Raw genomic sequence first — 59,283 nt, forward strand, 5'->3', positions numbered from 1 at the left:
TCTTTTATATATTAAATGAATTATATATATATAAATTATACCAAAATTCATACTCCCTCCCTCCGTCCATGAAAAATAGGACACATTGTGAATTACACGGGTTTTAATGTGGAATTGGTTGAGTAAGAGAGAAGGGAAAAAATAAGGGAGAAGTAGTGTTCATGGAAAGTGGGGTCTACATTATTAGTAAGAGAGAAGTAGTGTTAGTGGAATGTGGGGTCCATATTAGTAGTAAGAGAGAAGGGAAAAAGTAAGAGCGAAGTTGTTGAAAACATTCATTTTTTAAATGTGCTCTATTTTTCGTGGACAACCAAAAATGGCAAATGTACTCTATTTTCAGTGAACGGATGGAGTATTTTTTTTTTTTTTCCTCTACAAATAGAGATCACATTTGCTATAGATTGAAAATTCTTGGAAACAATATTATCCAATGGATAAATTGAAAATTCTTTTAAATATTATCCTCTTAAATCTGATAAATAATGTTAATGGCATTCCAAGACTTAGCAGATATAATTCTAATTCAGAAATTATGGGGTCTCCTCAACTATACATATATAAAAGCCAAGTTGTGAGAATTTTTGTTTTCCCACTCAATTTCATGAATTGTTTTTTAGTATATTGTATAAATCTTTTAGCATATATTATAGAAATTTAATGTAAGATGCATGACATGATAGGTTGTCATTGAATAAAGCACCATTATACATTGGATAATATACATAAGAAACGTGAAGAAGTGCTATTATTGTGATTAATAAGATGCTACTCGATAAACCAATGGTCAATAAATAAATCAATGTACCAAATGCTACAATCTTATTGGTTCATAAATATTTTTTTTAAAATTTATATATCTTTTATCCAAGTATTAAATTAAATAATTACAAAAATTATTTATTGATGTTAGTTTGTTTTATTTTTATTAGTTTTGTTTTAATTTTTCTGTCCAGACTATAATAGTTTTATATTTTCACAAATATAGAAATCACATAAGCTCTCACTATCTATAATATTCTGAAGCTACAACATTACACATTTGTCACCTACTTCGTCACTTCATAGTTTTCATGCAAAGAAAACACCTAAAGCAACGAAATTACGAAAGGAAGCAAAGAAGACGAAGATCGTAAACTATCGCATTTGTTTTTGCGCATATGCATAAATCATTAATTTGGAGATTAAGGAGGAAAATAAGGCTGAGGAAGAGTCATCGGGATATTGGAGTTTGTGTTTTATTATTTTTTGCTATTCTTATTATTGTACAATTAAGATTGTTCACAAATAAGTTTTTTTTATGTCTTACAAACTATTGTTTTATTGTTCTAATGTTTATGTTTTATTTGTTTTGTACATCATTTTATCTTTTTATGACGATGTTATTGTCCTTATTATACTTTTAGTTTCATATTTAATATTTTATATCAATTTAATATTGATAGTATTTTAGTATTGAAGTATATATGATGTAACGATAAGTGTCGTAATTAACAAATATTTTCATGTTATTTAATTTAAAATTTAGTTAATTTTATATCCATAATTACTTAACATATTATTCTATATAGTACTATATTTTTTAATTCTCTAATCTTATGTAATGATGTTAATTTTAATTTATTTAATTTATTCAAAATATCTAATTAATAGAAAAAAAATATTATGCGTCGTGCATAGCGCGTGCGCTAATAGCGATTATAGTTAACACCCAGATACCCAATGCAAATTCTGAAAACAATCTTAATATTCTCAATCCTTGTTGGGCCTCTTCATATTTCAGGAATGGGTGGTTATTCGGTTATGGATTTCAATTAAAATTAATGTCCCTATTAATATGTATTTTGAGTCGTCTGAGAAAGGACCGACCATTGAAATTTTACTGGACGTGAATCCCTTGTTGGCATGTAAAAACTCCTCTGTACAGCAATATACTTTTTCAAGTAAAAAAAAACTTAGGTAGAAAACTTGACTTTTCATACTCAAACAATGGTAAGAAAATAATTGGAAAATAAAATGACTTGATGAAAGTCAAATTGATAATTTGAACATTTCTTTCAAAGTTATGAGCAAAGTCAGTAAGAAATTAAATTTTAAAATTTTGATTTTATTTATTATAGTACGACTTTACAAGAATTGATATTGTGGTCTCATTTTATTATCTATTGCATGGTTGCTAATTGTATGTTGAACTAATTTACAAGTTTGAGCAAGACCTCATTTTGTAACAAATATTGCGTGCATTTCTCTTTTTTACGAGAAAAGAGTTAGCAAGCTAGAAATTAGCATCGATTTGCTATGATTTGTTGAAGTACGTAAAGTAAATTGTCAAAAAATGATCAATACTTGTTGGGTTTACTTTTAGCTTGATTGTGAATCTGTGATATAAATTTTGAAAATCTAAAAATTTATATATACATTTTTTGAACTCAACCTCCACCACCAAAAAAGTCGATTATTGACAATTTGAACTCACGCTCCATTGCCAAAAAAGTTTTGAATGTAGAATCAATGAGTAAAAACAAGAAATTAAATTATAATAAAAGAAACTTGAAATAATGAAACAAAGATAATTAGGAAGTAATCTCCATAAAGCACTCCAACTTTTTCTCTTCTTTGGGTAATTTTTAACCGACTTTGCTTTCCATAGTGTCTAGAGTGACATTATTTAACCATAATATAACTTGTTATAGCATAGATCTAAATAAAATCAATTCATTTACTGATTTACATAAAAAAAAAAGTCATCTTTGCTACTTTGAATCTATACCTCTTCACCAAAAAAGTCAATTTTTGACAATTTGAACCTACACTCCATCATCAAAAAAGTATATTGTTCACAATTTGAACTTACACTTCATCACCAAAAAATGTCGGTTGTTCACAATTTGAACTCACACTCCATCACCATGAATCCAAATTCATGTTTAACGAAATACTTATTTCTTGATCTATCTAATGTCATTGAAAGATAATGAGGCCTGGAATAGAATAAAGGGTTACAAACAATCAAATTTATCAAGCAGGGTTAATCATATTTATCCCAATAAAGATAATTTATACTCTCTTCGACCAATAAAACTTGAAAATAGCACGAGTTTTAATTTGAAAATGGCACGGGTTTATAATCATTAATCAACATATTTATATTTTGGCCATTAAGTATTTCTTTATTGGGCTAATCTATTTTATTTTAGTTTTGGGTGGGAGTTGTAGGATGATTTATACACCCTCCATCTAATAAAACATGAAAATGGCACGAGTTTTAATTTCAAAATGGCACGAGTTTTAATTTCAAAATGGCACGGATTTGTAATCATTGATCGACAATATATTTATACTTGGCCTATTACTTTGTCATAAAACGTGACATGCAAACCAATATTCAATGGTATTAGTCGGTTCAAATTAGGCCAAATTGTCATTAAATTTTAATCAAATGGAAATTGATTATGGCTGGCTAAGTAGTTTAGCGTGTGAACACAAAAGAAACGATCTTAATTAGCGTATGAACACACGCACAAAAAAAAGAAGTAAATCTAATTTTAAAAATTATTCAATATTCAATTTAAGCATACAAATTACCGGGAACATATGTTACAATTTTATCAATTGCACGATAAAATTCTAACACAAAGTCCTAAAAATGCATCATTGAAGGAGCTGTTGATTTCATCTTTGGCGTTGGTCGATCTATTTATGAGGTATCTAGCTAATCACAAATTCTTTCTTTCCTTATTAATTCACATGCATATTTAAACATATCTCTCTCTAGAATTGTGTGATAACAGTGGTGGGTGAAGCTCTAGGAGGAAGTACCAAGATACATCACAGCTCAATCAAGGCAAAGACCTACGGAACCAAGTGGATTTGTATTAAAAAAATTGCAATATAAGTGGAAATGGAAAAACATATTTGGGAAGGCCATGGGGAAAATATGCTAGAGTTATATATTACCATACATGCATGTCAGACATCATTGTTCCCGTAGGATGGGATCCAGTATCTGCTTCCACCACCAATACCGGCTCAAAGTACGTTTAATCCATCATTTTCATCTTAGAATCTACACCGATTAAATGAATAAATTTTGATTTTGGACATGCGATTTTTAGGGAATTATTGACGTTCGTGGAGAATGGGTGTTCGGGCTCGGGCGCCAGTGCTTTAGGGAGACCGAACTGCACAAAGATGGACATTAGAGATCAGTTGCAGGAGTTTGTCAACATCAACTACATTTATAGTGATGGTTGGCTTTCACTATGAGTTGTATCTAAGAAAAATATATTTGATAGCACGTAAAATTGTCCGAGATATGAATGTCTTTCCTTCTTACGAATTTATTATTTAGGAATTGTTGGATTAGTAAACAAATTTCAATAAAAACTACACGCAAATTTCAATAAATTATTATCTTATTAAAATCAGAAACTTTTTTTTATATTTCGAAATTTTAATTGTTTAAAATATACTATGAAAAAGATGCTTTTTGGAATGTGTTGTGCTCGCTCAAGGATGAATCGAAGTCCAGGAACCAAGAAAATCTGCAAAACACCTTTCAGACATTTCATCGAACAACTGTCGTGCAGTTCCATTATTGCAGCCCATATTCCTCGGACGGACTTGGAAATGCGTTGAGGCCCAATGTGGCCGTGCGTAGCTAGGTCGACCATGAGACCAAATACAGGCTGGTGTCAAAAAGGGAAGAGGCGAAGACTAGAAAATATCTCTAATTGAATTTGTTTTAGTTTAAAGGGGGAATAGCATTTTTCAAAGAAAAAGTTGAACAACACGGATAAGAGTGAAACGGGTATGGGTATTTTACTACGAAAAATTGGACTCAAAATAGGAAAATAAAACCAAGGCATTAAGCATAATTTACATAATTACACATTATATTGCACCCATGGCAATTGTTTGGAAATTCGATATTTCCCCTAAAACTCTAGGTGGGAATATTACTATTTTAGTATTTGTATATACAATTGTTGTATTCAAGTATAAGGTGCGATGGAGTTATTTAAATATTTTTTTATTATATAAGATATTTGCATCGCAGTTATTTGAATATTTTTTTTCATTATATGAGTACCATATTTTCAATATTTATAATATTAGTAATTTATTTCTTTTGGTGTGATTTATTAAAATTAGATATACTTATTCATCTTCACGTTTTTTATGTCATGTACATATTGTTTTCCAACTCAGTTTCATGAAAAAAAAAATTAGCATATTGTATAAATCTTTTAGCATATATTATAGAAATTTAATGTAAGATGCATGACATAATAGGTTGTCATTGAATAAAGCACCATTATACATTGGATAATACACATAAAAAATATGAAGAAGTGTTATTGTTGTGATAAATAAGATGCTACTCCATAAACCAATGGTCAATAAATAAATCAATGTACCAAATGCCACAATCTCATTGGTTGATAAATATTTTTTTTAAAAATTAGTATATCTTTTATCTAAGTATTATATTAAATAAATATAAAAATTATACCAAAATTCATAATTTTTTATCCTCTATAAACAGAGACCGCATTCGCTATATTTTTTTATCATAAAAAATCATCTTTTCTCCTCATATAATCCTTCTTCTTTGGTATAATTTTTATTTTTGTAGTCTTCTTTGTTGTTCACTATGAATGATGATGAGAGTAATATATTCTCCGATTCTCAAAATTTATATTACTAAATACTAATTTTCATCATATGTTTTGAGCACCAATTATGTATTTTCAATTTCGTATTTCAGTTATTGTAATATTTTGTTTATTTTATAATTTTTTGTTTATCATTTATTGTGTTTTTTTATCAATTTTTATCATGCAATAAAAAATAAGAAAAAGAATAATGTAGGTAAGACTATTCTCTATATTATCCCGTGGCAACAGAAAACATGAAAGACGTGAAGATTTGGACATGCAAAAAATATCGTGTCAATTTCCAGTGGCGGGTCAATCGTCTGACCCGGATACTTGACCTGGATTGTTGACCCGGACGGTTGATCCGGATACATGTTAAAATACAAGTTACAATAGTGGAGCCAAATAGGATCAATTAAGCCACATCAACCATCTGTGTCACGCCCCCATTTTCTAAGGATAGAAAACACGGTTGATCGCGGCTAGGGATGGGTTAAAGAAGCGGGGAAGAAAGGGGAAAACAACAAAACTCGACCAAAGCTTGATATAATAGAAATAAGTCGAATAAAATCAGAGTATCGTTTCAACAATCAACAACTCCAAATGAAACTATCTCAAAATACACGAACTCAATAGAAACAACATTCAGCGGAAGCATTTCGAGAGTAGAATACTGCTATGTATGAAGACACAACATATTCTGAACATTTGATAAACATTCTTCACTTTTATGCTCAACACCCACCGCACTCGTCACAGCTCAACCTGCACATAGGGAAAGCAAATGCATGGCTGAGTACTTGATGTACTCGGTGAACATATGCCAAAACAATTTTATAAAATAGTTATGTCATTCCGCCATTGAGTGACCTCGGGGTTTAACTTTAAAAAGGCCCGAGACACTAAAATCATTTCAAGCACAAACTTTCATCTCATCCTCAAATCCTTTTCCTCATCATTTCAAAACACAACTATTTTTCCTTGAGTTATATAAGAAACTGCTATATCTGTTCTGTACAGTGCCGTGTAAGGGGCCACTTTCCACGAGCACGAAAACCGGCCAACCCATTCGATGACTCACAGTCCTCATCATGTACACTAGTCCAAGTAGGGACGCACCCTTGCTAGGACCCGAATTTGATTAAACTCATAGTAGGGACTCACTCCCCACTAAGCAATCATCAACCTCATGATCTCAACACTCTCAACATCATCATCTCAACAACCTCAACATCAACAACATGTGAAACGAGTATGTGGCCGCAAACTCGATCACCAAATCGGCCGACCCAAAAGACGGCTCACGATCCTCAATGGTGTACACTAGTCTGAGTAGGGACTCACTCCCTAGTCAGACCCGAACTCGATTTCAATAGGTCTATTAGGGACAACTCCCTTGCTAAACAAACAAATAGGCATTTCTCAAAACAAAAAAATAGCATGACATACCCTTTGCAAACTCCATTTTTCTCATAAAACTTATTTGAAACATAAATCATTTTTCTGTCAAGGTCGAGCATCATCTCACATTATATCAACAAGTCGAGCAAATCACAATATCACTCAATAACTCAACACATATTATCACATAACATCACTTTCAATACTCTCTCACTTTAATCACAAATTTCACATCATGCTTGGAATTTAAATAATTGCAGTCACGTAAAATGATGCACAAACCGATATATATATATATATATATATATATATATATATATATATATATATATATTAAATCGAAAGCTCTTGAAAACTTTAGTTCGAAACTCCACCTCGATCGTTAAAACCTTGGCTTGTATTCCAATCCGTTCTCGAAAAACGTGCTTGAAGTCACCCATTATTTAATGTACTCCGGCGCAACATTCCACCTTATTAATTTGGCCAAAACCAAATTAACTCTAATCTCCTTACGTGAGATTCCAGAATGGGATTGAAATTTCTAATCTCTTCCCTCTCTCTCAATTCCTCAAGATCGGTCTCTTCTTTCTTTTCTATATCGTCTCCTTCCGTCTAGCCATCGTCTCTGTCATGGCACCACTTCCTCGTTTCTCTCTGCACAGCCGCACGCAGCGCTGCTGCTGTCCTCTCCGTTGAGCGTTGCCGTCGCCATCACCGCCCTATCTTCCCCTCATCTCCGCCACAGCCCCGTTGCTGTCAAAATGCTGTCAGCATCGTCGCTGCTGGGTCAGCCGCTGCTGCTCCAGATCGAGACAGCCATCAGCCGAAGTCTAAGCATCACCGAAACCATCTCACTCTGCTCTCCGTTCACTGCAGCGCTCCAGCCGCCGACTCACTGTTATGTCGTGCCCTGATCAACTTCTCTCTCTCAATCTTCGTCGCCATCCTCGCAACACAGCCGCTGCACTTCCGCCGCCTCGCATCCTCTCTTTTTGATCCGCCAGCCCTTCGCTGTCGTCTCCGGCGTGAGACCGCTGGCATCGTCTCCACTTCATCCCGACTCCCGATCGAAACCCCTATCCATCGCCATCGCTCTTCTCTCCTATTTCTCCCCTCATCTCTCGTTTTCTTCTCTCAAAATTTGGATGTGTGGAACGTGAAACTGAATTGGGAGATATGCATTTATCGACAAACTGCAACTGAAGATTTGTTGGGATTTATTGTGGGATTTAAAAATGCAGGCAGTTGGAAGAGAAATGGGATCGTGGAGGAATATCTCATGCTTTAAATTCTTGATTAGGCTTCTACAAAATTGGGCTCCGAAATATATAGTTTCAAAAGGAAATTGGGCTTGGAAAAATAAACAAATTGGGATAGAAAAAGAATAATTGTTAGCCCAAAAGATATATTCTTCTCTCGACAGATGAAATGAAGCCGAAAATTTTTTTCAGGTGCACAAACGATGTCACTAAGAGAACAAATAAAAAGGTAGAATAAGTCGGGGTGTTACAATCTGGGTCAACGATTGACCCGCCACTGGAAATTTGCACGGTCGACGTTTTCTCTCCCACTTTACTTTAGTATTCTACATGAAAGACAATAACTTGAAATTCGCAAGATGATTTTATATAAGGATATTGACACCTAATATCCCGAAACTTCTAAAACACTGGAAATGGAAATTCAAGAACTTAAAGGAAAGTTGGACGTGATGAAACATATGGGTGGCGATGACGATGCAGTTGTTCAGCAAAAGATAAAGGAGTTCAATGAGCTCCAACAGGAAAAGAAAGAGAATTTGGAGAATATGGAAGATTTAAACGTGCAGTTAATAACTAAAGAGCGGCAAAGCAATGATGAGCTGCAAGAGGCTCGCAAGGAACTAATTGTGATATGATATTTTTTATTTCTAACAAATATGTTTCCAACTGCACCATGCTGATAAGATTATACTTAGTAATTACTTACAAAGGTAGAAGTTTCATCAATGTTAACAATGAAAGGATTGTTGTGTATTTATGCATAGAACTTTGGTTCTTATTGTTTTTTATTTTGAAGATATGTTGATCTTCAAAAACAGATTTGGTTCGTATTGTGTATTCGCTCTATTGAGTAATCTTAGGACTATAAATAGATTTTAGTCGGGCCATGGTTCCTTCCCTCTTCAGCCATGGAAAAATTGAAGTGGATAAATTCATAAATATCTGCAATATAATAGACATATGGGACTTTTCTTGAGGATACAGCATAGTTTTTTAGAATTCGGCTTTGTTTGATGGAACTGTCTTTGTATTTTCGTATGTAATATATTTTCATTTGTTGATTTTTAGCGTTTGGCTGAAATCCTAAGCAGTAGTTGTGTTAATATTGGGATAAAAAAAATGGGTGAACTCGACGAGAAAGCCTTTGAGAATGCATGTAAGCAAAGAAAAGCTGAAAAATCAGGACTGGACCAGGTAGCCCGAAAAGGCTTATAAACTTCTCATACATTCTTCCAACGTGATTATATGTCGATAAGACCAGTATCGTAGATATGCATTGCAGCCACATTGGGATGTCTTACATAGATGTTCTCGACTGAGACACCAAAAAACATCATAAATCTGTAAGAAAATACAAGTAATTGTTAAAAATACTAACAATGCTATGGAGATAAAAAAAAATCATAAATTTGTAAGAAAATACAAGTAAGTAATTATTAAAAATACTAACAATGCTATGGAGATAAAGTCTGATTTTGAATTTTTAAACACTTCCCATAATCCTCAAAAGCAGCTGATTCATTCCCGTGGCAGAGGGAGAATAGAAAAAGGGGTACAATTGTACCCCAAAATATTCAATTAATACTATGTACGATCCATTAATAAACAATTGGCTGCAATGGCCTAGTGGTAGGATTCTTGCCTTTCTAGTTTAGGCTTGGGTTCGAACCCCAATAGCAGCGTTTTATGATTTTCTTCTCTTTAGATATTAATTTATTGTTTTACCCATTATTAATTCATTTATTTAAAATCCAAGATGCATCTAATTTCTATTGAATCAGTTCTTTTAAATATTCAGTTAATATAATAAATTTTGATATCTTTTCATTATTTTCTTACAAAATGTAATACTATTGATATATTTAATTTTTTATATTGTCTACTCCCTCTGTCCGCGGATAGGAGTTCCATTTTTCCATTTTAGTCCGTCCGCGAATAGGAGTCCCGATTCACTTTTACCGTAAATGGTAATAGAACCCCACCTTATTTCACTCACATTTAATTTAAAACTAATATATACAAGTGAGACTCATATTACACTAACTTTTTTTCATCCACTTTTCTTATCATTTCTTAAAACCCGTGTCGCCAAGGAATGAGACTCCTAATGGCGGACGGAAGGAGTATTTGTCATGCATTAAATTTTTTAAAGTGTATTTATTTATTATTTAGTTTATTAATTTTTTATAATTTTCCAATTATTATCATTTTTTTAGCTAGCGAGTCTTCTTACTGAAAAAATAATACTAGCATATTAACCTGAAGATAAAAGATCGATTTTGATGCTCCAAATCGGTATAATATTATCGTACATCCAGACCGAAATTCCTGAATCCGCCACTGATTCATTGTATTCCTTGCACATAGAGGTTGCTCTAGAAAGAGCAACAGTGTCCAAAGATGAGAAAACCTAAGCCATTTGGTGATATTAAATTCAATAAGCAAAAGAAAATATACGACCATTTTATAAAATTGGTCCAACTATGCATACCACATGCCCAACAAGTAGGGATATCAATCCAATCCGAAATTCGTGGATCGGCCCGAATAGACCGGTAAAATTAGTGGGTTAAGGCTATAATTTTGTAACCCGGATTAAAACGGACTAAATGGGTTGGCTCGAATGGGTTGGTGGGTTAAGCGGGTTGGCCTGATGGGTTGCGGGTCCCCCGATGGGTTGCGACTAGGGGTGAGCAAAAAAATCGAAAACTGGATATCTGAACCGAATCAAACCGAAATTTCAAAATTCGGTTCGGTTTTTTTGGTTTTTCGGTTCGGTTCGGTTTTGAAAATACAAAATTTTAGTTTTTCGGTTCGGTTCGGTTTAGGAGGAAAAAAAAATGAAAAACCAAAAAATCGAATTATATTTTAAATATATTATTATATATTTTTATTCTATTAATTTAGTATATTTTTATATAATGTATATTATATATATTCTATTAATTTTATATTATATATTTATATTCTATTAGTATATATAAAATAAAATAAATTTTATATATAATAATATATACTATTTTTTCGGTTTTTTGGGTTTTAAATTTTGGTTTTTCGGTTTAGGTTCGGTTTTTAAGTTCGGTTTTCGGTTTTTCGGTTCGGTTCGGTTTCAATTTTAGCCTAAATTCGATTTTTCAGGTTCGGTTCGGTTTGGGCGCAAAACCGAACCGAAACCCGAATGCACACCCCTAGTTGCAACTTTTAATTAAAAATATTAAATTTTAGCGGTTTTTTAATTTTGAATTTCATATGGCACAATCATTAGTCTTCTCCATTCTACACTTTTCCACTCCATCCCACACTATTAACTTTCAAGTTCCATTTCGACTCATTATTTCATCGTCTCAGAATCTGCTCTATTGTCTTACTATCACCAAACTCAATCAGGACAAAATTAAGAACTAACCCATCAAAATCTCAATATGTGTATCATTTTAATAATGATTCATGTAAGGTATGATTATTAATTTTCATAAAGAATAAATAAAGAACAATGCCAAAATAATGATACAAACACAAGCATTAGATCAAATTGATTGATTTAATTTTGATTTATCTTTGGTTATGTTGTAGTTGATCGATATGAAAGGCTTCTCTCCAATTGACTAAAACTATGAAAATTAGAAGATTTTATATGATTATAAAACTAAGAAAAGAAAATTTTTAATCATTTTATAGAGAAAAATTTAAATACAAGAGACTATTTTAGAAAGTTTTAAAGCCCTAATAGCCCGATGAGTTAGCCTGAAACCCGGCAGGTTAGGTTTGGGTTAAAAATTTATGACCCGAAAAATTCATAACCCGAATAGCTTGCACCCAAATAGCCCGACAACCCAAATGGATTGGTCCGAATTCAAACGGGTTAGCCCAATTGACCTCCCTACCAACAAGTCGGCATGAATATAATAGCAACAAAAAGTCAATAGATACTTGCAAAAATGAGAGATTTCGGTGAAAGGGATTAATTTAGCTGACCTTTCGAAATATGGGTGCGAGGCATGCGAATTTTTCGGAATAAGGGATTTTCCATTTGTTATGCATTTTCTCTTCTTTTTATTGATTGTTTCGTTCCAAACATTTATTAATTGACCGAATTACCCTCTATAAATTTTAACACAATTTATAAAAAATCATCCGACCCCCCACTCCCACTCCTAAACTGCATGCCTCTTTCCACAAACCTGCCCCACCTTGTTCTCTCCTCTATTACACGCCTCTTTCCACAAACCTGCCCCACCCTATTCTCTCCTCCATTACAAACTTTTGAGAGCTCAAATCGACAAAGCTTCCGCCTTTGAAAGCTCCAATTTCTTCTCCTCAATCTCGCTCCAGCCAATCTCCAGAAACTCATCCGCCACCGTTAAATATGTCCCAATCCTCACATATTCCAGCCCGATCTCTGGCCAAATTGAGCGCAGATTCCTCTCCGGCCTGATCAAGAGGAATTTCATCTCTGGCCCCTTGGAGAATCAGTAAGATCAGCAGCAGCAAGGTACAAGCCCAAATCAAAGAAATGGGCTTTAATCAAGAATTTCAAGGGAATGAAAGCAATCACAGTCAGGAAAGTCACGATCATCAAAATATAGAGCCCCAAAATCACATTTAATCAAGTAGTAGTAATAGCGGGAACAGCAGCACGATCACGAGCCACAATTTGAGCACAGATATGAGCTTGATTGATGAAAACGAAGACGTTGGGGATGATCACATCCAAGAGATTAACAAACAGAAAGTTTCTCCCGCTGCCTGATTTTCTGTTGCAAAAAATCATCGATTTAAAATGGAACTGGTAGTTAGGAAGAGGGGAGGCGGCGCGTGGGAGGGTATGTATAGATTGGTCATGCGTCGCACATGCCACCTTCGTCCTCGTCGGCACTTTTGTCGGTGAATGCACCGTCGATCGTGGAATTTGTTAAAAATGGAGATTCAGAATAGACGGAGAAATCTTCATTGAAGAGAACAAAGAAAACTGCGATGAATTGCAGAAACCATTCGGTGAAGAGAGAAAACGAAAGGAGACAGAGAAGGGGAAATTTACTTTGTTGACTACATTTTTAATAATTGGTTACAACAAATTACAATAAGAAGCCTTATATATAGGCTAAGTAAAAGAACAAAAAACTAACTAATAAACCTAACTAAGTACATTTTATTTTCAATTTCAACACTCCCCCTCAAGATGGAAGCACAAACAAATGCTACCATCTTGGAAAGAAGCACCAAACTAAGAAACTACAAACAGGAAATTCCACTCATGATGCTGCTGACTGATGCTATATCAGTTCTTCCAAACTCTCTCCAACTGCTCTTGATAGGCTAGTGAACAACCATCAGCAGTAGCAACTTCTATGGATTTATTTGTGTAGCAATACATGAACACAACTTAGCTGAAAAACTTGAACTGCCAAATTTGATATCAACCCCCCCTTAGCAGAAAAACAACTTCATCATCATCTCATCAACAAAGGTTGTTAGGCTGCTCAGAAAGAATCTACTTGAGGCAACCATGCTCGAACAAATTTGAATTACTTCACAATCCTAACTGAGCAGTAGGCGTAGATATAAATTCATGACAATTGACAGGCCATTGCAACTTCCAATCCCTACCACAACAAAAAAATAGTAAACCATCTCCCTGCTTGAGCATCACTACCAAAAATTCACCATTTCTCTACAGCTTCATAGATCTTTATATGGCATTCAATCAAGAGTAGGCTCATCACTTGTTATAATGGTGAAGAGAGTTGAGCCAATCTCAATTCAATATCAGCCTTTACACATGATTAAAACACCTCACTCCAAACAACTAGATCAATCTCTACTACAGAAAACCAATTCACAATACTACACCATTACTCTTGGAAAATTCACCAAGAATACAAACAAATATCCTCCCAAAACACCAACCAAGTGGTATCAAAGAAATGGAGATTCAGAATAGACGGAGAAATCTTCATTGAAGAGAACAAAGAAAACTGCGATGAATTGCAGAAACCATTCGGTGAAGAGAGAAAACGAAAGGAGACAGAGAAGGGGAAATTTACTTTGTTGACTACATTTTTAATAATTGGTTACAACAAATTACAATAAGAAGCCTTATATATAGGCTAAGTAAAAGAAAAAAAAACTAACTAATAAACCTAACTAAGTACATTTTATTTTCAATTTCAACAGAATTCACGCTCTATGAGGATATTTCGGTTCTGGGTCAGAGACAGTTCGAAGAGTGAAGTGACAACGATGAACAATTTGCCCCTGGATCCTCTTCTTCAGCATAGCTTAGAAGATGCATTTTGATGTTTGATACCCTATTTCTCGTCCTTGCAATGTGCTTGCCAGTTTTCTTTAACACGAAATTACTGGCAATTTTGCAGTTCAAGTTTTTTTTTTCTTTTACTATGCAGTCTGATAAGTTTGATCCTTTTGAGTGTCCTGATTATTTTGAACATTGATTTAACTCGAGGTGAAATATTTCACTGAACAATATACAGATTCTTATTTATTTTTCTTGAGAAAAAAAAAGTTGGGGATGAGAGCGGAGGAGGGCAGAAGAAAGTTTGGAGAAAAGCTTATTTTTTTTATAAATTGTGTTAAAAATTTACGGAAGGTAATTTGGTCAATTAATAAATGTTGGGAACGAAATAATCATTAAAAAGAAGAGAAAATGCATTAAAAATAAAAAATCCCTTATTCCGAAAAATTCGCATGCGTCGGACCCATATTTCGAAGCCAGCGAAATTAATCCTTTTTTCCGAAATTTCCGAAGCCAGCGAAATTATCATTTTTTCTGAAATTTCTGTATAAAGAGGCTTAAATTTTCCCTCCCAAATAAGGCGCCAAAATCACAGTGGTCGGACTTGCTGAATTAGGGCTTCTAAATCCAACTAAGAAGAATCTATCTATCAAGAAATGGGGGATTATAGAGAGCAGATTGATGAGATCAATGGCCTTTTACTATCAGATGACAAAGCTCGGGCATACTCGAATCTACTACAATTGCAGGAAATATCGACCGCCGATTCTTCCGCCGTGGAGGCACTCGCCGGTTCATCTAGCACCATCATATCCTCCCTCGTCGCGGATATATCCTATAATGATGAAGAAATGTATGTGCCGTTTCGTTCTCTTTATTTTCGAACAAGTCTCATATTTTTGTATTGAAAAATTCATTATTAATTTCTTGTGATTTGCCACTCTCTCTTGGGTTATTATCAGAGCTGCGCAGGCTTTGAAGTGTTTGGGTTTTATGATTTACCACCCTGCTGTTGTGGCTTCCATCGGAGGTAGTTATTCAAAATTTTGAGCTTTGTGATGTTTTGCATCGATTTTCCTCTTTTTATTATTATGTTGATTTTAGAAAAAGTAAAGAAATATTGCACAGCCATACTTACCATTCCAGCAGTTCATAGAAAGAAAAGAACATCAACACATTTGTTGAGGCGTGATAGACTTGGAGGTGTATCCAAAAAGAGAAATTCCGGAAAAAGGGATTAATTTCGCAAGCCTTTCGAAATCAGGGATTAAATTCGCTAACGGGATCGACACATGCGAATTTTTCAGTACAAGGGATTTGGGCTTTTTTCTATTTTTTTTTTCTTTTTTTCTTATTTTTCCTTTCCAACGATTACAGATGGACCAAAATATCCACCTTCCACCCTCCTCCTTCACCGTGCCCCCACCTTCCTCTCTTTACCACTTGCCTCCACCCTCCTCCTCTCTTAACTGCTTCCACCCTCCCCTGTCACTAATTGCCCGAGTGGCTTCTGGCCATTTTATTCAACTCCCAAACTCCAATTGCTATGGTTTCCAAGACTGAAGTAAGATTGTTGTCTTACTTTTATAAAATTAGGGGCCAAATCCGAACAGGCAATTATAAGGAAAATTCATCCACAACAATATTCTACTCTTCAATACAAGCAGTGCATTTCCACAATATTTAGTTTATGCTCGTCTTCTTAGCATTAATTCAATTTAATTATCCATGTTTTCTGGGTTTTAGCAAATTAGGTCTTAGATTTTTGTTCTCGTGAAAGGTATGCATTGAAAGGGAAGAGGAAGAGGGTGGATAGTTTAGTCAATTCACAAATGATATGAAGGAAATAATTTTAAAAAAGAAGAGAAAATTTAGAAAAAAAATCAAAATCCCTTATTATGAAAAATTTGTATGCCTCGATCCCATATTCTGAAAGGTCAGCAAAATTAATCCCTAATTTCGAAAGGCTTGCGAATTTAATCCCTTTTTTTGAAATCTCTCATTGAGAAAATGGAACCTCATTGCTTAATAGCAAGAGCTTATTGTATTAATTTATGAGAAAATGGAACCTCATTGCTTAATAGCAAGAGCTTATTGTATTAATTTAACTATGGGAATCTTTACTGGAGAGATTGGCGTGAGACTATGAGATGAATGTTCTTTGTTTCTGCGTGTTATAGGTCGCGATGCTGATGTACTAATTGACTCCCTGGTTAAGGTCATCACAACAACTAAAATCAAGGTATGTTGGTTTGTTTTACATTATATTTAGGGTTGTGCTACTTTTGTAGGTGATGATTAACAAACTTTTGCTTTGTTGACTGCAGACTGTATGCAATTTAGGTGTGTGGTGTATATCAATCCAACAATTGAGTTCATCCATGTTGGATCAACACTTGCATTCTTTGCTAAGGGCAGTTACATATGCCCTTGACAATCCAATCGGTTCACTTTCAATAACTTTTGAGGCAATGCAGGTGTGTAAGTATTTTCATTTGACAACATTAACTTGCTTATCTTAAATACGTTGGATATTTTGCATAAAGCTTGCTTTGGCCTTGTAACATCCAGAAATCCCGTTCTGTTAATTGTCTTGTTAGGTAAAGATTGAATCTAGTTCTACTACTTGCAAAACTCCGTGGCTTACATCTCCATTATTCATCTTTGTATAATTTTTCCTATCTGACTCATTATGATTTTCATGACGATACTTATTTTATATAATAGGCTGTGGTGAAGTTGGTATCTTCGTTGACAGAACAAATGAGAGAGACTTCAAGTTTGTGGATTCCACCAATTTATAGAAGGCTTGTCAGTCTTGATAAAAGAGACAGAGATATGTCAGAGAGATGTTTGCTGAAGATTGGGCCCTTAATATTTCCTCCACCAGTTTCTCTCTCTAAGGTGCCATGTGATATATAGTTCTTTTGTTATCCATCAATTTGATTTCCTTTCCTTTTTCAAAATTTCAAAGTCACATAACACTTTTAGGTTTTAGCTCGTGTGAGGATATTCATTTGTTGTTTAGAATTTAGATACATATATAGATTGATTAACATTATTTTCTTCAATACCTAGTGCTTTTGGCAACTGATATCCTGTCATTTCAAACATTATATCGTCCGATACTGTCTTCACTTTTTGTCATAAATACTTCCATTTCATACCTTTTTCAATACTTTGCTTCATTTTTTTGTGAAGTTTTTTAACAACTTGAGATGAAGTAACATTGGACTGGCAATATCTAAAATTTTCCATACGTGGAACATTGGAAGCAGGCACTTGCTGTGGATATGAAGAAGAAATTGCTCGGCGCTATTAAAGAGTTGTTGGGCCAAGGCATGAAGATTCCTTGTCTGCAGGCATGGAGATGGTTTATTCGTTTGCTTGGGCCACATGCTTTGAAAACTAAACATTTGGTTAATGAAATGTTGGAAATTCTGAAGCTTACTTTCTCAGATTATGACTCACAAATTCAGATTGCATCCCTGGTATAATGTTGATTCATAGAGAGTTACAAATTTCATTTGCCTTAGGCATGTCTTTTCAATTCTGGTAACTGTGAGTACTTTTTTAACTGGATCAGCTAATATCTTTTTTGCCATATTCTTTCATCATGAAGTAATATTGTTTAAACAAAATTTGATATGATGGAAATGTTTAAACTTCCATTAGGTCTTTTCATCTGCTTGTTCATAGGGTAGTGCATATATGTTGAGATCTGTTTTGTCGAAAGTGATTAGCATGTTTTTCATCAGCATGATTCACGTTTATAATCATTTCTAGCCTTCCCATTTGGCTTTCAGTAAACATATTACTCCCTCCGTCCCGCTTTAGCAGTCCCATTGACTTTTCTGGCCTCTTTTTGTAAAAATAATAAAAAATAGTTAAAGTGGAGAAATGGTAAAGTAAGAGAGACAATTATGTAGATAAGACTCTTCTCTATATTATTATCTCTCTTAATTTACAATTTCTCCTTTTTAACTATTTTTTATTATTTTTACAAAAAAAGGCAGAAAAGTCAATGGGACTGCTAAAGCGGGACGGAGGGAGTACTATCTTCCCCACAGATTATCTTTTGAATAACTCAATTGGCTGAAGCAGTTTCATGGGTAGGTAAATTAGGTTTAACATAAAGAGAAACACTACCTATAAACTAGTTTCTTTTGTTTTAAATAACTTATTCTTCTTTCTCACAATCAGAATTATCTTTTGCAATAGAACAAGGAAGATAGCTTCTTTTGTTGGAGTTGGTTGGTGTTGCGTGGCCCATGTGGGTAGAATTTTTAATAGGATCTCAATTTCTTTCTTGCTCCTTGCAGGTCGCCTGGGAAGGCCTCATTGATGCTTTAATTGAGCTTGTAGTTCTCAACAACACCGAGGCTGAAGCTGAGAGAAATTTAAAAAAGATAAAGCTTATAATGGCACCCCTCATAGGAATTATGTCAAGTAAATGTGATGTATCTGTTCAGGCTTCCTGCTTGAGCACATGGTCTTATCTACTACACAAACTTGAAGATTCTGTTAACTGTCAGTCACTGATCATAACAGTCTGGGAGCCTATTATAGAAGTGGTCTTCCAAGCTGGACCAGATAATAAGAACATCTGGTTGTGGAATTTCTGTCTGGATCACTTACACTCTCTACTACGTGGAGTAAATCAGCAAGCATCTGGCAATCAACATAACAAGGAACCACTACTTTTACCTGATAAAAGTTCCGTAAACGGTCATATGGGTATTGAGAAGTGCCAATTAAGGCATTATCCATTAAAATGTTCACCTTGGAAGCTTTCTCAACTGGAGTTCTTAATTAAAACAATAACCATCATTGTAGATCGAGGATCAAATGAGAGTGTTGATCCTGAATTTAGAGAACTGACAAGTAATGCAGCTCTAAGGTTATTCGGATGTCTGCTAGAAGCAGTTCAGAGAGCTTTCAGATGTGTATCCATTACATATGACAAGGTTATGCAATCTCTTAATACTTTATTCGGATTCCTGGAGAAAATGTGTGATAACATGACTTCAAAAGTTGATAACAACTACTATGATCCTCACATATGCCTTCAATTTGTAAAGATGGTGACTGAGAGATTAGAACCCTCCATTCTTGAGTCTCCTCTCTACAAGGTGGGATCAGAGCTTAAGTGCATTAAAAACATGGAACTTGCTACTGAGACTACACATGGGTTGGTGGCAGATATCTGCTTTAGGGGTCTCGACGATAAGGTTCTTCCAGTTGTATATCTGAGTAACAACTATTTTTCTGTAGTTGCAAAGTCATTATCAAATGCCCCTGAGTGTGAATCTGTGTTTGAGCATTTGCAAGGATATCTGAAGTTTTTGTTAACTTCATACAACCCTCATGAAATTCTTCATGCGCTTACTTGTTCACTTTATAAGAACATCAGGCTTAACACCTTACAGAGCTGGGTAGTTGTAGCTAACTGTTTTAAAGAATTGATAGATGGCAAAAAGGATCCGTCACTATTGAGAATGGAGACTGACAACATTGGTTACTCTATTTTATTGCGCCTCTTGTCGTATCCATTTGCTTTGCTGTCAGTCTCTGATATAAATCCTGAGGTCCAGACTGTCGTGGATGCATGGGATTTGCTTTATGTGTCTGTTGACAGAGCCTCACAATGTCTCCATCTCCCTGCCAAGAGTTTCTCTGTAGATCTTTGTGCAGTACTAAATGGACTCATCGATCAAATTGCATCAGTTGACACCAGAAATGAGCTGAAAGAAAATAAATGCAGTGATGAATTTGTTCTACTCTACGGGAATGTTATGATATGTGTCATGAAGCAAATGGTTTGGGGTATGAGGTCGGAAGCCAGACATTATATGGATTCTGAATTCAGAAAATTCGGCTTCACGAGCTGGATGTTATTAGCAGCTCGGTAAGTGTGAATGCTGTTAAAAAAACATATACTCTTGAAATTACCACATGTTTTATTACCGACCAAGTACAGTTAAATACCTAGTATGCTGTTTTGACTTGTCTATTTTGTGATGGTCTTCTAAACTAAATATGGATTGTGCAGCCTCTCTCTGTAGTGGAACTTTCATCAAGAGGTGGAAAGAGTTTAAGAACCAGCATGATCAATATTATTGTAGATAAATCTGTATTTGATTTTAAATAATAATGGTCTTAAATTTTGGTATGGTGAACATGTACTATTATAAAAGTAAGACTGCTGAGTGCATAGTTGGAGCCTAGGGATCCCATTGGTGTTAAACAAATTTCTGCTGTGCTATGCATCAAACTGAATCTAGTTGTGGCCATTATGAAGTGAGGAATTATGTTACATTGTTGCAATAGCATGATCAAGTCAAAATGTGGAGAAATCTCCTTAGTCATGCATATATGCTTGGTTAAAATATTCTATTATAGGTGTTTGATAGAAAGTAGTTACAAAATGTGTAAAACTCATCACTTCTGGTTTTCTGTCTGCTACCCTTAGTGGTTTCTCACTCTCCAAGTTTTTGGGTGAACAATTCATTTCCCCTTGAACGCAAGTTATCTCGTTGTGCTGATGTGATATATGCTTATATTAATGCGTATTAGACATATAATGATTTAGGTTCTAAGAACCATTCGGTCTTGGAAATTTGAGACTGCATCATCTGTCAGATATTCTTTAATTATCCAGTCTAATTGTTTGTATAGATTTTTAACATCATGGGGATATTCCAGGTTTATGAAGCTTTTCTGGATGAATATACACAGAACTGGCCAATCCCTTCTCTCTGTGGCTTCAAGGTAGACTACAACTCGCCATCCATTTCCATTGATGAGCATGTCTTACATTTGCAATTCTTAATTTCAGATTTCTGGAGGAATTAGTCAAATTTGTTGCATGCCTACACCACAAGGAAGATGTTCTGATATTGGTTGAGGTCCGATTCTCATCTCTGCATTTTACTGTTGAATAAATAAATTTCTTTCCCCTAAACCTCATACCATGCCTTTAAAATAAGTCTCTACATTACATGCATCCATTAATTCTTGACATAGCACTTTCTAACATTTTCTTATTGATTAGGCTTCTGTTCATTTTTCTGCTTTTCCTTCCATTTGTGTTTTCGTAAGCAAATTTTGAATCTATCCTGTTAACTCCTCAGGCCGTATCAAGCCCATTGCTCGAATGGCTATCCGAAATGCATCTTCTCGACAGCAATTCTAGTCATAATCTTCAGATTTTATGGTCTCAAATGCTGAAATGTTTGCAGCAAGGTCAGCCATCAGTCCAGTTCGATTCTTCATTCCTCAATTTCCAGGCGCCGCTCCTTGAAAGAACTCTCGATCACCCTAATTCAGTCATCTCCGCAGCCACAACTAATTTCTGGAATTCAACTTATGGCCTCCAAAGCAAGCTTGAATTTCCTAAAGCCTTAGTTCCGACATTGGACAAGCTGTCCAGAAACGGTAAATTAAAAATATGCAGCAGAAATCACTACGCTACCAGCAGCCTAGACAAATACAAGGTGACGAATACTCTAAAGAAATGCTCAAAGAGAGTTGAAATGTTGAGCAATCCTGGTCACGGATCAAAGGGCTGTGAAAATATTAATCTGGGAGCAAAAAGAAAACGTGGTGAACTGACAGAACACCAGAAAGAGGTGAGACGAGCACAACAAGGACGCACAAGAGATTCCAGCGGGCATGGCCCTTGTATCCAGACTTACACTGCTCTCGATTTCTCTCAAGGAAACGAAGAATCTCAAGATAGCCAGAGATGATGAGAGAAGTTTGGTCATGTGAATTTTGAGTGATTTTTTAGTTTCCAGATTGCAGTTTACTTCAAGCTGTATATGATAGCACCAGACAACTGCAATCTGTTAAATTAAATGAGTTTTAGTAAACTAGTTAGATAGGTGTTGGAAGTTGTAGTTGCAAGTTATAAGTCTTTATCCATGCAAAAGGTTTCATTAGTGGGATGCTTCTTTCTACTTATTTAACTTAACTATACATATTGTAGTTCTGAATTGGCTAATTTGATGAACTTTTTTCTTTTTTGGTTATATTTGGTGTTCATTCATTTTCAACTTCGGAAACTGTTAACGGATTTGGCATTTTTTCAATCTGTACGAGGCCAAAAGTTTTTCAGAGTTTGTGTTATAAATTGCAATGTATTGATATCTCTCTCCTCTCTCTCCCTCTATATACATATTCTCATTTATCGTATTGTATTGTACTTCCTTCGTCCCCTAATAATCGTTCATTTTAATTTTGGCACGGGTTTTAAGAAATACTCCATCCGTCCACAAATAATGGACCACTTTTGTCATATTGGAACGTCCACAAAAAATAGATCACTTTCTTAAAATGGAAAGTTTATCTCTCATACTTTACTCATTTTTTCTCCCTATCTCTCTTACTTTACTTACTTTTTCTCCTCATTTCTCTTACTTTACCAATTCTACATTAAAACTTGTGACATACACAAAGTGATCTATTTTTGGTGGACGGAGGGAGTATAAAGGAAAGTGAGTTGAAAAAGTTTGTGGAATATGGGTCCCACTATTATATACTCCCTCTGTGCGCGAATAGGAGTCTCGTTTTTCTATTTTAGTTCATCCACGAATAGGAGTCCATGTTCACTTTCACCATAAATGGTAATAGGGTCTCACATTCCACTAACTCATTTCATTCACATTTCATTTAAAACTAGTATATACAAGTTGGACATCTATTCCACTAACTTTTTTCCACTCACTTTTCTTAACATTTCTTAAAACTCGCGCCGCTTATAAATAGGACTCCTTATTTTTAGTTAAAATTATTAATTTATATATTCTATTATAAAAAAGTTTTGTGTGAGCTGGCTCCATAGTTTTATTTCTATATATATAATTATATATAGCTATGAGTGGAGAAAGAATACATAAATTAATAATTTTAATTAAAATAATTTACTGATATTTAAAAATATAGATTTTAAATTTAATTTTATAAAATTATATCTGATATTGAAATAAAGAAATAAAGTGAAGGATGACCAATGGGAATTATAAAATAATTTTGAAATAATATCAGATTTAGTACATCATTGAAAAAAGTGAAAATTGTGTAAAGATGAAATTGCCTAGCAGCCCAAAAGGACATTTTCAGATGGAAAAATGCTAAAATGCTCGATTTTGAAATAAACTCTTAGTTCAGGGACTACTGTAGATAATTTTAAAATCCAAGAATTATTGACGAGATAAATCCAAGGAACCATTTTTATAGTTCAAACTTTAAAATAAATAGAAATCACGATCTATTCTTTCATTTCATTTAATGATACCAAAGAATAGCTTAAAATTCTAATCATTTTACTTTTCGATTTAGTAAACAATGTACAATGCTTTAATTGTAAGTTGAGCAAACAAAGAATTTCGTGCAAATAATTATTGAAAATTAATGGTTTTTAAATTAATTAGTGCACCTATAATATTATCCACCTAAGTTTATCAAAGTCAAAGAGGAGTAAATGTTTTGTTAAATAGCCTACATGCCGAGTATTAATGTGGAAGCAGCTACAACAACTCTGATTTATTGATTTCCCACTTCTATTCAACTAGATGCGCATATGCATTTGAATTTAACTTATTTGAACTTTGTATGAAAAATTGGGACATACTCCCTCGTCCCATAATAAGAATCATATTTAATTGGGATATGAGTTTTAAGAAATATATCAAAAAAATTGAGTTAAACAAGTTAGTGGAATGTGAATTCCACTATATATTAGTTTTATACATTACTTAATAAAATGTGTATGGAATAAATCGGTGAAATATGAGTCTAATTACCATTTATGATAAAAGTGAAATATAACTCTTATTGTGAGACAGACAAAAAAGCAAAATAGAACCCTTATTATGGGACGAAGGGAGTAAATAATTATATATAGGAGAGTGTTAAGGTGTCACCACCTCTTAAAGTAACAGCATACCAACATTCCTAGCCAATCATTTGTACACGTGGATGAATAATCAGCTGCCATGTGACAATAAAAAAATGTTTAAGGATAAAAAAAACGGCCAGCAATATTTTATACACTATACAACAATTTTTCTCGGACAGCAATATCCAACACGCTAGATAACAATCTATAGCATATTGAATATTGTTGTGTAGCGTTTATAGTATTGTTGTATATGTGGTGTCACGATGTCACTTTAAGAGGTGTTGTCATTTTAACACAAATTATTACATATATCTTCATCTTAGGTAATTTAAATAGTTTGTTTTAAACAACAAATTTTAAAAAATTGCATTTAAAGAATTGCAAAAAAAAAATAAAATACTACTCCCTCTGTTCCTTCATAATTGAGGCGAAACTTTTTGGTATGAAGTTTAGGAAAGAGATGTTGAGTGTGTTAAATAAATAGATAAAATGAAAAAAAAAGTAAAAATAATAAAGTAGTGAATAAAGTAAGAGGATGTAGAGTAAGAAAGAGAAAAATGTTACTGTATATGAAAATGACTCGACTATAAGAAAATTTCTTAAAATAGAAAAATAACACAACTATGAGGTAAACGCATGGGCAATAGGTACTCATATTATTGAGATACTAAATGAGAATCTGAAAATAAAATCTTGGACGGAAGAGGTATGTTTTTACAAATTGGGAGAGGTGGAAATTGGTATTAAAAGAATTGGGGGTTGTAAATTGAAATAATAAGAGAATACGTGATTTGCACGTGGGATGTAGATGACTTTCAAGGAAAAAAGCTCCTTTTCTTCTTCATTAGGGAACACGATCAACTGTTTCCAAAGCCCTCCATTTCCTATTTCTCATCATTTTCCATTTGGAAAAGGAATTTCGTCAGAATTCAATCCTCTCTCGCATCTCTCCCAATCGCGTTCTCTGTTTTCAGCGCTGCGTTTCGCCGCGCCGAATTCCATCGGAGGTAAAATATCAAATCAACCCCTACAATTTCGCCGCTTGGGGTTTATCTCTGTTTCTGTTTAAATTATCGATCCTTCCTTATCATATTGGAGTTTCTGTAAATGAAATGGTTTTTTCACTACATCTTTGGGGATAACTTTGATCATGTTCTGGAGCAAAGTTGATTTGTTGGTTTGGTATTTTTTATGATCTTGGATTCTGTCAGATTTGACTTTTTTGCTGTGTGATTCCCGATTTTGTTGTTATTTCCTTCTTCTCATCACAATTGTTTTTCCTTTTTTTTGATTGCGGCACTGAATTCATTTATTCCAATTTTCATTAGTATTTATCTGGTTTGGGTTTTGTGTTTGTGTTGTTGCCATCTCCCTTTTGTGATGAAACGTATCATTTTGACTTGGTTTGACTGAAGATGTCAAATTAACTAGTGACATAGTATTTGATTATTACTTCCAACTTCTTTAGCCACAATGCTAGTAAAAAACTGATCCCTTTTAGCTGAATAAGACTTGGAATATCTTGGGTGGAGGATCAAAAGATGCAGTATGGTTTTAGTTCAATCATGTTGAAGAAACTTGAAACAATTGTCTTGCTAATTTGGAATTTGTGAGAAACGTTCTAACCTGGCATGTGATATGCAGAAGATGGCTGAAGAATCCAAGAATGAGCAAGTGGAGCCTGTGACATCTACAGATACTGAGATTAAGAAGACCAAGAAAAAGAAAGGACTCCTATCTAGATTATGGGGAGCAGTATTTAGACTAGGTAGTGATGACTTTGAAAAGAGATTGCAACATATATCGAAGGAAGAGGCTACTGTTCTTTCCAGAATTACAAGGCGTTCGCAAAGTTCTCAGAGAACAACTAGGCAATTTATTATACTGTCAATTGTTTCGGAGGTAAGCCCTACCTTTTATGACTAATTTTAGGGAAAGAATTCCATGTCAGATCACCTGATATCAGATGTTACAAAAACTATTTTAGATTGTTACATTCCTAAACCGGATTATTACTTTTTGTAATATTCAACGAGTAATGTCTCTGATCCATATGCTGCTAATGTCTGTAAATGGTTGTCTATGTTTTTAATTATCACCCTCTGTACCCAGAAGATCTACTCTTCCACATAGTCTCTGTCTATGATGATGCCCTTGTTTACATGCAAACCAGGTTCTGAGTGCCCTAGTCTAGATGCTTGTCTTGCAAAATGGGTTTCCACTTGACAGCAGTTGCATTCATGCAAGAATATGATCTTTTGTATCATCGTTAGTCTCCATAATATGTATTTTTGGTTTTTTTAACTGAGGTTGATTTCAACTAACCAGGGTGTATTCATTTAAATCTCAGGTTTTGAATTTGTGGTAGAAATACTTTTTCTGCACTCTATTGCTCCATAACTCCATTAGTTTGAAAATCAGAGTGATCGTGTGTCTGTTAACTCTGAAGATCAAGTACCCCTTTAATTCCAATGGACTGCTTCTGATTATCAAATTATATGCTTATAAGGTAAACAAAGAATGAATTATGACGTGTTAAATCAAAGACAATTTACAAAATATGTGTGCGTGAGAGAGAGAGAGAGAGAGAGAGAGATTGAACAGTTTTCCTACTAATCTTGACTATTTTACTGCTAGATAAATGCACTACTATCCTGAATGCTTCTGTTTATAATGAATGTGCTGTTGCCATTATCTTCCCCTTGCTCCTGAAGATGGGTGATCCACATAATTGATTTTTACCCCCTTTCTTTATTCCAGGCAATTGCAGTAGGTTATGCTATAATGACCACAAGATCATTAGACTTGAATTGGCATATAAGGGCATTGAGGGTTTTACCTATATTTCTGCTGCCAGTATTATTTTTCATTATCTACTCAGCATTTAGAAGCTACACAAAGATGCGTAAGTATTTTTTAGTGCTCTTTGTAATGACTAACCGCAAGGTTATAGTATCTATCAAAATATGAAACTTGTTGCCTATACAAACAAACCTGCATTGTGACTGGAATAGACTAAGGATATTTGATTTCACTTTTGACTTATGCTATTTGCTTGTTTTAATGATAGAATTTATTATTTAATGCAAAAAAATCAACTTATATTACCAGGATTGTTGATACAGTTTCATGAAATTGCTTACTTTTGTTGTAACTTCTTGTATATGAGAGCAGCTTCCAAAAAAAATATGCTTTTGTGAAGTTTATTCTGACAAGGAGGCCATAAGTTTGAGCCGTAAGAACAATCTTGTGGTGCTTATGCATGTTGGATCTCCTGATAATTAATAAGGTTCTTCTTCTTTCTAAGGGCATTAAGTTGTTAATCAAGCTGCATAAAATTCTCAAATGAATCACAATTTATCTTATCTGCATTTTGGTGTCAAAATAATCATAGATCAAGTTGTTTTCAAAACTTTCGAATTGATGGATTTGAGATTATGATCAGACAAAACATCATGGGAACAGTTGTTTCTGTGTTATGGTAGAACTGTTGGTACTCCGTAGTTAGTAATCCAAATGTGACCTTGATTAGAGGCACCCTGCTATTGGCATTAATATTACTATTACATTTCTGAGAATCTTATTTACAGGTGATACAAAGGACCGCAAAACTTTGGAACACCTCCGGGCCGAGAGACAGGAGAAAATCAACGAACTGAAAGAAAAAACAAATTACTACACAACTCAACAGCTAATACAGGTAAGGAGTGAAGCTAGCTAGCTTTCTTGTTTAAATTGATTATTTCATATCTTGTTTTACACATCGGCAATCACCTCCTTTTTCCTGAAAATATGAGCTAGAGGCAAAGTCTTAAAATAGAACTTGCTATCTATAATAGAAGGTCATAATAGGTATGGTTTGAAGCAGTGGCAGGGCCATGCTGATGAGTGGTGGGGGTATTGCCCCACCTCAGTTTTGTTCAGTTATACTCTATGTATCCCTAAATATATACACTCCCTTCGTCCCCTAAAAATAGAGACTTTGGGGACAACATGGGTTTAAATGTGAAATTGGTAAAGTATGAGAGAGAGAGAGAGAGAAAAAATAGTTGAAGTAGTCTTAGTGGATAGTGGGACCCACTTCATTTGTAGTGTAATGTGTGAAAAAAATTTCAAAAATAGAAGTGGACTAATTTTGGTGGATGGACCAAAATGGCAAAATAGATTATTTTTAGGGATGGAGGGAAAAAGCATAATCCCCCCCCCCCCTAGCAATAAAACTGTTTATGCATAAAAATTAATTATAAATCTTGCCCGCCTTATTATTGGGGAATGGGGACTGGCTCTGTCATTAGTCTGAAGGCCCTTTTTCTTGTGTCAGATTATATTATGATCATGGTATGAAAAAACCTTCTATTTTCATTTAATGACAACTGACAAGGCGGACCTCATCTTTAACCAAAAATTATTTTGACCTCCCTTCACTCTAAACTGTCCCAGTATTAGGCACTGCATCGTATGGCTGCAATGTTTGCAAGTCATCATTTTTACGTAATAACACTGCAAAAGCCAATAACAAATGGCTGTGGTTATTTTTTACTTGACAAAGCTCGTGGGATGATGGGAGGAACAAGGATATCTACTTTCATTTAGACCAAAACATAGATTGACAATACTTATAGGTTTAAGTCACCTCGAGAGTTACTAAGTGTGTGAGTCATTTGTATTTCTTTTAATAATAAATTTGAAATAATAAAAAAGAAACGGAGTATATGATTTGAGTATTTGAAGGATTAGATAATCATACAAGTTCCATTAAGTTGTAGATTAGTCTATATCATTTATCTAAGTTATCACTCAAAGTTTACGTCCTAGTGAGTATATTGTATAACTCCAATTTCAAGGAAGGTTCTCCTGTTATTATCAATAAGATTTATTAGATTCTTACATGGAGTCTTCAGTGCAGAGGTATGACCCTGATCCAGCAGCCAAAGCAGCAGCTGCAACTGTACTGGCGTCCAAGTTGGGTGCAGATTCCGGCCTGAAAGTATATCTGGGAGATGATCAAAGCCACGTTGCCACTGCCGGAAAGAGCAATGATGTGGAAGTTGCAGCTACTGCTGGACTACGGAATAGAAGGCAGTCCCACTCGAGAACCTATAGCACGGAAAGCGGATTTACTGAACATCCTGAAGAAGCTATGCTTAGCCCATCTGGGGTTGATGATGTAGGCATGTCTCATCAACACCCAACAGTTGTCGAGCATCATCCTCAATCAGGCCCGAATGCACACGATGGAGGTTGGATTGCTCGAGTTGCTGCATTGCTTGTGGGAGAGGATCCTTCCCAATCCTATGCTCTAATATGTGGAAACTGCCATATGCACAACGGTAGATAGAATCTTCGTGCACCTATCTATATGAACTGAATCCATGTGGTACAAGCAGGTTAATATGCTATATATCCTTGTATTTGTAGGGCTGGTGAGAAAAGAGGAGTTCCCATACATCACTTACTACTGCCCACATTGCAATGCCTTGAATCGGCCAAAGCAGGCCGATGATCATCTCTCAGGTACCAGTTCCCCCGTTCTAACCTCTAAGGCATCTGTGCTCTCGGAAGCTGCACCAAGTGAAGGAGGTTCAGTGGCGGATAAGGCCTCGCAGAGCAGTACTCCTCCAGCCGCTCATGCTGAAGAAATATCTGAAAGTTGAGTGTTTCATGATTGTCTGTGTGTGTGACTGTGTGATTGTGTGGTAAGAGAAGTATGAGCTTCACTTTCCTCTTTGATGCGAAAAGTGTCAGTAAACATGGCAATATATGTAATTTTATAATCTCACTACCTTCTTTCTCTTCTGTTCTGTCCACTTCTATAAATCTACATTTTGTTGTTCTTGTACATTATGTTCTGCAAATTGCAAAATGTGTTGGGTTGGTTGAATTGAAATGAAAATCAGATGAATGAATTGTCTTTTGTTTGCGTGATATTCAGTCAGCATCATAGATCAGAACAGGAAAATCAGTCCATTTCAGTAAGCTCTGATGGAATGAGAGAAACTTAAAAGATTATTTAGGGCAAATTTGATGCGGCTACCATTTAAATTAGTACCTCTATTCCAAATAAAAATATAAGTGTGTCATAATTAGAAGCAATCATGTTACAATTACATAAAGAAAAATGACTTGGAATCAAAACTCGGGAAATCCAATCAAAGATTGACAGCACCGATATTTTATATTGTATCTAGACGTAAGACGTATATGCTTTGGATGACCGAACCCTTCAAATATAATGTATATTCCATAATTAATACAATAAAAATATTGTATGACCCCTAAGTGATTAATTGCAGCTTAAAGAAAATTACTTTTCTAAGATGGCTTTTCATTCGATACTCATCTAGAACTCCTTTATGACCGTCAATATTTGATATTATTCTAGACTAATTCGATGGAGTAAATTCGACTTGGTAATAAAATAAATTTGGATTTTTTCTCGAGCTGATCAAGTGAGGTAAACGTAAGTAAAAATGTGGATCTTGTTCTTTTACAATTATTTTAGAGCAATAGTATCAGTTAAGAAAAATCAAATAAACTCGAGTAGAGAGTTAAATTTGATAGAAATATTAAAGCATAGCATGGTATGTAATAAAATATGATTAGTTAATAGTATTAATGATGTGGTGTATTGGTATTGCAATTACATGATGCATGTGAAACCAAACTTTAAAAAAGTGGGGACTAAATCATGCAGCTTCTGTTGCATATATATATTCACTTATTAGTGGGACAAAAATCATACCGATTCCCTCACTTTTGATCACAGAATTGTCTGCTGTGGATATGTCACTACTAAAGTTCTTAACTTTTTTTCAAAATAATTTACAGAATATTTTGAGGTCACTCCAGATTCCAGCTTGAATTTGACACTGATAAGAATCGTTAGCACAAGGAATATATCTCATTTATATTCCACTTATAATTCAAGCTGTGAATCACAACTGGGCATGGTCAAAAAGGCTATGGTGTTTCTGCACAAGATGCTCTATTTTAATGTGATCTTTTTGTGAAACCACACTTTCAATCTATTTCAAGAGATGTATGTAGCTTCTGCAAACCAGCACCATCACACTAAAACCTCATAAAATATTCAAATCAGGGATCAACATTCCTCTGCTAATACAAACATTTGAGTATCAAGAAAACTTACAGCATACACAAGACAAGTACTAATGGTTGTTATGACATAAAAATTACACACAAGCAAAAAACTAGGACCCTTATTTACAATAATGCTGAGTAGATGTTAGGTTGGAATCTCTTACAGTGTCCTTTGATTGGTTAAGGTTGGGTTGATGGCCAGTGTCTGTCTTCCTGTCGCGCTTCCCTGATGGAGGGAAGCGGCGTCTCCCAGCCTGAGAGAAGCGCGTGTGGTAGTTTAGTATGGCGAGATCGTTGAGGTGTTGCAGCGGGGTGAGGACCTTGACGACTTCCTCCATTGAAGGCCGAGACTTGGTGTCCTTGCTTAGGCAGCTGTGAGCTAATTGAGCAACCTTGTGCACACCTTTGATTGAATAGTTGAGCTCGAGGCGAGGATCCACTACTTGATACACCTTCCTCTTCTCGGACAGATAAGGCCGCGCCCATGTCACGAGATTCTGTTCTCCACTTGGCCGTTTCTTGTCCATGGATCGCCGGCCAGTCAAGATCTCCAGGAGCACGACTCCAAAACTATAAACGTCGCTCTTTGAGGTCAAGTGTCCTGACACAACAAAGAATGAGCCAAGAATGAACAAAGAGTAGAGATAAATGGTCACTCAATGACACAAAAATATCAACAATAAGTACCTGTCATTACATATTCTGGAGCAGCGTAGCCATAGGTTCCGACCACCCTAGTAGAAACGTGTGTTTTGTCTCCCTGAGGACCGGCTTTCGCCAAACCGAAATCTGAGAGCTTAGCATTGTATTCCTGAGGGAAATGGGAAATGTTACATCAAGATTGTTTGAACTATGATGAGGCCATCTATCAAGTTCCTGGTGATCAATTTCACTCACATACCGAGTCAAGCAAGATGTTTGACGTCTTGAAATCACGGTAAATAACAGGTTCAGGCCCAGTGTGGAGGAAAGCTAGCCCTTTGGCTGCTCCAAGTGCAATCTTGATCCTGTTGGACCACGGAAGAGGTATGGTCCCTTCAATGGGTATTCACCATATCAGCATATCCTCCACTCAACAAACAGCAATATAATCGAGTGTTTCCAAGAGTAAACATCATGTTGAAACTCAATTTGCACCAAATGGTCACAGAACTAGCAAGTATACCTCTGGAAACTTATACAAAGAAAGCCATCATAGCATTCTTACCTCAGTAATTTAACAGACTCAAGAAAACAGGAAGGCTAGATATCACATTAGTGCACATTATACTTAGATAAAACCTTGGGCAGCATATGCAATACTTACTTCTAAAAAGATGGTTTTCAAGGCTTCCACGGGTCATGAATTCATAAACAAGCAGCCTTTGATCATCTTCAATACAATATCCGATGAGCTTAACGAGGTTAGGATGATGAAGTTGCCCGAGAAAATCAACCTCAGCCTGCACTAAAAAGAATGCCATGAGCTACATTACACATATATATGTCAATCACTGCCCAATTCAAGCCAACAATCAGCTCACCACCCATTCTCTATGGCCTTGCAGGCCATCAGGCTTCAAGCTCTTGACAGCCACCGTGGTCCCTGAGCCGGGCTTTGCTGGCGCCGTCCCATTCTCCTCTATCCACCCCTTGAACACATATCCGAAACCACCCTCCCCAAGAATGCTATCTGGCCTAAAACTACCGGTAGCTGCTTTCAGCTCCTGAAAACTAAACTGAAGCAGTTGGCGTGGAGGTTTCTTTTCTAGTGCAACTGCATCCGAATTCGGATCTTCCTCGGATACCGAGTTTCTAGCCTCATCAGGCACACACATTTCCCGGTTGCTGGCATTCAAATAACGAGTCTCTGTTGCTGTATTAGTAGAGCAAAAATGCAGGAGATTAAACCAAGTTGAAATGCCCAGTTTTAAAAACATTAGATAAATCTATATATGGACAAGATTAGATAACACATACATGAATATGATGACAAAAAACATAAATTTATTTTTAAAAAAAACATAAATCTAGCAAGATTAGATAGAAATGATGAAAAATGAGTATACCAGCATCATAGACAAGGCTGCTTCTAGGGAGGGAAGTGGTGGAGTTTCTTGAATCGGAGCTTTTGCAGCCTCTGACACTGCTTCTGAGAATAGCCCAGCAGCCGCAGTTGTTGTTGTCCATGATTTTCAAAACCCAGAAAAAAGATACGATTTTGTTTCAGTTCATGGGGTCCGAGCTACGCATTGGAACAAGGCGATCACTTATTTACCATGCTTGAGTTGAGGAGAGGGGGAAAAGGGCAAAAGGAGTAAGAGAGGGAGAATTGTTTGTTAATGTTGTTACTGTGGAAAATTGAAGGCATAATCATCATCATCACCACCATCATCACATTTGTGTACAAAAAGAGCTTTTTTGCCACCACCTTTTTGAGCTTTGCTTTCACTCTCAGATAAATTAGATTGAAGAATTACGGAAAGAGGCATCAACTTAACGATTTGACAACTAATTTGATTGTATTTTACTATTTGGTCACATGATTTGAGATGCTTAATTTAAAGGCCGTTAATAAGGTCCAAAATAGGATATTTGAATTGGAATTATCTCTAACGAAAATACATTATACACTATAATTATACATGCAAATAAATATTTAATAAACATGCTGCATAAACGGAAATTAAAGTATAAACAAAAACATCAACAAAAAAGGGACCTTAAACTCTTTTGAATTTTATTTTTCTTCGTTTTGGCACCATATATATATAAACTTCTGGAAGCGGTGGGTAGAGAAATTTAGGGATAAATATTGATATGTTTGATATAAATAGATAATTGATGAATTGATGTATGGGAAAAAGAACATAAAAAAAAAGGGGGGGAAACAACCTTGCTTGATCCACTGTGATATTATGGGCTTGGTTATGTCTCACCAGCATAATAATCACCAATTCCTCTTTCATTTGAATTCATCTCATGTTCCATCATTACTAATTCCCCAACCTTGCCTCATTGGATGGCTGAATATTAAATTTACCATAAATAACGCAATCTTCTCATTAAATCAAAATGAAACCATTTCATCAGTTTATGACTTTATATTATTTAAATATTGTAACCAACAAAAGTATTGTGATTGAAATTGTCGGCTACTGACTTCCTGGCCTATGAATTATAAAGGTATTTGAATTTCAAAATATAGCTATAATTATCGTCTTGCAATTATTTAATTCAATTGGATAAAAACACCTCATTGTCTTAATGTTTAGGATTGGGAAACTTACTTGGAACTGGAGTTGAGAGCCTCAGTCTGGAAATTAATCCAAAAGACTTGTATTATTCATGTGTTTTTCAATAAAAATTAGTACTGTAGTTTATTTTCATCTTTTTTAACAAGGAGTTTTGATATTAAATGTTACTATTATAACTAGTACTATTAGGTAACAAATCTAGTCAATATAATTGTGTGGTCAAAACCCATATAAAGATAGTCAAGAGAAGAATGATGGCAACCACCCTCCTAGCCTAAAAAAATATTCTTTTTGGGGGTTAAGTAAGTATGAATAATTGCATATTTTATTATAAATAATATTAATACATATAATTAAGCATGAGAAATATTGATATTGTATATTATATTAGGTGGACTCTTATGAGAATGCAATCACACATTTGCTCATAATATTTGCCAGTTTTATTTAGCCACACCATGCATAGATCTTCATTCTCCACGGGAATATGTGTGATATATTATAGTACACACTATATACTTGGCCACTCCATGTTTTTTTGGCATATAAAAGGATTGAATGATCGATCCTATTCTTTTATTTGCGACTTGATTAATGCCTTGTTGGAAAGGAGTTATACCATTTGTTCCCACTAAGTTTTTAGAGTCCCCACTCTAAACATTAAAGTGGACTGCAATACTTTCGCGCAATAAGTTAACTAGGTCCACTAAAATCCTTTGCATGCCAAAACAGTGTTTGAAAATTTAGTTTTTAAGTTGGTAGGCCTTCTAATTAATTTTGAAATATTTGAGCTTGTACGATATATTCTTATTAAAATTGTGGTTCTATGTTTAATTTACATAATATTGTCTTTATAATAATCGCTTAAGTAATTAAGTCAACAAATTCGCACATAGACAATTTAATGACGAATTGTTAATTTAGTTGATTGTCAATCACTCTTCTACAGATTTGACAAGTTATAAGCTAATTATAAATTATAAGTTGTATAAAAGGGAAAAATGCTTCCAACCAATAAAAGTGTTAGAGCATAGTATCACAAACAAGAGACTCTCATAAACAACCTAACATATATAACAACATTAACAACATACAAAATGATTAGTTGCATTCCTGCCAAGACAAGAACAAAAATATACAAAGCAGTAACGATGAATCACAATAAAAGACACACAAGACAAATGAAAGTTGCTCTGAAAGGAGATGACTCACATCACAAATGTGTAACACACGACATCTAACATACCTAACTCCTTCTTGCACTCCTTGAGCAAGTCAACCTCTTGCATTGTTCTAATTTTCTACTATTTGCCCAAAATGTCTGGACACTAACCATGCACAAATGCTTAAAAACTAGCTACTAGCCATATAATGAAGCAAAAAACAACAAGAATCTTAAATGATACTCCCTCCGTCCCATGTTACTCGCACTTTTCATTTTAGGCCGTAAATTTGGGATTGACTTTTTAGTGTAATTAAATTAGAATTTTAAGTGTAATGAGACATCACTTAATAAATGAGCTCTTAACTTAATCTATTAATTAAATGCATTAATTCTAACTTAAACTATAAATAGTGTAAGGAATTTGTGACGAGCCGAAAAGCAACAGTGCAAGTAACATGGCCACATGGGACAGAGGGAGTACTATATTTAGAAGGAAAAATATTACTACAATGAATCAATTAAGGATATGTAATATCAGTGTCTTCGAATAGAGTTATTGACTTACTCTAGTTTAAATAATTACATTGTACATCATTATAAAATACCTCTATTAAAGAGGATTACTATATAATGAGAATAAACCTGTAAAGTAAATAACCTTGTTTGTCGATGGTGTCAACGCCGATTAACATGGTATCAAGAGTAAATTTTTTTTTATTCAAATCATCTATACCTTTTCCGACCCTTTTGAAGCCAAAACTTGTGAAAACAACCAACAAAAACATGTCAAAATCCGAAGAACACAAACCAATTGTTACTTGTATAATCGAAAGAGTTTGCGAGGCAATTTGCAAATTTCATGCGCAATAGTTTGGCCATGGCAAACCCAAGATCACTGTCTCCACCAGGTATCATAGTCGATACCAAGTTATTAGATCTCGAGTTCAAATTGAACGGCTAGAATTACTCGTTGTGGGTTGTAGTGATGGAGAAAGCCATCATCAGCAAGGGAATGGATCTCCCACATCACCGGGGACCATCTCCCCCATCAAGGACAGATCCGACCTTTGCATGGTGGCAACAGACGGATCATTATGTCTATACTCTATACGTGGTTGGTTCAAAACATTGAAGCAAAACTCGTATGATGAGTATCTCAACCGCAACAATCAAACACTTGTGGAAGAGTCTGATTGCAACGTACTCCAGTGATGGAGATAAGATCCTAGGTCTACAAGCGAGCACCCTGAAATAGAGGGTAGAGTCATTAGAGGAAATCTGGACCCTGTTATAGGAGATATGGGTCGCAATTGATCAGAAAGTAGGAGTTACATTTTCAGCCGATGAAGGTTCCTCCATGCAAGGTGTCCTTGGTTTTTATTTGGGCTCTCTCCCATTATCCACTTATTGGTTGACCCACAAAACAAATTCAGTAAAATAGGAATTTTTCATACTTTTTTTTCTATTTCCTCTTAATCTTTAAACTAAAGGGCCAACTGGCGTTCTACTTTCATTACGAACGTGTATCACACCAGGATCCGTTGCTCAAATTGAATAACGCCAATGCTATAGGAGTTTCCGGATTATGTCAAATAAGAATAGTAGTACCAAATTGCAGCACCTTTTTTTGTAATCAAAAATGGAAAATTTCTCTTCCAGCTTTCTTAGTGCCTCCGTTCGCTACCGAGGAAGATCCCTGTCTTGTCGATGGGGGAGAGCAGCATGAGGAAGGAATATGGTTTGGTAGGTGATCGATGAGGAAGATGTATCACACCAGGATCCGAGTGCTTGCAATGTTTGGATGGTGAAACTAGAGAACTTTGAGCGTGGATGAAGAGAACAGCTGCCAAAGGCCAGGAGAAAGAGCGGTGGGTGATCGATGTGGGGGGATGAGAGAATTGCTTCTCGTCTACAAGTGAGAGTCGTATGAGTGAGACGATACGAAAGAAAATAGGTCCAACTTGGAGAAATTTGCAGTGTTCTGTGTAAATAGCATGACTATTACGACTAACCAAGTAGGATTAATATCTCATCGAAAAATGATATGGTCAGGTTGGGAACACTAAATTTATGATTTTGTAGACCAATTTTTAACTTAATGTGAAATATCATAAACTTAAAGTTTATGATGAGTCTAAATTTATTGCCATCTTGCGTTTTGTCACGGCTTAGCTTTTAATTTCTTTTTAGTAAAAGCGGAGTTCTTGTTTTAAATAAAATACTCCATTGTCAATGAATAATAGTTCCTTATGATATGAATTTTAAAATATAACTAGTAAAAATGAATAAAGTACGATACAAATGATAAAAAAATTACTAGAAAATTCTATAAATAAATGTCAGATTAATTTGAATAGATGTATCAAAATTAAAATGTAAAATTAATATAATAGTAATGAATGATGTAAGTAATTCTTCCTCCGTCGTATCACATGTACACATTTCTTGACCGTAATAGTGGTAGAGAGAAAAAGGAGGAGAAATGATAAAGTAACATAGATAGAATATTGTTTTTTGACCGTAAAAGAAAATGTTGTACCTGTAGTGGAACGATCCAAAAAAGAACATGTCTCACTTATGGTGAGATGGAAGGAGCTCTCTAGTGTTGATAAAGAAAAAATGAGTGAAACATTTTTATTCGGCCCTTGTTTTGCGAAGATGGTAAAAATAGTTAAAGTTGAGAGAAAGTAAAATAAGTGAGAGAATAATATAGAAGATAGTCGCATGTACTTTATTCGCCTACTTACTTTATTTTTTTTTTCGTTTTAACTGTTTATTACTCCATCCGTCCCACAATAAGAGTCCAGTTTTGTCATTTCGATTCGTCCTACAATAAGAGTCCTATTTCTTTTTTACCATAAATAGTAAACATGCCCCACATTCCACCAACTTACTTCACCCAATTTTGTTATAAAATTAATATATATAAGTGCGAGTCATATTCTACTTACTTATTCATTTCACTTTTATTTATATTTCTTAAAATCCGTGCTACAAATAAATATGACTCCTATTATAGGACGGAGAGCGTATTATTTTCATAAAAAAATGGCCGAATAGAAAAGTCACAAACGGAGGGAGGACAAAAGTCCTGCTTTCACAAGTTTTAGAGCATTCACAATAGTGGACTAGCCGCTAGTCCGCTGCGACCGGCTAGCGGGTGACGGACGAGCTCGACGGAAAACCTCTTGTCCGTTGGATACGACATTAGTCCGTGCTAGTCCGTATTGTGGGCTCCTGACAGACTAGCACACAGACTAACAATTTTTTCGATTTTTTTTTTAAATTATGCATGTTTTTTTTTAATTTATACAAAATAGTTGCATTTTTCCGTATTCGTGTTGACATTTTAATTTCGTATTTGTGAATTTGTGGTTTTGTTTGTTGGGATGTTCTAGTGCTTAGTGCTTGTCCACTATTGTGCAGTGAGATATCCTAATAATATGGCAGTGCAGTGACTCGTCCTAGTGACGTGGTAGAAGGTGTTTTTGGCTAGTCCGCCGGATATCTGCCCTATATTGCAGGAGATCGTAGTGCACTAAATTCCTGGGTAGACATTTTAAAGAGCAAATGACCATCTCCCTCCCAAATTCACCTTAAACCCTATTCTTCTGCACACTCTCACCTCTCTACATCTACTCTACTCTTCCACCTCCGGTGCCGCATTTTAGCTTCCGATTTTCTTCAATCAGAGGCGGCGGCGGCGGGAATGGCGACCAGTAACCACTGGCGAATGGCCGGTATGGAGGTCCCGCTGCTCAGCACTGACTCAATCGAATGGCGTCAACTCTCCGTTCCTTCCACATCTACATATACGCCCAACAACGACAACTCTATTGCCAAAGACTTCGCCTCTTCCTGCGCCGTTGGAAATCCTCCTTCCTATTTCATCTGGTACTGCAATTAACCCACTCTCTCTCGAGCACTGCTGCTTTTGTCAATGTGACATAGGTTTATGCATTCAACTACGATTTTGGTTTATTGCTGTTATTTATCCATCGCATTTTTGCAGTGTTTCTTATTCTTTGACTTTGTATTGCAGGAAAACCAGTAGGAGTAAGGCACACGTGCTGGAGATTCTACAACTTAAAGATACACCAACTATAGGGCTGCGCCTTGTATTTCCTGATTCTCTTTTTCCGTTTGCTTTCATCTGCAAATCACGCGAGGTGTGCTTGGCTTGGAATTGACTACTTAATCTTCCACACTTCCTTAGTATATGGCTATGCCATTAATACTGTCTTTTGCATGTAGACCAATGTTGCTTCTGGAGATTGTTTGGTGCTCTATGCTTTGACGATCTCAGGAGTTGCTTACGCCATCAGATTGAAGAGCAATTTTGACTATGGAACTTCTTCTTTTGTCCCCGCTAGTGAGGTTCTCGAATATAATATACACGTCCAACCTCATAGCGGGACAATAACCGCTGTTGCAGCATCAGAAGGATGCTTGCTCATCGGAAGGAGTGATGGATCTATTAGCTGCTTTCAGCTTGGCATACTTGATCCCAGTACTCCAGGTCCATAAGTTATATGCTTTTAAATGTTTGCTCAAGACATGTATTTGCCACTCTCCTGCTGCTATAAAAAAATTATGGATCAGTTGATTCTCTTGTATCTGATACTTTCTTCTTTCTTTGTGATATACATTTGCAAGTAAAAGTTGATGATTGCATGGTACCTATACCAAATTATTAGACGTTCCGTAAAGTTAACTTCATTACATTTTGGTGTGGTGCTTTGCATTTCCAACGTTCTCAAAGTTCGCATTTCTAAATGAATTGCATGGCGTAGAGTGTGGATTCCGTTGCGTGTTGTTTAATTGATGAATCACTCTTAATTGTTATTTTCCTGATGTTTCTTATGATATAATTTGCAGGCTTTGTGTCTGAATTGCGAGACGATGCTGGATTTGGTCGGTTGTGGGGCATATTGTCAAGGTATACTTTGCTTCTAAAAAATGAAGTTTCATTCTGTCACTATCTTTACCTTTTAATGCTCTGCGCGTTTTATTTCACATCAGAAAGGTCTTCATCAATTTTATTCAGAATCTAGGTCTTAAATAAGCACTTGTTTTTTTTTCATGAAGAAAGAGAGATGAACCTGGTGAAGAGGCTTTCTTTTAGTAGAACAAGTCCTGTTAGTTTTAGGTCTTCTTTCAGTTATTAGGAGAATCACATTTTCATTTAGTTATTAGTCACTATGGCTACATTTCCTCTGAAATTCTTTTCTATAAAAATCATAGTTGGTATCTTTCCCGAGAAACTTCTTGATGCTTTTTTGTGCTGATGGAAATATTATGTTTGCTTTTCAGCTTTTCTAATAAATTTTACTCCATGAGTTAAATCAAAGGTAGAAACATGATGCCAAGGGGAATTTTTCTCTATATTCATCTACTAATCAAAGCACCTATATATACACAAGAGTCCTTTGAACTAGTAAAGCACTAAGTCACTAACTTGCTCTACAATTTATACCATATACTATTAAGTTATAAACTTCAATTTTAACATTATGAAAAATATGCTTTGTCAAATTAAGACTTATAATCTGCTTGACATCTCCTAAGAATATGTGCACCTGAAATTCGTTCTGCAGTGAGACACTAAGTTGTGACCACTGACCTGTGGATTCTTTTTATCTCTGTTTGCATTAGTTTAAGATGGTGTCTTCAGCATCATAGGCTGGTGACCAAGACAGTAAATGTTGACCCAACCTGCTTACAAACTGCTGCTCTCCATTTCTCCCCTCATCTCTCTTGAAAACACGCATTCTCTCCGTAATGAATTAATCTCCTTTATTTTCAACAAGTAATTATGGATTAACTTAATGCTTTGAACAAACTGAAGCCAGTCATATATGGTACTGAGTGTAGACTCATAACGCAGCCTTTTTATTTTCACCAAAAATTGAAAATGTAGATACTTTGAACTACTGAGTTAGGCATATCTACAGTACTAGGTCCACCCTCATAAAGTGGCCTTTCTTAACAAGATACATGTAAAGCTGTCAATTTCTCAAATGAACCTTCTGTTTTACTTTACAGACCTTATGCCTCAGCTTTTAGTTTCTCGTGATGGTAATCCCATATTAGAACTCAAAACATGAAGGTCTATATTAATGAAAAAAGTGTTTCGTAAACCAACCTGGCAACCTATAGGTTTTTATGTGAAGAGGAGTTTCCAGAGCTTCCTGCGATTAAGAAGTTATATATTTTGTTTGGGAAATTGTATATTATGAATTCCGAAATGTCAATGTTAAAATTGATATGGAGAGTTTAAATCCTGCAGATTGTCTGAAGCCTCTCCTTCCCTTTTTGCTCCCCTACAAATTGCTCCTAGATCTGTTTAATTATGGAGCACAAAACTGAAGTTAATGTAATCCAAAAAATAAAGCTTGCTGGTGAAGACCAGTCAGATGGAAAGTTTTCTCTTATGGAAAACTCTTATATGATTGATTAGAAATAGGGCCGTGTTAAGGCTTTAAGCTAACTATGACATGTACTGGTTAAACATCTAATCTGAGTTACTTATAGATAGTCACTGGCTCACTGCTTGGTGGGCTGCGATGTTGACATAATTATGAGCTGGCTGATTTCCTGCTTTTTTAACATTGTGCTCCAACCAATAGAAAAAAGATATCTGGCTCCACATGTTTGGAGATGTGGATGAACTTTTAGTAATTTAAACTTAGGCAACACAGTGACATAAGAGTTCAGCCTACGAGGAAAAGACTTAGCCCATTTTTTGATTAATTGTGAATATGGTACACTATAGAGTGGGAACAGAGAAGGGAACTAGTAATTCAATTTTTTGTTTAGAATCTTTTGATTAGTTTTCCTTGAGTCGAATTTTTTCTTATGATTGGCTTGTTAACTTGTTGTACTACATTATAATATATGGGTTTGTAAAAACTTACATCATTATTATTTTATTGTTGAACTTAATGTCAGAAATGCAGTTCCATATGTACTCCAGGGACATAAAAACCTGTGCCAGAGGCAACCACTCCTTTATAGAATAATGCTTTTTGCTCTATCTTGTCTTCTCTTAGTTTCTTGTGATTTTTATTTCTCATACTATTTCATGAATATTTTTCGTGTAGGAGCCCTAACTTGGCTGCTGTAGTGGATTTAGTGGTTTCAGAGGTAAACCAGAGAAAGCTTCTCTTTGTGCTTCATTCCGATGGTAGTTTTCGGGTATGGGACCTTCTTAGCCGCAGTAAACTTTTCAGTCATGCCATGCCAGTTCCAGCAAGTACAGGCAAGGATCCGACCTTTACTTTTATTTCCTAATTTCAGCTTGGTTTATTATTATGACTTTGTTGATGTTTCCATGCATGGTATAAAACTATAGCATTCATTGATCATTATAACATGCATCATAGTTTTGCTTTATCCTTTTAGACATATTGTGGAGACTTAGATGCAGGCACCAGTTTTATTACTTGCTATAGAGTTTGCATATTTGCCTCACTAGTCTAATTATTCAAAGCCATATTTCTAAGAACCATTTCTTGAATTGTTTATTTTTTTATGATCCGTTTATTCCTAATGCGCGTTTCATTCATCTAATACTTCCAGGTGCATTTGTTAGGTTGTGGGTGGGCGAAGCGAATATAGTCACATGGGTAATCCCTTTGGCAATGCTTCACGGACAAAATTTGGTATGTGACAGTTAAAGAAGCACCTTTCTTTTTCTTGGCATATAAATAAACCTGTCAAATACCAATTATATTCTATTTGTTCTTATTATGTCACTCCTGATCTGTTCTCTGACGTTTTCCTGCTTTCTACTCTGAACTTTATGCTCACAAAGTTAAGTATTTCCTGGTTACCTCATCTGACTTAGAAAATTTTCTGGTAAAATCTGTAAGCAAACCATATAAAAATAACAACTTGATGATCACAAACATTTCTAGGACATGGATAATATCAGATTTGTGGATTAATACTTGTTCATGTGGAAAAAGCTTGATATGGTGACTCAAAATATCTGATTTGGTACCGATGTTTTTTTTAAGTTGGTCACAACTCACATTATATGGAAAAGCTAGATACCTTAATGTGGTTCCTCAATATAAGTTACATTATACTTGAGGCCATACAGAAAGGATCTTGAATAGAACAATTTGGGTTTCTTTAGGTTAGTCTGTCCAACTTGATGTTTTACTACTCCCTTTGTCCCATTAAGCTTGGCAACACTTTCCATTTTGGGGTTTCCCATTTGTAATGGCCCAAACCCAAAGTGGAAACAAAAAGGTCCTATTTTCCCCTTTTAGTATTTAAATTATGCTATTTAAATTTTCAATAATACATCAAGTAAGTGGATCCATATCACTTTATTCCTTAACAAAGCATTCCTTAGTCTGATATTTCACACTAGATGCATCTTTTTGGTTGTGTAGAGGATGATTGTTGCTTGTTTAGGAAAAAATGAATTATTCTTTTCTTGTTATAGTTTATCTGATATTAGTGGGTGAATTTGTTTATGGAATGATTAATTAGACTGGGTGATTTGTAGAATTTCTTTTGCACTTGAGTCATGCATGCAACAGTCCTGACATTTGTATATACTTGTTCATTTCTGTAAAAAATTGTAAAGGAAGTTGCAACAGAAACAATCTATCTATATGGACTTCGTCTTAATGTGGGAGAAAGGGCACGATTGTCATTGGAGCCTTCATCAAGAAGAATCTCCTTAGGAGAGGTAATTCAATGACTCACCTAATAGTATGCTGCTGTACTTTTACAGTCTTCCAATTGTTAAACAGTGGCTTACATCTGCTTTATGATTGTTTTAAAGGTTGGACCAATTGATGTTAAACTTACTTCGGACAAAGTGTGGATTCTCAAGGAAGATGGCTTCATAATGCAAGAATTACATAGTAATGACTCCACCGAGTAAGTTCACTGAATGTTGCACTTTGTTATTGCTCTTCATTTGCTGTGTATTTTAAATGGTTGCATAGTTTCTGCTGAGAATTTTTTCAAAACCAAATAGTTTGAGCATAGGTCCCTGCTTCGAAATGGTACAGTATTAGTTGCTGTTTTCTGGCCTTTGGGAATATATGAACTAAATTAATTTTCTGTTTCTGGTATCCCTGGAGTTATACCTTCTTTTATCACCTAACCTTGTTTTGACAGCTTTGATCAATCATTTCTCTTTCAAAGTTTGACTTACAGAGACCTTAATTTTTAGGGGGTTAGCCCATTGCTATGCATTGCAAGAAAATTTGGTTGCTGACCTGCTATTTCAGAGTTCTAAACATTCTTCAGATGATCTTCTTTGGCTGGCCTATTCAGCATTTTCTTCAGCAGAGGTACATAATGATTACATTTGTACCTGTTTGTCTTTATAAATTATAACAAATCAATGGTCATCATATATCAAGTCCTAGTCTTTTCTGCCTTTATGAATAAATGAGTATTGGGCATTCTTTGAGAAGCTTGCCCATACTTCTTCAGAATATGTGAAATGCTAAGTGGTGAACTTGGTCACTGGTAGAAAACCGTTGTGCCGCCAGTTCATACTTCATAGTCTTGGTGTTCTTCTTGTATGCCTCTAGAAATTTAGTTTGTGATATACTTTAGGCATGTGCTGTTTGCTGGGTTTACCAAATTTGATGGACTGTGTAGGCTGAAATTAATCTGAATACAGTGTGACACTATGATTCTCAGGTTATGCGTATTATGATGAGAGTTTCATGAACAATTTATTTCATTTTGGAGTACGGCAGCAGAAAAACATTTTTTTGGTGCAAAATTAGCATACCAACATGTGAAACATTTTAGTATATGTCGATATGTGACATATCTCAATACAGTGTGACAATCTGAACATATCTCAATACAGTGTGACATACCAAATATGGTGGACTGTGTAGGCTGAAATTAATCTGAATACAGTGTGACACTATGATTCTCAGGTTATGCGTATTATGATGAGAGTTTCATGAACAAAATAGTTATTTCATTTTGGAGTACGGCAGCAGAAAAACATTTTTTTGGTGCAAAATTAGCATACCAACATGTGAAACATTTTAGTATATGTCGATATGTGACAATCTCGGTGCTACCTTGTATGTACAAGGAGTTATGTTGATGGCATTTCAGTCACAAGAAATAGAGAGATTAAGCATCCTAAATTTGCCAAGCAACTTCAAGCTTGATATTTCGAGCTTCAAGATTATATATGTTGCTGTTATATGTGAAACTACTGCATAACTGCAAGCTGTTGGTAAATATTTCTTGATATACAGGAGGAAATCGCACCATTTCTATCTTCTGTGTTTTTCCATGCATTGCTTTCTCCTGGGGTTCATTGCAATGCTGTTATCAGACAAACTTTAGTAGATTACCAGAAGCACTTCACTGATTCTGAGTTTGGTTCATTCACTGTTGAAGGTCTGAAGAGTGAGATTTTGTCATTGATCGAACATCAGGTATATTAATACATTTCATGATAATTGTGGTCCATTCATAACTCTATTTTTGTATCCCTCCTCTCCAGGATAAGTTTCTGCACCTTTGGTTTAGTGGAATTCACCCTTCAGAGTCTTTATTTCCTTAACCCTACTTTGGATCTTTGAAGCCACATGCATGAATTGAATAGTTGGCTCTATAAGTATTAAAAAAAATTGCCTGCTTTTATTGGTTAAGCTCGAGTTAAAAAAAATTCTATTGGCCACTGCCTGTATAAACTACATATTTTGTTACGACAAGGGTCAACTTGAATGACACATGATGAATGTGCCATCTGCCTTGTAGTCGGGGTTGGTGCTGCCTTTTGTCTTTTATTTACCTATCTTAAAAAGGATGAAAGTCAAGGATACTGGTAATTGATGCATATCCTTCTGTAGGGTGGAAGTGACAGTCCAGTTTCCATTCTTCAATTTTGGAAAGCTTTCTGTGCCCGCTATGTAAATAATTGGTGTAAATACAATGCAGCATATGGTTTGGTCATGGATCCATCCACAGGTGCTTTTGTTATAGTTAGGAACTATACAATCTCTCTATGCCGTGGCTTGGAGGATGTGGAGCATATCATATATGGTAAATCTGGCTTTTTTATCAGTGTCGGATTATTTGCTTGAGCTCTGCGACCTTGTAATCAAATCTATTTACTGCAAGTTAATCTAATGCATAATCTCCTTGACATATATGTCTCCAGATTCTTTTGAGAACCAGAAAAAGTATATAGGCTGTGAGCTGGATGATTTGGGTGATGAGTTGGAAAGAAATATTCTCTTTGAGTTTCTACAATGTGTTCAAAATGTGAGCCAGCAGTTGGGAAAAGCGTCATCAACTATTTTTTGTGAATCACTTCTTAGAACACCTCATATATCTTTCGAGGAGGTTGTTACCCGTCTTCTAAAGATTCTAGAAACTGGATACAGCTCTTCAACTGCAGCAATTCTAATACCAGAACTTGGAGGTGATGCTGCCCTGGAAAAAGAATTGTCAAATCACAGAAACCTAAGAAAATTCTCCACAAATATGTTTTTGTCCTTTCATGAATTGTGCCATAAAGCTAACTCATGGAAAAAGGTTTTAGACGTGGTTGAGAGCTACTTAAAGTTTTTAGTGCCTCATAAAATTGTACTTAAATCGGATGAAGCTGGACCATTCCATATAAATGGTTCTGCAATAGTGCACTCCACGTCCCAAATCGCTAAAGTGATGTTTGATTCCGGGTTGGATATTTGTATGCTGCTAAGCTATATGACTAGCATCAGTGGGCAGGTCAGTTTGCATTATATTGTACATATGGTACATTGCATTGTTTCTGAAATAACTTTTGGTCATGTGTAGAAGAAATTATTGTATTTTTATTCAGCATTTGCGGCATAGCTACCTTAAAAAAGGTTATGGTTTCCCTGTTAATCTACCCTTTTAACTATTTTGTTGTCACTAGACTCTTGATGAACAAGCCTTGAAATAGAAATAATTTTTGAAATACCTAGAAAGCTTTAAAGACCTATTACCTGGATTCTTCATGCCCAGTTTTATTTTATTAGTTACAAGCTATTCTTTTCGGTACATTTCCTTAATGAAGAACACAATCTTAATTTCTGATCTATGAAATTATAACTCTGTCCTGTAAATGGCTACATTAGCGGGATCACTTTCCCTTCCATTTGTATTCTGTTCCTTTGCACAAAATATTATGGATTATACATGCCTCATTTCCTCTGTCTGAAATTTTTTTTTGCTACACAAGTTTCTGACATTGTTGGCATGCATTATTTGTTAAATGGTGATGGTTGTGTCTTAATGTGATTGCATTAACAATTCATTTACAGTTTAGTTCAATGTAATAATATTAAGCAATATCTGCCATCTATCCAGAGCTCCCTTTTGATGTTGGAAAATTTTGCTGTCCATGTGATTTGCTCTTTTTTAGTTCGATGGAATAATAATTAAGCAATGTGATTTGCATCAACAATTCATTTACAGTTTTTATAACTATTGGTCATGCATATGTTTAAGTGGTGCTTTCTTAGTTGTGAGAGCCTCTATTAGAATGGAACTACTGTGTCCACCCCACCCTACTGCACCCGATTTTTTCTCAATAGTTTTGTTTTGGGGGTTTAACTGCTTGTATAAATCATTTCTAAAACAGTTGCAGTTCCCTTTCTCGGTAAGAAACATAAGTTTGGTTAGAGCTTACAGCTCAATATGATTTCGGTGAAGCAACTTAATTCCCTTTCTTATGCAGCTTAAAATGTCATATGATGACGTTTCACGGATTAAAGTAGAGTTAATACCAATGATTCAAGAAATTACGACAGAATGGCATATTATCCATTACTTGGGTACCACACCATGTGAATCACATTCACCGGCAATTGAAGATTTCAGTCATAAACTTTCATCCTTACAAATTGGTAGGATCATATCAGATGTGAATTCACTTTCTGTTGCTCCCTTTGCTTCTAGATTACCACTTGCATACTTATAATTAGACATCAGCATTAGATATTAATGAGCTTCATCACTATAGTTTTATTTTACTAGTTTGAGGTGAGAGCTATATGTGATTATTTGGCCTAACTTCTGCTAATGGTCTCTCTCTCTCTCTCATCAGATTGCAGTGGGGATAAAAGATTGTGGAATGCGAAGCTTGGGAATTTTGAATTTTCATTGGCACATATCCTACTATTGAGCATGCAAGGTTCCTCCGGAGAATTTGGAAAGCTCTTTTTCAGTCAACTTCCAAATCCTATCAGCTTGGTTACTTTAAGTAGGGGGCTTATCAGCTGGATAATTTGGGGAAGAAGTGGCAAAGAATCTTCTGTATTTTTCAGCAATTCAACTGAACTTGCACTGATATTACTTATGAACAATCAGTATAGTGCTACTGAGGTTTATTTCTTTTATCCCTAAACTCCTGTACTCTCGTGTTAGATTTCAGAAGGATTCCTGAGATGATGTCTTACTTTTGCTAGTATTTACTCACTTTGGTGGATGCGTATTCACGCAAGGAGAAAAGTTTTGGAAGTCTTCAAGCTATGGATGGCAAATTGGCTTTGCTGTCCCATCTTCTTGGATGTTGTCTAGTTGTTCAGACACAATATGGACTGCATGGACCAGTTAAGGATAGAAAAATTGCAGAAGCGCTTCCCTGCTTTTTCAGGTATCAGATGATTTTACCGCTATAGGTCTGTGTCTATTTGAAATGAATTACTATGATAGGGTGATGGAAAAGGATTGGTGGAAACTATAATTCACTTCCATGAATCGCCTCTCCTTTGCACACCTGGACATTTTATGTAATTTATTGCTTGTACCTTTCTGATTGTCCATGTGGGACTTACTGTTAGCAAGGGTGGGTGGCCTAGTTATTGTTTTTTCTTGTACTCGTTTTTGATGTATTTTGTGTATTTAAGCATTTTGTTGGTTGAAGTGAATTGTTACTTTAGCCAGATAGCTGTCAAACCTTGCTACACTTAATGATTCTTACTATGTTTGTTGTTCAGAGCTGCATCAATAGAAAGATCTTCAGAGGCTATACAAAGTCTGCCACCTGAAGCAGGATGGTTCAAAGTTGATTTCAGTTACGTTAGCAGTTAAAAGAGTCTTATTGTGAACATTCCATAGCCCCCGCCTCCTTGCTTCTTTGGTTCATGTAGTTTATAATTTATCTCTTGCAGGCAGTTCCCCCTCAACTGCAGCATGGAAGCTTCACTATTATCAATGGGTGATGCAGCTCTTTGAACAATATAATTTGAGTGAAGCTGCTTGCCAATTTGCTCTGGCCGCACTTGAGCAAGTTGATGAATCTCTTGGCACTGAGGGTAGCACCTATAATGGGAACCTTGGTGAATCAGTGACTACTGTAAAGGGGAGACTTTGGGCTAATGTTTTTAAATTGACGTTGGATCTCAATAACTACCATGATGCATATTGTGCTATAATTTCAAATCCAGATGAGGAAAGCAAGATCATCTGTTTGAGGCGTTTCGTTATAGTTCTTTATGAGCGTGGTGCTATAAAGGTTTTCTGTCTATTTCTCATCTGTCACTCTATCTTTCCCACTCTCTCTATTTCATTCTGTTCTCTTCTTGGTCGACTACCTTCCTTCCATGCATTTCCTGCTTAATTGGTATTGAAGCAATCTAGCATTGAAGTTGAACCAAGTAATGTAATAGACTAAACCAAGTTTAGGATTTTGTCTTCTGTTATTAAGTGTTGTGCTTGTGATGGTGAAACCTATTGCCTCATGTATGAATTGTGTTGCTTTAGTTCCTTTTTGTTCCAGTAAGGTTACATGCTACTGAGAATTTTTAATGTGATGGAGCTAAGCTAGCAATTTTTCTTCTGTTCCCTCTCCTTTTCATCTGTTTCGTTTCTTTCTATCTTATTTTGAGTAAGTGATCTTGAGGTGGATGTGTATGTTCAAATGCCTTCACATATAACTCTTTGCTGTTCTTTTATTCCTTGCAGATACTGTGTAATGGCCAGTTGCCACTGATTGGTTTAGTGGAGAAAGTAGAGCGAGAGCTTGCCTGGAAGGTTCGCTATTTTGATTGACAAGTGAATTGGAATATTCTATTCTAGAATACCTTTAAGTATCTCAATGTTAGTAATTATTTTCCTTGGCAGGCAGCGCGTTCTGATATCTCAGCAAAGCCAAACCCTTTCAAATTACTTTATGCATTTGAGGTGCATAGGCATAACTGGCGAAGAGCCGCAAGTTACATTTACCGTTATTCTGTGCGTTTGAGAGCCGATGCAGCAGTAAAAGATCATCAACTAAGGTCTTTTACTCTGCAAGAGAGGGTGAATGGGCTTGCTGCTGCTATCAACGCCCTCCAACTTGTTCATCCATCATATGCTTGGATTGATGCCCCTGTGGATGACATCTCTTATGATAAAGAAATCTATCCTAATAAAAAGGCTAGAATAACCATGCCAGAACAATGTATATCATCATCTAAAATGAGTCCTTATAAAAAAACTGAGGCTGGGTTGGATCAATGGATTTGGGGTGAATAAATCCGAATTTGAACTGATCTATGGAGCTTGATTATATAATTTCATGTTGAGTGGATTTCAAAATCCCTCAATCCCCCTTTTGGCCTTTTTTGAGCCATTATGGTGGATTTGAATCCAAGTGATGATTTGTCCCTCAAATCCAGATCCTACACATCCTTAAAATCTTTGATTATTGTGATATGTAATTCTTATCCTATATTCCTTTCTCAGCTCTCACTGGTGATTCTCTTCCTCAAAAGCTTCCATCTTATTTGGATATTGAGAAACTTGAAAAGGAGTTTGTCCTAGCATCGGCAGAATACCTGCTTTCTTTGGCAAACATCAAGTGGAGCTTTACTGGTATTACAATTACAATGCAAAGGCTATGTCACTGTTACTTTTACCGTATACTTGAATTTGGTTATTTTAAAGTATTTTCTGCTGCTAAATACTTAGCTAAGTGGCCTCATATGCTGTCTATGGATTACGTCAAGCCTAGATCTGCTCAGACTTCTTCTCATTTTCGTGTCCTCTATCTTGATAATTTTCATTCAGGAACTGATAAATCATCGGCTGACCTTATTGATCTTTTGGTTGAATCAAGCTCATATGACATGGCGTTTACGGTGATCCTCAAATTCTGGAAGGGTTCTGGTCTTAAAAGGTTATGCACTGCTTCCTAATAACTTTTGGCCCTAAAAAGTGTTAGCCCCTTGAATGTTTCCAGCGTGTTGATTTTCAAAATATAAATGTTTCAGGGAACTTGAAAGGGTATTTATCACAATGGCACTGAAATGCTGCCCAAGCAGGCTAGGCGCCTCATTGCCTGGGTACGTAAATGTATTATTGCTATATACTCCATCCGTACCTTCAAACATTGCCCATTTTGTCATTTTAGTTTGTCCTCCCAATACACTGCCCAATGCCCAATGCCCAATGCCCATTCCATTTTTGATATGTATCCTCCACCACCCTTATTTTTCTCCTCATTATATCAACTTATTTACATAAAAACCAAGTATGGCCCACATCTTTACCTAATATTTACAAATAAATACATTACCCCTAAATAAATGTGGGCCCCTTTTTTTACTCATCTACACACTTACCTAACATTTATTGAACCCCATGGTGAAAAGAAATGGTTAATGTTTTAAAGGACGGAGTGAGTATATGATTTACATCTTATTTTCTCATTTGACCAGTAGTTTAGATGATATTTGAATTATTATCACTTAAGCCTTTGAATGTAGATAACCTTTTGAGGTTTTTAATATATATCATTATATCCATTCAACTAGAAAAATTCTTGTTTTTTTCTCAGTAAAGATCGTAAACAATATGGTTTGCTGTTGACTTCATCAGAAGATGAGCCTGTACATGACTCGCTTGATGCAGCTGCGGCATCACAACAATTTGTCGGAAGTAGCCACTGGGGAACACTGGAACACTATCTTGTCCGTACTGCCTATTTTTTGTCGTTGTGCTATATATTATGTTGTCATATCGATGGTTTACTCCTAATTGATACATTCTTAGTTTCTATATACTTCTCCAGACTATATTACATGATCTGCCATGTTTTTTTACTGTGTGGTTCTGCGTCCTGTTGGGGTGGCTTGTTTACACATTCATTGTATTTTTGGGTCATATTTGTGGGCTTCCAGTGATTTCAGCAAAACTAAAGAATTTTGTTACTCCCTCCATCCCACTTTAGGAGTCCTGGTTTACCATTTTAGTCCGTCCCATATTAGGAGTCCTGGTTTGAATATTCCATAAATGGTAATAGGCCCCAGTTCCACTAACCTCACTTCACTCACATTTTATTATAAAACTAATATATAAAAATGGACCTACATTTTAGTATATCAGAATCTTCAAGATGAGAATAGTTTCCTAATGCAATCATGCAATGGTGAAAGAGGTTAAAAGTAGTTTTGATTTATGGTTTCCTGCAATCTCCTGTGAAAATGTTAACAAAAGCCATACTGTACTTCTTATGTCTCGTATATTTTGTTTGTTCCTTGCTTGCAAATCTCAGTTCACTTATTCATAGTTCTTCAAATTTGTTGATATATCTTAAAGTAGGTAAGAATGAGGTGGGGTTGTGTTCTATCTAAATTTGTAAATTAGCATGCTCCTATCCAGCTAGCTCTGTTGGTTTGAAGTTCTAGATAACTTACTTGGGTCCTTTATTGCAGGATAAGTACAGGGCATCTCATCCCAGATTGCCATTAATTGTTGCTGGAACTCTACTTTCAGCTGATTCCCAAATTGACTTACCACTATGGCTGGTCCGACATTTTAAGGTAAATAGTGTACAAGCTTCCTGCATTTTGAACAATTTTTTGTGATCTGCATTCTAATAACAAGTATGTTTAAGAAATTATGGTTTGAATTGTGCTTCAACTTTCTCAGATCTACTTTCGTAATGTTGTGATTGTTGGATAAGTTGTCGATTCTCTCTTAATCCAACTGTTCTGGCATGCATCATTCTTTCCTAATTTGTCATTGATTGAAATTGAACAGGGTGATCGTAGTGAAAGTGGTTTTGGCATGGCTGGAAATGAATCAAATCCAGCATCCCTATTTCGCCTGTATGTTGATCACGGAAGACATACAGAGGCTACCAATTTGCTGATTGAATACATGGAAAACTTGGCATCTATTGTAAGTTTATCCAAACTTGCTGATTCATCATGGTGTCTACTGTTGTTTTGAAATGCATGATCTACGTGCAAAGTTATATGGTACCTTATTATAATTGTCTGTCGGAGGCTAAGATTGTCCTGCGTTGATTCATCATGGTGTGTACTGTTTCAATAGCCTTTCTTGTTGCCAAGAACTGAGTTGGTTTTTTGCAATTATCTGCAGCGACCAGCTGATATTATCCATCGTAAAAAGCCTTTTGCTGTTTGGTTTCCATATACTTATGTGGAACGCCTATGGGGCATGTTGGAGGAGTCAATACAAATGGGCCACAGAAGCGACCAGTGTGAAAAGCTGAAAAAATTATTACATGGGGCTTTATCAAGCCATCTAAATCTCGTAAGTTAATCTCTGTTAGCTCTTGTTTTTATTTTGCATTTGAGAGACGCTTGCGCTAATAAATTATTTTCCTTTTCTTACTGGGACATTTACAGCTGAAAGTGGAGTCGGATGATGTTAAATCTTGTTCAAGCTAGTGCTAGATCGTGTAAAACTTTTGGTCTTACCACAGTATCTTGCTCTTCCAACTTCTAAGCTCCAAATACTCAGGTTGGTAACAAAAAATTTCAAAGCGAGATCTACTTATCGGCCTATTTCTGGTGGTTTGCCCTGCTTATAAAATATGCATCTTTTTCATGTTCCTCAGTGCTGCCCAAGTGGGAAAAGATTAGTCGTATCATTATGCTCAAAGCGATTTCAGATTAGTCGTATCATTATGTAAACTCCGAAACTGTATATACATCTTTTTTTTTTTTTGTATTGATGAAATGCATCTGGCCGAAATATCTCTTCTTTCTCCCAAATTACAACATTTCTTGGAATGTTGCGTTGCTAATATATGTGGAGTATTATTTTGTAGTCTATACTTAAGTTTATGTCATATAATGTGTATTTTACCTTTTCAAAAGTAAACCTAAAATACCCAAAATGGTGATGGTATGTAATGACAATTTACTAAAAAAAGCAGTTGAATGACAAGTGTTGAAACCTCAAGTTTACACACTAAAGCACTAAAGCCAATGAATTTTATTAACTACACAACAATGACATACACGAACTTATCTTCCAATGCCAGAGTAATGATATCAAAACAATGGTCCTGTGCACATGGACTAGTATCACAATTCATAGATAACATCATAAATGCCAAAACTAACAGTTGTACGTAAAGCGACACCTGCCAAACAAGTCATGTAAACGATAAACAAGTCTACATGATGAGCCCAAGGGCAACTGAGCCTAACACCACCAAGGTAGCACTGACAGTTGGAAGCATAGCGGAGTTGCCTGGAGGTGGGCTGAGCTCCCCGGGTGTAGTAGGAGCCCCTCCTGGAGTCCCCGGTGAAGGACTTCCACCTGGTGATCCTGGCATTGGTGCTGGTGATGGATTCGAAGATGGTGATCCTGACATTGGTGTTGGTGATGGAGTCGGAGCTGGTGATCTTGGCATCTGTGTTGGTGGTGGAACCGGAGATGGTGATCCTGACATCGGTGTTGGTGAAGAGGCCGGTGGCGGGGTTGGGGTGGGGAGCATAGGGGGGGAAGCAGGCGGTGTTGGAGAGGGGGCAGTGACGTTGATAGCCAACTTCTGGCCCAAGGAGCAGTGTCTGCCAAAGGTACAAATGTAGTAGTGTTCTCCGGTGGAGTTGAGAGTCGTGTTCCACGGCCCAACGGTAGACAGCACAATGGGGTCGTTGGAGCTGCACTCATCGTATGCTGCCTTTCTCACTTCAGCCACATCATGTTCCCCTGTCACGAAATTGAACGCTGCCATATATTTTCACCGATTTGTTAGTCTTCCCACAATTCTCAAAACTAATTCTTCACCATTTCAATTGATACTATATATGTATCGGATTACTAAACTTGTAATTTTGTACTGATTTGAAAAAGTTAGTTACAAGAAAATAAAAAATTGAAAAGTTAGTTAATAGTGGTACATGATTTGATACAATAATTTAGACAGATATAGAGAGAGAGAGAGAGAGATTACTGAGAACATCTCCAGGTGTAAAAACATGGCGACTAGCCCAACTGGAGTACTCATCGACGCTACTAGGAACATTCCATCCTAGATTATCTCCGACAACATAAGTGGCCGCAGTAGCTCTTCCGACGAGCTCAGCCACCGCGGCCAGCAGCACCACGCACAAAACAAATCCACCACCCAATTCCATCCTTGTATTATATGTTCTCTGGTTGCCCCTGCCTGTATGGATCTCTATTCTAATATCTATTTATAGAGTAGTCCCTTTGATATTTTGTTGCCCACTAGATATGAATGAATGAATTCCACAGAGATAGAGAGAGATTGACTAGTCTGCTACTCCATATATGATGCTCAACTCTTAACACCAATCAAATTTATGTGATAGTGGAATTGCCCTCAAATGCAACATCCTATGTCTGTCCTTTTCCATGTAATATGATTTCATCATTTTTCTAACTTTTTGCTTAAAATGTGACCTTTGCATGTAACAATGTACCACTATACTACCATACATATAGCTGAAATCATAACTTCTATATAATTCATTACACATACAAAAAATATACTACTATGTCTCACATTTTCATTTGTCACAATTTTTAAGAAATATAAAGAAAAGTTAATAAAAAGTTTGTAAAATATACAACCTTTTATATGTTAGTATAGTTTTATGAAAAAATATTATCCTAGTATCCTAGAATACTGTAAACTGGTAAAAACACTGATATTTCAATATATATGAAAATAAAGTCGATGTAACTGAGGATATGACCTAAATAATTACTATTCATCATTGTTATGCTAAATAAATTGAATACCACACATTAAATTAATACTTCTTCCGTCCTAAAAAAAAATAGACTATGCTCTTATGGAAATGGTAGTAGTAGTAGTGCTCTTATAGTCTTATGCACACGGTGGGATACAACAATGGACATGGTTGTGTTCTTGTGAACATAATTGAACATGATTAAGATATTAATCTAATATATGTGCTACTAAACGTAAATAGTATATTATTGTAGAAACCATAAATCACACATATAATACGTTTGAATTAAACGAAGTTCACAAGAATATCATCGTACGATTGGATTAGTTGTTTGGGATAGTTGTTTATAGTGGCACTAAAAAAAGAAGGAATTATGCTTTACCCCAAAAAAGAAGAATATTCTTTTCTTTTTACACTTTATTGAAAAGTAAGGGTATTACGATATATTTCTTGAAGATTATTAGAAAAATATGAGTGCAAATAATCAAGGCATTCGCTTTATCATTTTGGCTGATATTCAATATTTTCACCTATGCTAATATAGAGGATATATTATCTCATGCAGTCAACTCATCGAGTACAATAATTGGTATTGACAGGGACGAAACCAGAACTTGAAATGAGCCGGTGCTAAAATGTAATGATAAATACAGTAGGACGCGCGGTGCCACTAAAATCTCTAGTAGCGGCTTGCCTTTTCCAGTGGCCCGCAGTGGAGTATCTAGGATTTTCAATTTGCAAATTTTAAGAGTTCGCAAATTAATTGTTAAAATATTAATTTGTCCTAAATATGTCACTCCAACCAGGTGCGATTACTTGTCCTATTTTGAATCATTTCAAATATTAAAAATGTAGATATAAAATGGTACTTCATCCGTTTGTTATTAGAAGTCTCGGTTTACCATTTTAGTTCTGCCGTCATTAGGAGTCTCAATTCACTTTTACTATAAATACTAGGTAAACATCATTTTCCACTAATAGCGGATGAAATGAGTAGAAAAAAATTACTCCGTAGATAATGAATTGTTTTATATATTAATTTTATAATAAAATATGAGTGGACGATAGGTTTATCAGTAAATCAATATGTACTGTCATAAAATTGAAAATAAAATACGAGACAAATAATTATTTTTATTAGTAATTGATTCTTTAAACAATTTTAAAGATAGAAGAAGTGTTAGAAATAAAGGGATGATATTCTCAAGCCATATAGAAGAAGTGTTAGAAATAAAGGGATGATATTCTCAAGCCATGTACAGGCGGTACTCTAACTATTACAATCGAAGGAAGATAACAACAATAAGTGGAATGGAAATTACAATGGAAATATTAAAACAAACCGAACTATAGGTCGAGTCGAGGGAAGCCCTCTTTCCGCAAGACAAATTACGCCCCTGCTAGTGCTCACGGAATGACGTATTGCCCCCAAAGATAAAACGATTTCCTTCTAGCGTGTAGAAGCACCTCAAACCCGCTAGGCACCGGCAAACTTGATGGAGTTCCGAGAATCGAGCTATGCAATGCTTCTAAGATGCACACTATGATGTAGAGCTTGAAAGAAGATGTAATGCTTTTGTTGGTGTATTTTTCCTCTTTCAAACTCCACCTATTTATAGAATAGGGAGGGCCACCTCAAAGGTCTTTAGCATTAAGAGATATCATAAATCAAATGGAGGTTACAACAACATGAAAGACCAAACGCCTCTTAATATAACACGTTTTTTCCAATAAGTAATTTTCTATTCCTCTCTCCTCCCTCCTCTCTCCCCCCTTCCTCTCTCCTGCATCTTCTTCCTCGATACGCCGTCTCCGTAAAAAAAACCCAAAAACACTATAGGTGAATCTGGGAGGAAATCAACGGCCAAGCCCCCGCTAGAGCGGTCGCTTGGCCTATGCTATCTCCGTCCCTGGGTATTGACCTATACATTATTTTCCTCCTAATATTACGAGAAATCTAGAATAGAGATCCCAAAAGTTCATCTTTTATTTTAAATAATGCCCAAGCAACTCGTATGAACTATGGTAGAATTGCTAGACGCTAGTGTATTTCCAGTAGGGGGATTCAAAATTTTGTAAATGAGCTGATTAAATTTCTTTCACTTGAAAACAATATTAGATGGATGATAAATTATTACTCCATCTGTTCGCTATAGTTGAGTCATTTTACTATTTCGGAAAGTTTCTTCATAGTTGAGTCATTTCCTTGTATGGAGTAACTTTTTTCTCTTTCTTACTTTACTCTCTCTTACTTTATTCACTTTATATTTTATTCTCTCTATCTTTTTCTCTCTCTTATTTTTTTATCTATTTATTTAACCCATCCAATATTCATTTCTAAAACTCCGTGCCGAAA

The 59,283-nt window shown here is 35.5% G+C and overlaps 5 protein-coding genes across 13 annotated transcripts; 3 read left to right on the top strand and 2 right to left on the bottom strand.

The window, feature by feature from the left end:
* The first annotated feature begins 15,171 nt into the window (after nt 1–15,171).
* Nucleotides 15,172–22,606, top strand: LOC125193104 (uncharacterized). 2 transcript variants are annotated; one of them, XM_048090844.2, is made up of 10 exons: nt 15,172–15,426; nt 15,536–15,603; nt 16,754–16,815; nt 16,901–17,050; nt 17,301–17,477; nt 17,852–18,064; nt 18,896–20,481; nt 21,279–21,344; nt 21,412–21,481; nt 21,707–22,606. In XM_048090844.2, exons 1-10 carry the CDS (start codon nt 15,230–15,232, stop codon nt 22,322–22,324), a joined length of 3,207 nt encoding a protein of 1,068 aa, XP_047946801.1. In that variant the 5' UTR covers nt 15,172–15,229; the 3' UTR covers nt 22,325–22,606. The 2 variants fall into 2 exon arrangements, with proteins under 2 accessions (XP_047946801.1, XP_088925891.1); XM_089069765.1 differs by lacking the exons at nt 15,172–15,426; nt 15,536–15,603 and adding an exon at nt 15,965–16,137.
* A 2,678-nt stretch (nt 22,607–25,284) lies between these two features.
* Nucleotides 25,285–30,316, top strand: LOC125197109 (uncharacterized protein At2g24330-like). Of its 3 annotated transcripts, none has more exons than XM_048095811.2 (6): nt 25,285–25,484; nt 26,125–26,379; nt 27,238–27,382; nt 28,068–28,177; nt 29,384–29,807; nt 29,896–30,316. In XM_048095811.2, the coding sequence occupies exons 2-6, from the start codon at nt 26,125–26,127 to the stop codon at nt 30,129–30,131; spliced, it is 1,170 nt and encodes a 389-aa protein (XP_047951768.1). In that variant the 5' UTR covers nt 25,285–25,484; the 3' UTR covers nt 30,132–30,316. The 3 variants fall into 3 exon arrangements, with proteins under 3 accessions (XP_047951768.1, XP_047951767.1, XP_088913567.1); XM_048095810.2 differs by having other exon boundaries at nt 25,286–25,484; nt 26,122–26,379; XM_089057441.1 differs by lacking the exon at nt 25,285–25,484 and having other exon boundaries at nt 26,116–26,379.
* A 1,205-nt stretch (nt 30,317–31,521) lies between these two features.
* Nucleotides 31,522–33,994, bottom strand: LOC125197107 (serine/threonine-protein kinase PBL35-like). The gene is made up of 6 exons (XM_048095809.2): nt 33,627–33,994; nt 33,102–33,433; nt 32,885–33,020; nt 32,480–32,613; nt 32,266–32,389; nt 31,522–32,179 (listed from the first exon to the last, which is right to left on the bottom strand). The coding sequence occupies exons 1-6, from the start codon at nt 33,745–33,747 to the stop codon at nt 31,698–31,700; spliced, it is 1,329 nt and encodes a 442-aa protein (XP_047951766.1). The 5' UTR covers nt 33,748–33,994; the 3' UTR covers nt 31,522–31,697.
* Nucleotides 33,995–39,549: 5,555 nt separating this feature from the next.
* LOC125193138 (nuclear pore complex protein NUP160) lies at nt 39,550–55,028 on the top strand. Of its 6 annotated transcripts, XR_007171532.2 has the most exons (28): nt 39,550–39,873; nt 40,022–40,148; nt 40,234–40,498; nt 40,858–40,918; nt 43,083–43,240; nt 43,561–43,643; nt 44,582–44,686; nt 44,783–44,880; nt 45,179–45,299; nt 46,239–46,421; nt 46,839–47,031; nt 47,150–47,721; nt 48,698–48,866; nt 49,067–49,344; nt 49,428–49,615; nt 49,959–50,035; nt 50,133–50,476; nt 50,926–50,994; nt 51,085–51,403; nt 51,688–51,816; nt 52,012–52,120; nt 52,215–52,286; nt 52,781–52,913; nt 53,658–53,765; nt 53,986–54,126; nt 54,331–54,504; nt 54,600–54,714; nt 54,812–55,028. XR_007171532.2 is itself a non-coding variant. In XM_048090881.2 (27 exons), exons 1-27 carry the CDS (start codon nt 39,689–39,691, stop codon nt 54,639–54,641), a joined length of 4,503 nt encoding a protein of 1,500 aa, XP_047946838.1. In that variant the 5' UTR covers nt 39,550–39,688; the 3' UTR covers nt 54,642–55,028. The 6 variants fall into 6 exon arrangements, 1 of the variants encoding a protein (XP_047946838.1); XM_048090881.2 differs by having other exon boundaries at nt 54,600–55,028; XR_016137623.1 differs by lacking the exons at nt 53,986–54,126; nt 54,331–54,504; nt 54,600–54,714; nt 54,812–55,028 and having other exon boundaries at nt 52,822–52,913; nt 53,658–53,675.
* Nucleotides 55,029–55,159: 131 nt separating this feature from the next.
* Nucleotides 55,160–56,501, bottom strand: LOC125193139 (blue copper protein-like). Its single transcript, XM_048090883.2, has 2 exons — nt 56,159–56,501; nt 55,160–55,932 (listed from the first exon to the last, which is right to left on the bottom strand). Exons 1-2 carry the CDS (start codon nt 56,340–56,342, stop codon nt 55,376–55,378), a joined length of 741 nt encoding a protein of 246 aa, XP_047946840.1. The 5' UTR covers nt 56,343–56,501; the 3' UTR covers nt 55,160–55,375.
* Nucleotides 56,502–59,283: the final 2,782 nt, after the last annotated feature.

The sequence above is a fragment of the Salvia hispanica genome, chromosome 4 (genome assembly GCF_029641045.1).
Source record: "Salvia hispanica isolate PSC_SH4W2 chromosome 4, Shi_PSC_v1, whole genome shotgun sequence".
Lineage (NCBI taxonomy): Eukaryota > Viridiplantae > Streptophyta > Magnoliopsida > Lamiales > Lamiaceae > Salvia > Salvia hispanica.

Bases quoted from the DNA above. Each gene is read 5' to 3' on its own strand.
- LOC125193104 (XM_048090844.2), top strand. From the start codon at position 15,230: ATGGGGGATTATAGAGAGCAGATTGATGAGATCAATGGCCTTTTACTA. The intron at 15,604-16,753 runs GTAGTTATTCAA...TGCGTGTTATAG, and splicing joins TGTTGTGGCTTCCATCGGAG to GTCGCGATGCTGATGTACTA. The intron at 21,482-21,706 runs GTCCGATTCTCA...TTAACTCCTCAG, and splicing joins ATGTTCTGATATTGGTTGAG to GCCGTATCAAGCCCATTGCT.
- LOC125197109 (XM_089057441.1), top strand. From the start codon at position 26,116: ATGCAGAAGATGGCTGAAGAATCCAAGAATGAGCAAGTGGAGCCTGTG. The intron at 26,380-27,237 runs GTAAGCCCTACC...TCTTTATTCCAG, and splicing joins TACTGTCAATTGTTTCGGAG to GCAATTGCAGTAGGTTATGC. The intron at 27,383-28,067 runs GTAAGTATTTTT...TCTTATTTACAG, and splicing joins TAGAAGCTACACAAAGATGC to GTGATACAAAGGACCGCAAA.
- LOC125197107 (XM_048095809.2), bottom strand. From the start codon at position 33,747: ATGGACAACAACAACTGCGGCTGCTGGGCTATTCTCAGAAGCAGTGTC. The intron at 32,614-32,884 runs GTAAGTATTGCA...TACCCATTGAAG, and splicing joins TGAAAACCATCTTTTTAGAA to GGACCATACCTCTTCCGTGG. The intron at 32,180-32,265 runs GTACTTATTGTT...TTGTTGTGTCAG, and splicing joins TCCAGAATATGTAATGACAG to GACACTTGACCTCAAAGAGC.
- LOC125193138 (XM_048090881.2), top strand. From the start codon at position 39,689: ATGGCGACCAGTAACCACTGGCGAATGGCCGGTATGGAGGTCCCGCTG. The intron at 44,881-45,178 runs GTAAGTTCACTG...CTTAATTTTTAG, and splicing joins CATAGTAATGACTCCACCGA to GGGGTTAGCCCATTGCTATG. The intron at 47,032-47,149 runs GTAAATCTGGCT...ATATGTCTCCAG, and splicing joins TGTGGAGCATATCATATATG to ATTCTTTTGAGAACCAGAAA.
- LOC125193139 (XM_048090883.2), bottom strand. From the start codon at position 56,342: ATGGAATTGGGTGGTGGATTTGTTTTGTGCGTGGTGCTGCTGGCCGCG. The intron at 55,933-56,158 runs GTAATCTCTCTC...AATATATGGCAG, and splicing joins TACACCTGGAGATGTTCTCA to CGTTCAATTTCGTGACAGGG.